The sequence below is a fragment of the Nicotiana attenuata genome, unplaced genomic scaffold (assembly GCF_001879085.1).
Source record: "Nicotiana attenuata strain UT unplaced genomic scaffold, NIATTr2, whole genome shotgun sequence".
Taxonomy (NCBI): domain Eukaryota; kingdom Viridiplantae; phylum Streptophyta; class Magnoliopsida; order Solanales; family Solanaceae; genus Nicotiana; species Nicotiana attenuata.
The window spans coordinates 612,886-666,217 of NW_017670328.1; the positions used below are offsets into that span (position 1 = coordinate 612,886).

The following is a 53,332-nucleotide window of genomic DNA, read 5'->3' on the forward strand; positions in this document are numbered from 1 at the left end:
CCCCCCCCCCCCCCCCCCGTGTTTGAATGCGAAGTATGCGAATTGGAACACTAGAAGTCTTGCTTCACCGGTGGAAATGACTTATGAATGGTTAAATAATCCTTTTCTAATGATGGAAAGCAAAGCTTGCCATCGAACCAATTAACAATCCATATAGTCGTTTGTCATCGATGTGAAAATTTTTGTGCCTTAGTGTTTAAAGGTCTTTCCTTTTTTTCGATGAAGCTCCCTTCGTGGTATGTTTTCCATTGTTGCCTTGTTAAAAATCTTGCCAGAAAAACTTGACTAGGACAAAAACTTGACGAAGGAAAAAAGAGTGCAGCAATACTTTCAATATTAACAGGATCCATCCAGTAATACCTTTTGAGGTGAGTCACATTCAAATTGTTGGGCAACTTGACTCCATCTTGATTTTCAAACTCGTACGATCCTTTAACGGTAACAGCTAAAATCTGGTAAGGAGCTTCCCATGTTGAACCCAGTTTTCCGGTGTTGACTTCCCGAGTGCTCTGAGTAACCTTTTTCAAAACCAAGTCTCCTACTTTGAAGTAGCGGAGATTGGCCCTCCGATTATAGTATCTTTCCATCCTTTGATTTTGAGTCGTTATCCTCACATATGCCAAGTCCATGTGTTCGTCTAGCAAGTCCAACCTCACCAGCAGCGCTTCATTGTTTGCTTCTTCATTTGTTCGGAAAAACCTTAAAGTTGGCTGCCCTACTTCCACCGGTATAAGAGCTTCCGCACGATATACGAGAAAGAAAGGTGTTTCTCCCGTGCTCGATTTTGCTGTTGTCTGATATGCCCATAAGTCACCTAGTAACTCTTCGAGCCATTTGCCTTTAGCAGCTTCTAACTTCTTTTTAAGGTTTTGGATAATCACTTTATTGGTTGACTTTTTTGTCGGTTAGCACTTGGATGGTACGGTGAAGATGTAATCCTCTTGATTTTCAAATCTTCCAAAAATTTTGTGACCTTTGAGCCTATGAATTGTGGTCCGTTGTCGCAAGCAATCTCTTTCGGTATTCCTAATCGGCATATTATGTGGTCCCTTATGAATTCGACCACTTCGCGCTCACCGATCTTTTGGTAAGGACCTGCTTCAACCAATTTAGTGAAGTAGTCAGTTAAAACTAAAAGAAATCTTACCTTTCCGGGGCCCGGTGGCAGAGGACCGAAAATGTCCATCCCCCATTTCATGAATAGCCATGGGGACAACACCGAATGCAATAGTTTTGCTATTTGGTGCACCAATTGCGAATGGTGTTGACATTTGTCACATTCTGAATGAATGCCTTTGCGTCCTACTCCATTCGGGGCCAATAGTAAGATGCCCTAACCGGCTTTAGAACTAATGAATCTGCACCGAAATGGTTCTCACAAATTCCTTCTGGACTTTTCTCATCACGTAGTCTGCCTCTTAGGCTCCCAGACATGGGTCCTTGGTATGACCTTCTATATAACTGCCCATCTACAAGGCAGTAACGAGTTTCTTTGGTTTGTAATGCCCAGGATAACTTCGGGTCTGCGGGTAACTTGCCATGCCGAAGGTATTCGACGACCTCATTCCTCCAGTCCCAAACTAAATTAGTTGAAGTGACCTTGCAGTAACCATCAACATCCAGCACTGAGTACAGAAGTTGAACAACTATACCAGAGTCAGATATTTTCATCTCCTTAGATGACCCAAATTGGCCAATGCATCTGCTTCCACATTTTCTTGCCTTGGAATGTGTAAGATCGACCATTCCTTGAACCCTGCGAGCAATACATGAACCTTGTTCACATATTGGTGCATATGCTCTTCCTTTGCATCAAAAATCTCGTATACTTGATTTACTGCCAGCTGGGAATTGCATTTTATCTCGATGACCTCGGAGCCGAGTCCCCGAGCCAATTCAAGTTTTATAACCAAAGCCCCATACTCGGCTTCATTGTTAGTTAATGGAACAATCTTAATGTCCTGACTCAAGGTTTCTCTCGAAGGCGTGACTAGAACTATCCCGAGACTGAACCCTTTTACGTTGGAAGCTCCATCCGTAAACAAGGTCCAGCCTCCTTATGTCATTTTCCACACCAGCACTGTTTCCTTAGCATCCAAGGGCATTAACCCGGGACTGAAATCGGCCACAAAGACGGCCACAACTTGTGACTTGATCGCAGTCCTAGGTTTGTACTCAATGTCGAACTCACTAATTATGACTGCCCTTTTAGCCGAACGACCTGAAAACTCAGGCTTGTGAAGGACATCCCTTAAGGGAAATGTTGCTAAAATATCTATGGGGTGGCACTGGACATAAGGCCTAAGCTTTCGAGAGGCGACTACGAGAGTTAAAGCCAGCTTTTCGAGATGCGGATAACTAGCCTCCTCTCCCAATAATATTTTACTCACATAATAAACAAAACATTGTGTACCTTCTTTCTCTGGGAATAAAACGGCACTTACCGCTGCTTTCGAGACCGCTAGATATATTAGCAATTGCTCTCCTTCCCCCATTTTTGACAGTAACGGGGGGCTTGATAGGTACCTTTTTAGGTATTTCAAGGCCTGTTGGAATACCGGAGTCCATTTGAAATTATTTTTCTTTTTGAGGAGTGAGAAGAAGTGATGACACTTTTTAGAGGATCTCGAGATGAATCCACTTAGGGCCACCAATCTTCCGGTCAGCCTCTGTACCTCCTATACATTTGCTAATTGGAGCGGAATGTCCTCGATAACTTTGATTTTGTCGGGATTTACCTCGATCCCTCTTTGTGAGATCAGGAATCCGAGGAATTTTTCGGAACCAACCCCGAACGTACATTTTTCCAGGTTGAGTTTCATGTTATGCTTCCTCAAGATATTGAAAGTTTCTTGGAGGTGTTTCAAATTATCTCCTGCATTCAAAGACTTGACTAACACATCATCAATGTATACCTCCATTGTTTTTCCTATCTGATTTTCAAACATTTTGTTGACGATCCTCTAATAAGTGGCTCCGGTGTTCTTAAGCCCAAACGGCATCACATTATACCAATATATGCCAAAGTTTGTTATGAAAGAAGTTTTTTCCTGATCTTCCGGATTCATCTTGATTTGATTGTACCCGGAGTAAGCATCTAGAAAACTCATTAACTCGTGTCTGGCTGTAGCATCAATCATTTGATCAATGTTTGGGAATGTAAACATGTCTTTAGGGCACGCCTTATTTAAATCCTTATAGTGTATGCACATTCTATGTTATTCTTATTTGGTACTACAACTACGTTGGCTAGCCATTCTGGGTATTTTACCTCTCAGATGGAACCAATATCTAGTAATCGGGTTACATCTTCTTTAACAAGCCTATTTCAGACCTCCACTATCGGGCGTTTCTTTTGCCTTACCGGTGGGAAATTTGGACCCAGGATTAGATTGTGAACGGCCACCTCTAATAGGATACCTGTCATATCCGAGTGTGACCATGCAAAACAGTCGACGTTAGCTTTAAGAAAATTGATAAACCCCAACCTGAGCTCGGGGTTTAATCCTGTCCCCAGGTGGACTTCCTCTCCAAGAACTCTTGTCCTCTGTGGTTGACTTGGTCGCATCTGTCTCCTACGGTACCTGAAATTATCTCGACACCTGGTGGGATTCGATGATTCCTCGCCTTTACCATCTTTGTTCGGAAAGGGAGAAGACATCGGCTCCTGTAATTGCTATTTGATGGGCTCCTTCCCTTTGCTGCTGGAAATTGTTACTGCGTTCATTTCCCTTGCTGCCGGTTGGTCCCCTCTTATCTGCTAGATCTCTTAGGGTGTTGGAAATTTCAATAACTAATGATATGTCGAGGGTATGGCCTTCATCTCGTGTATCCACGGCCTCCCCGGGATTATATTGTAGCCCATGTCACCATCTACACCTTCGAATAAGGTAGTTTCGGTTACCCCTTCGACGTTCGTGGGCAGCAGGATCTCTCATCAGGTTGTCACACTTGTCAAGTTGAATCCAGCTAAGAGTTTTGTCATCAGTATGATGTTTCTAGCCAGCTTTTCATGCTCCAGCAAACTCCATTGGATGATGTTGGTTGAGCTCCCTGGGTCAACTAAAACACGCTTAATTTTAAAATCTAAAACATTAAGAGAGATTACCAGAGTGTCATTATGTGGTAGAAGAAGTCCGTCAATGTTTTCCTCCGTAAGGTGATATCATCCTCCGTGACTTTCCGAAGTCTCTTGTTATGAGTTACCGATATCTTTGTTTTTTTGGTCGCCGAGAAGGTTACACCGTTGATTTCGTTCCCTCCAAAAATCATGTTAATGGTCAACCGAAGGGTGTCTTCTACTGCCTTCTGCATTGTCCCAGGTTCGGTTGTAGTTGTTCTTGGCTCAATCACTTAAAGATTCCCTGAGATGGCCATTCTTTAATAATGTCACCACCTCTTCACGTAGATGTCGGCAGTCCTTAGTTCTATGGCCGTGAGTCCCATAATATTCACACCACAAGTTGGGATCCCTTTGGCTGGGATCAGATCTGATTGGCTTCGGAAATCGTGCTTCTTTGATATTCCTCATCGCCGATACCAATTCCACTAAGCTGATGTTGAAGTTGTAATCCGATAACTTGGAATAAGTGGAGTCTCGAGCCCCCGGTACCTCTTTTTCTTGTAATGCCCTGTTGTTCCGGGCTTCCGGCCACGGTTGGTTCTTCTATCGGGAGGGAACCTATCCGAGAAGTGAAACCCTTTGCTGTTGCAACCCTTGGTTCTTTCATATAGCAGGAAACGACCTTTAGAAGATCATCGATCCGCATCGAAGTCACTTTTAAACTTGCCCTGATTCTTATCTCAGTTCCGTCACTTGGTTGATGTCAGGAACTCGAGCTGATCGTCCTATATCTTGACTCATAACGGTTATGGACATCCACCCATGTAGTTGCTTGAAATTCGAGCATGCTTTCCCTAAATTTTCAGGTGGCGTCGGAGCTCCGTGGATTCAAACCCTTTGTGAATGCCTCCATTGCCCACTCATTCGGTACAACCGGTAGCAGCATCCTCTCTTTCTGGAACTTGATCATAAATTCTCGCAGAAATTCGGACTCACATTGCGCAATTCTGAATATGTCTGCCTTCCTGGATTGGACCTTCCTTTCCCCACATGGACCTTAATGAATAAATATGCAAGCATCTCAAAATAGTCAACTGAATGTTTGGGTAAGAGTGAATACCATGTCAGGGACCTTTTGTGAGGGTTTTGCCAAACTTCTTCAGCAAGACCGACTCGATCTCATGTTGAGCCAAATTGTTCCCCTTCACAACGGTGGTGCAGGTTGTGATGTGCTCCTGTGGATCCAAGGTCCCATCGTACTTTGGTATGTCCTGCATTTTGAACCTCTTCGGAATTAACTCTGACGATGCGCTCGGCTTAAATGGTAATTGCATGTATTTTTTCGAATTTAGGCCTTTCAGAACTGGCGGTGCGCCCGAAATATGGTCCATCCGAGCGTGAAACTCCTTTGCATTTTGATCCATCCGTTCGTTCATTGCCCTTATAAACCTCATGAGCTCAGTTTTGAAGGGGGCATTCCTGTTGTCATTCCCATATCTGCTATTGGTTCCCCCGATACCATCGAAATCGACTTTACCCCTTGGGGTGTTATTGTCGACCCTCTGAGCCATTTGATTTGCAAGAACACTGGGAGGAACCGGACCCCTTTCGTTTGTATTATTGGAAGCACCTGACAACGCTTTTTTTAACTTTCTCATTACCCGGTCCTGCCTTGGGAGGTGACTAGCTCATGATTGCTTTCTGCTGTTCTCTTAAGATTTTCACTATTTCTACCACGTGTTCCTCCTCCGCATCATCGGGAGTTGGCTCACGCACATGTCGTAGATATTGCCCTTCACGAATCGAGGTTGTTTCGTCCTCCTTGTTACGGGTGTCGCTGATTGAGTCATCATGTTGAGGCAAATCTTTGTGCCCCTCTACGTTGTGTGTGATGTTGACATCATTATCTGCCATATCTGATTTCTTACTAGGGAAAAAATTAAACAAGTTTGTGACAAACGTAAGGATCAAGCAATTACGCAACTGTCTGAGCCCCGCGGTGGGCGCCAAACTATTTACCCGTAAAATGGCACAGTGTGTTACGTCGTTTATAGACAAGCGAACTGATTTAATTCAAAAATGATAAAGAAATAAGATTAAAAATGAGATTTAGTAATTAAAATTGAAGAAGATGACAAGCCTGGTTCCAGGCGCAATATCCTCGGGGATAAAAGTGGAAGCCATGATAAAAAATAAGTAAAGTTGTTTGATTGAAAGCAAAAGTAAAATATAGCATATGTTTGCAAAGAAATTCCTTCCTTACAATGGCTATTGAGCCTATTATTTATAGTTTTATCTAGGGAAGCAAGATTCTAGGATCAAGCTCCTCTTAAATGATAATAAAAAGTGTCATTGATGAATATGTAATGGCAAGCCATAAATATAAATATTCTCCGTAACAGTTGTCCATTTAGTGCTAGAAAATATTCTCTCATTGAATGCTATCCGATAACCATTACTCGATCTGCTCCTGCTGGCTACGCTCCCTTCGGAATTTACCCCATGTCGTTTATAATTGTTGTATCCAGTACTAATTGTTACTTGACTTGTCTTTTGCCTATTTTCGGTTTCACGCGTCATGCTACCATTCAACCATTTATTATAAACCGATTTCGGTTTTCAGGCAGCTCCAAAATTCTCTTGTTTACACTTATGCCCCTATAATCCTGCCCCCATTTCACTTAATCAAGTTTTAACCTTTTGCAAATTGTATATATTGTGTAAAGGATAAACAAAGTTTGGTCAAAGTGTCGCCTTTTATTAAATCGAATATGTAAGTCCTTTCTGCTAAATCTTCTCGAATGAGTTGTACAGACATCCAAAAATGAACCAAACATGAACAAACACCGAGTGACAACCGCCGCTTTTGTTGAACGAGAGTAATGCAAATCTTCAATAGGAAATCCAAACGATTTTCTAAAATTTAGATAAAAAAGGCTACATAAAAGAGTAAAATCTACTGTTAAAGGTCTATTTAGAAATACAAACATGACTCTCTTCAAGTGATGCATCTTTTCCGGAACACAATGCAGTCTACAGGTCCCTTCCATTGGCCAAACAGCTTCACATTACGGATTTTCACTATGAAAGGCGAGCAAACACGATAACCATCTATCAAGATACAGTAACAGCACAATGTATTCATCTGACTCGTCTTCTTTCCCTGGATCTGTCTCTACTATCGTCATCCCTCTCCCTGCTTCCTCTCTTCCTCTCCCGTCCACTGTCTCTCTGTTTTTCACTTTCTACATCATGAACTCTTTCCCTCTCTCGTCGTTTTTCCTTGTCTCTGTTCACATCATTTTCCCTGTCTCTGCTGGAAGATTTCCTCTGAGGACTTTCACTTCTGCTTATGCTTCGATGACGTTTCCTTGAAGTTTCCCGGGGATCCTCTCTCTTGTCCCTCCTCTCTGAAGTTGAACTACTCGCTGTTTAATTTGGAAGAACAGATACACTACAGGAATTAGTTTCACCTTGAAGGCAGAAAGTAAAGCACCTTCACATTGGTAGGTGTGCAGACAGCAAAATTTTGCTGTGTCTATTATCTGGGAAATGTACATCTATATCTTAATGTAACAAAGAAGATGAACGATTCATCTCATACATGCCCTCCAAATAAGGTATAAACTATAAGGAATCTCGTAACAGTTTGCAATAAACATTAACCATCACTGCCTTTGCAATAAATGCAAAGAAGATGAACAAGGGTTCGAGGCATGATATTTCAGTCAAAAGAAAAAGGATATCTGATAATATTTCCTCACTCCCTTCATTTTTGTGTTTATCACCAGACACAAAAGAAGAAGAAAAACACTCCTCTACAAACAAGAGGAGTCAGAGATGCTTGACACAAAATATCTGATAGTGCTTTCCAAAGAGCATATAATGAGATTAGAGCACCAGACTTCAGTTAATGTCTATGAGAACATCCTAACTTCCACCAGTCACCTGGGTATCCGATAACTTATCAACTTAACCGAGATAAAATGCAGGCTTTAACTGTGTAAGAGAAAGACCACTTGCAAAAGCAGAAATAAGTAACTACTTGTACAAAAAAAGGGGGGTTACTGAAAGTACAAAGTCAAAATATTTAGTTGAAAAGATATCACGTCAAGATTAAAATAACATACTCCATGCATCTTAGTTTAAATTCTTGGAGAAGGAAGAATGCCATTTGAGGGGTCAAGTGGATTAGACATAAAAGGAAGCAACAAGCTTTTGTTAATTGGAATTAAGCTACTTCGAGATCAATAGGAAATTGGACAGCCGTAAAGGGTGCAAAATTTTATGATAGAAGATATCTTTTCCAAAGAATCTGAGAAATCTTAAACCTGAACACAAAAGATATAGAAATGTCAAACTACTTGTAGATTTATCACTTACTCTTTCTTGAAACATCTCGACTGAAATTTGCTAAACCATATTCAGATTGAAGCCGTTGCCGATGGATTTCAACTTTCTTTTCTATTTCATCTGGATTATTTATCCCTCGCTCTTCAAGAGATTCACGATATTCAATCAAAGCAACCTCAAGGCGCCTCAGCTTTAGTCTGCCATGAGCAAGTCGTATACCAATCAAAATCCAAAAGAGAAGACAGAATTGAAGAATGTAATATAAAAAATCCGGAATCAAATTTATAGCAATTCAATGGTGTTAGCAAGAAAACGGATGCGCTAAGGCGCAACTTCGCGCCGCTGCTACGCCTTTGTATCTTGCCTTATCCGCCTTTGCTTCTGCGTACACACTACCCTCCCCAGACCCCACGGTGTGGGATAAGACTGAATATGTTATTGTTGTTGTTGTTATCCTTTACTAAGAAACTAATCAAAATAGAAACCCTTCTTTTTCAAAGTCAGCTTTCTCCCTTCTTGTTTTAGTGAAATAAGGGGCGCTAACGCGACCTTCCTTCAGCTGGTTTCGCCCTATCTATTCATCTATTTTCTCAAATGGATATTTAGGGATCTCTCTTGTTCATAGATCTTGAAACCAGATCAATATCCATTTCTCAATAGATCTATTTATCGATAGAAAGATAAAAATCTCTATCCATATTAGTTGAAGATTGTGACAGATGAAATCTTCTCTGTAAGTTGCCAGAAATTCATAGTTCATTTTACCTCCTCCAATTTACTACACTTACTAAATGACCTCAGGCTGTCATTTACTATACTGCGTAGCATGGACATCATACATTGAGGAAGCATTGAGCACATGTTTATTCATTAAAAACTAGTATTCAACTGAAAGAAGACACAAAAAGGAACTAGTCTAGGTCAACTGTGTGAGCTAGAGACAGGAGTTTGCCTATCCATCTTCAAAACTCAATATGTGAAAGTTGAAGTCCAACATTCTCCAATCCATTCCTCTCTTATCCTTTCTTTCATTCTCTTTTCTTCAACTTGTAGGTTTATGCTAGCTTTCTTTTCCGAAACTGATAACCACTTGTAAGTAAAACTAGATTAAACTGGGAGGTACAACATGGAGAAGAGGTTGTATTTCAATTTCCTTTTGTTTTATGGTAAATCTTTAACTTGATCTACAGCAAGATTAGGACCCAGGTCAAAAAGAATCGCTACGAACATTATGTAGAATGCTCTTAATGATTCTGTACTTGTTCCAAAAACATTTAGAAGACTGTAGAATATTATTAATGTGCATGTCATAATAATAAGGAATTTCACGATTTAGAAAACTCAATTTCATGTAGCTCAGAGCTCCTACATAAGGAGCCATCTCGTACGTTGTTAATAACCAATTCAATAAGTTTTCTCCCTTCTCTTACTCTTTTCACGGAGTGTACCCCTCTGACAAACTTCTGACTCAACATTAAGAATGCAGAGCTGTCATGCCATTTTAGTTTTAATTCTTTCTGTTTCAGTCTAAATATTCTGCTAGATCAAAACTACAGTTCTGCACCTGTAGTTTATAATTTTATCTAAAATATTCCTCATTCTGTAAAAAGGAATGATTGACAAAATTATGTTAAAGCTACACGTCAACAAAGCTGGGTTTTAAACTGTAAGGGCCACATCCATCATCTCAATTAAAATAAACATATAGTTGATGGTTGTACACGTCATTGAACCGTAAAGCTCTGGAACACACTTAACAAGAAGGGAGGTAATTTGCAAGTTCAAATGTTGAGGGGGCTTAATAACCTGTTTCCACTGCAAATATGGTAACATTCAGGAATAGAATAATGAAGGAGCGTATTTGATTTCTCTGAAATAATGGTGCGGTAGAGGGAGATTTCAGTTTTATGAATGGGCAAAAACAAGAAACGAACATAACAACAGACCCCTCAACCAACAACAACCCCAGTGGAATCCCACAAGTGGGGTCTCGGGAGGGTAGTGTGTATGCAAAAAGCAAGACTCATTAGGTAGTGTGTTATTCTTTTTGTCCAAAAAGAGAGTCTCTTTTTACTTCCGAAACTCAAACTCTTCAGCCAAATTTGTCAAAGCATCAAACTTGAAATACAAAATCATTGTTCATAGTTTTTCCATTTACTCACTACTCTACGTTCTACCTATAAAGGACAATCTAATTCAAGACTAATCTACTTGAAAATAGTAAGTAAATGTTACTACCTTCCTTCGACAAAAGGAGTATACTCAAATGTCAAAAACTAACACGACATGAAGACTTGAAGATCAAAAAAAATTTGGCAAAACGAAACCTATTTCGATGCATCAAACAACACATCTATATTTACATATTTACCTCTGTTCTTCAGTCATTCCACTTTCTAGATGTGTTGAATTGCTCGTGTCAGTTGTAAGTCCCATCTCCTCAATATTACCAATGCCATCTCCAGCATTTTCACTTCCAGAAGATGAATATGTCAACCCCAGGTCTCTCATATCTCTCTTTTGTTCATCATCACTTTCATTATCCTCCCTGGCCCATTTAGAGGCTGGCAAAATAGACCGATTTTTACCCTCATCAAATAAGTCATTTGAATCAAGCTGTGGACTAGAATTTGAGGGAACCGACAACATAGAGACTTTGCCTTCGAGTTGTTTGTCGTCATTCACATAACTATTCCAGCCTGAAGCCATCTGATCCAACTTAGTATTGGTCTCTTTTTGGCTACTAAGGTATCTGCCAGAATTTGGACGGTTTACAAGTTTTAGATCATCATCCAGTTCATATCCTCTCTGGTTCTCTGCTTCCTCAAGGTAAAGTAACCGAGAAACCATCATTTCCCTACCGCCTATGAGAGACAAACCATTGTGCCTGCATCGTCTTTCTAACTCCGGAAGGGGAAGACTCAGTAGCTCCTTCATGGCAGCTCCTTTCCCAATTGCCAGTGCAGCATCTTGGTTAACCTTGTCACCATCCAGTGCAGTTTTAGTGCTGATCGTTTGTTCTAGTTCAGGGGCATCACCACCAAGAGAATGAAAGAGGATGACACCGGAGTTCCCAGATCGAAGAAAAGTTGCACGTAAACCATTGACATAAGCATCGGAAAATAAAAACCAATCAGCCCACACTTGAAGAACTTTCAGAACTCTCTCCTGCAACGTGTCAAGCAAAGCTTAGCAACACATCAAGGAGGATAGAAACAGGCTACAAATCCAACATGTGCAAAAGCAGTATGGTAATGGGAATGGCTTACTTTGAGGGCCTCAGCAGTAATCCTTCCTGTAATACTACGATACAAGTCATTGAAACTTTCCATTATGTCTGGTAAAGTGGCCTCAAATTTAGTGCGATATGCTGATGCATTCTTAACAGGAGCACTACTATTGTGGAGAATATCTGAGACAAGCATAAGCCGGGCAACTTTTGTTGGTATTGGAGTTTCTTTAAGCGTCAAAGATTCTGTTAGAACTTCAACTACCTGCAACTCAGTAGCAACAGGGAACTGTTTCAGGAAAATACAATGGAAACAATTACGATCACAGGATCCCTCAACTCATTCATGGTCCTATCTATTACAATTAATGTTCAAGTCTCATCTTTATGCTAAATAATATAAAAACACCTTCAGAGAAGCTGATGGCACTTTGAAATTAGATGCGGAAATCACCAGCAGGTTTGTTTATTCAACTGCTAAACATGAAATAGAAGCTTTGAAAGGTAAAATAGTAAAATATCAAATAATGAATGTAGACCCAACAGAATGCCCTCTTCCACTTCCAGTCGGTTCAAGTATTTGAATAGACAAAAAAGTGCAGTACAAAAATAACGGAAAATTTGTAAAACACCAACTGAAAATTTACCTCTCCAGCAGCATCAGCATTGTCTAGAGCAAAACCCATTGCTTCTCTTATCTGACTTCTTTCAAGAGTCAATGAACGTAGCATATCCTCAAATTCATCTCTCTGTGCATCAGTTAATGTCCTTTCTACTTCTACACGCTGCAAATGTTAAAAGATAAAAGTTAAATAAAAAAACATTTGTCAGATGAAAAGAAAATCCCTTACACTTTCAGAATGAAGATCCCAAAAAATCAAAATTAACTTGACATGAATCTCTAGCATCATGAATGTACCCTGCTTTTTCCAGCAGCATATGCAGTCCCCAATTCCTTTTCGTTCTCATCTCCTTTTGATGTAGGCAGAGGAGGTGGTATCCACCTACAAGTATTAACAAAAGTTTGGTCAACGACATACAATATTCAATCGAAAACTCAAAAAAACAAAGGGCTTCGTCCCTCCATCCACACATCATTCTAACTTTTGCAACAATAAAGTAGACGAGTTCAGTTACATACTAAATACTAGTTTAAGTTTTCCATTAAGCATATTCACTATGTAAGGTACTTTCCAGATGCTCTCTATTCAGGTCGTTCAATATGAGGGACTGAATAAGGTGGTATCCAGTCCCTCCGGATTGGATTGTTAAAGAAGATTATACAGGGGATTGAAATTTTCACCGTCATTTCCAAAATGCCCCTCATCAAATCTCAAAACAATTCACAGAAAAGGAATACGCAAGAAACAAAGAAAATAAAAATGTCTTATATTAGCGGGACATTTTAGTCATGTTGGCCCTTTCAGAGATTGGTATCCCCTGGCCCCGAGCAACGCCATGGGATAAGAGAGGTTTATCCATATAACTTAATCTACCCGGAGGCCTACCAATAGCAGGTTTAGGTAGAATAAAAATCATTCCACTCCATGTGGTTATTAGTAACGCATATCAGACGACCCCTTTATATGCATATATACAGTGGAGACTGATTTCAAACGCTTTGCATTAGGACCCACAATATCTGCACCAGAAACTCCAATCCAAAAGGCAAAAAAACAGTTAGTTACCTTCCACTACCACTTATCATGATAAAAGGTTCTGTGCGCCAGCGTTGAAGAGTATCCCCCTATTATTTCACAAGAACCAAAAAGATCTTAGCTAGCATAGTGTAAATTTTTTTCTTCACCCTCTTATAAGAGAAATATGGATTGATTTTAAAAGCAATTGATGAAGTTAGGTCACCAGGTCACTTATCAGAAAACAAAAGGAAGAAAGGTCATTCTATCAATTCATATTTCAGAGCCATGATAGGCTTTACCTGAGCAAAAGAATAAAGTCTCCAAACATAATATGTATGCTCCTTGGAGCCAAGCTCAAATAAGAAGTTGAAGAGAGAATTCCCACGGCCTCGCTCCATTATGGCCTGCTCAAAAGCACAGCCTCCATCGAGAACATACAGAGACATGGTATCAATAGCATGGCAAAGGTGATCATCTTCCGGTGGGACAACCATAATATCAGGTACATTTGGGGTAAGAACCTACAAAGCACAAGCATATTACCAACTGGTTAATAAGACTACCAGAAAACTGAGAATTCTTAAGGACTACTCCATCCAATTTTATGTTGCACCATTCAACTGTGATTTGATTTTTGTATTATATAACTATTCAGACAGCTAACATACCAGTTCAGAGTTCTGGCTTGGTATAGAAGTAACTGGAGGACCTGATGGACCAGATAAGATGACAGTGCTACCCTGAAACCACATAAGATAATCACTTAAATTAGTTTCAGGAGCTCAAAGGAATGTATTAAGAAAGAGAAGGCAGAGAGGACAGCAGAAGGGAAACCTTACCACAGAAAATTACAGTTTTAAAGGAAATATAACTAGCTTCAGATGGAAAACCAAATATCCATTGCCAAGAATGAATAATTAACCCATAGAAGGTACTCTGTATCTATCTATTAAATTAACATGATTGATACATATAACTAGTTGAAGCAAAAACACACAAGTTTGACCATTCATCTGTTTTCATGACATGCATTCAACTGATCATACATTCCTAGATAGAAGAATCAGTGTAGTATCTATGCACATATATAGCTCATCAAGAAATCATACACCTTTAGAACATATTGAAAGATAAACACCTAAGCTTGCCAAGTTATGCATTCATAACATGCATTTAACAAATCATATTCGCTATGGAGCACGACGAACCTCCTTGCTCCTGATTGCCATTTGTCCCGGAGGAGGAGCAGGGAGTGATTGGGATGGTAAAGAGACAGATTTGCCCCACCCGATCTTCAACTCGTACTCATAAACCACCACTCCTGGATCATAAAAAGAAAATTTGGTATTTAATTGCTTCACTGCTTAAAGTTGTATGTACTTGCAAGAGATAACGAATAATAATAAAAAAGAACGATGACATAAGCAAACAGAGTAGACAGCCACATAGCAATAAAACAAATTCCATGAGCTCTGTGTAATAGTTATGTAGCAGGTAACATTATCAAGAACACACTGCTGTTAAAACAACCAAAAGAAGTCCATCGTTAGTCTCCATTCTGCCTCTCACTACTGTACCCCAGTGAAGCAAGATCTTTGCACAAGGATGAGTTCAAACACTGGGAAACTGAGCAAGAGTTGATATATACTGGATAGACATGAGCAAATATTAGAAATATAGATTCTAATATCTACTGCATTCCCTCTTATTTAGCCAAATATCTCCTGTGCCAGCAAACCCAAAATGGGCATAGCAAACAGGAGGCGACACCCACAAGAATTGAAGGGACGAATCTCCCAAGGAGAAGACAAAGAAAGCAACGCAAAACAAAGACACATTTATTAGGCATCGTTTGGTTCAAAAACTCCTCATGTTCCCTTTTTTTTAGATCGATATTATTACCTGATGTTTCCTGTCCTTCATTTTTATTTTTTCTGGCTGTCGTTACTAGTTCGTTTTACGTAGTTCATCGTCATAACTACTGTTATTTTGCTGTATTGAGCCGAGGGTCTTCCGGAAACAGCCTCTCTGCCTTCACAAGGTAGGGGTAAGGACTGCGTACATACTATCCTCCCCAGACCCCACTTGTGGGAATACACTGGGTATGATGTTGTTGTCGTCGTCGTTTGGTTCAGGGATTAGTAATGTAGAGATTGTAATGCAAGGATTAGTACTATAGAGAACTAGAGATTGTTATACAGGGATTATTAATGGAGAGAGAGTAATGCAGGGTAAAGCTGCATACGATAGACCCTTGTGGTCCAACCCTTTCTCGGACCCCGCGCATAGTAGGAGCTTAATGCACCAAGCTGCCCTTTTTTAGAGTAATGCAGGAAATAGTAGTGCAAGGATTATAATGTAAGATATATTTCTTGTTGGATGTTTTTTTTTTGTATTAAAATTAGTACACATTGTATGATATAATATGTGTGTCTTCCTTTTATCTATATTATTATAAAAGTTGGAAGCTCAAAAGTTAAAAGTTAAATTACCAAAATATCCTTTTAAATAGTTTAAATACCTAATTAAATTAAATAAAAAGGAACCTTAAGCCTAAAAATAGCCCAATCCAACGGATCATCCTCACTGTTAAAAGTCACAACCATTCATGAACAAATTTATTGTTGCACTCCCCTCTTCTCGCACCCGTCAGTTCCCTTATTCAGTTATTTGATTGATAAGTATGCATATATCCTTCTTCTTCTTTTTTTCCTTTCGAAGGCATTCCAATTTGTTAAATGAACAAAAATGGACCACAAAATCCAGATAGTTACAAATGATTTATTGCATTTTATTTAGCATCATCAAATATCGTACTGTCATCATCTTTCAATACCCGCTTGTTCAAGTCGTGTTTTTGATGGGTGGAACGAGTTTAAAATTAGATGTTTCTTTTGGAAGAAGTTAAATTTACATGCCCATGTGATGAATTTTTAGATTTTCTCATCAGAATTTTCGAATTTGAGAGAAACTTGATTAAGAATCTCGATTTCTGAATATCTTCTTTGAGATGGATTTGTACGCGGACAATGCTTTAGCCCAAGTATTTTTCTTTTATCAGAAAAGATTGTCGTGGATATGGAGTAATTATGTTTGTTAATCTATGACAGTACTGAAGAGTCACACACTCTTTCCCTTGCCAAAAAACTATTGTGCAAAATCTAGAAAAGGTGTCCACTCTCGGCCTTATAGAATCAGAAGGGCTAATACAATTTTGTAATCAAGTAAACAATGGATTCTTCATTCATATGGACTTTCAAAGGAAACAACAATAATTTTGATGAATGATCATCATTTAAGATTGACGATGGGATATTCAATTAGGAATTGTGCATTCAATAAAGATTTGCTGTTATTATATTTGCATGTGAATCCATATACATCGTTAATTTCTTACTGTAAAACTCAGAAATTGGTACAAGTTCGATCCTATTGCCATGGGAGTGGAGGTAGCATAGAGAAAGTTATTTAGGAAGGGAGGTGAGTAGCATTAACAAAAAGTATTTTTCTATTTTATGGAAAAAGAGTTATTAATTTGTTTATCTATAATATTTTAGATGTTGCTTAAGGCTTGATGTTTGTGAAGGAGAATGACATATCTGTGTTATAATTTTATTTTTGATGCAAAAGTATTATTGCTCGTGTGTTTCAATCGAAATATCAATGTTAGTATTTTATTTATATAACAAGTTAACAACTTGTGCTGGCATTATAATAAAAATTTGAATTAGATTCTTGATTTTTCCCATAATTCTACTAATATTCCAAATTTAATTTCTTACTTTGTGTTGGTAACAAGGAGCAACCATTAAAAGACAATTTAATACTTCTTCCTGGACAATGCATGATTGTCAAACACCATGGTGACAGTAAGGTAGATGAATGTTCAATAAGAAAAACAAGTCACATACGATGATTTACATTGATCATTAAATGAAATATGTACATTGATTATTCTTTTACGTATAATTATTTACTTAAATTTTTATATTAATAATATTTTTATAATTTTGCAAAATCGTGTACTACATAATTTAACTTACACGTGCAACGCACGTGCAGAAAAACTAGTATTTAAAAATAAGGGAAGAGTCAATGGGCTAGGGTGTTTTTCTGTAGTAGACAACTTCAGTTTTTGCTCCTTAAACACAGCAATACTCAGTACAACCCCAACTCTATCAGAAGAAAAACTAAAGACTCTAAATTACAGTGATTCACTATTTCACTTATCTTATCTGTGTACCGAAGAAGTTGGGATGACGTTCTCTGCATTTTTCCAGTAAATAAGCTGCAAGAAGTTTCTATTCTATCCGGGTGACATCAAGTTTATTTTATCATATTATTTTAATCCATGTATTAGTAATACCCGTATTCTTATTCGATATCCTATCCCGCATAAAATCATACATGTATTTCCTCATAACTTGTGCCGGTGAATGTTTAACCGATCCATTCCGGATCGACCGAATTGGTACGGAAGTTAGGAAGAAAGTAAAGTGCTAACCGAAAATGTATATGCTATGTTGGCTTCTATGCATAGATTAACTCTCCTTATTTCACCAACCAAACAAAGTAAATGTTATGCTGGGTTTTAGCAACAGATTAATTCTCCTCAAAACACTAAGCAAACTGGCACTTGCTGTACAAGTACATAATACACAATATTGCACCATCAAAACATTTTCTCTTTTTCAGTTTAACAGGTTTGTACACTCAAAAGCTATAAATGCAGGTAGTTGAATAACCCTTATAACCTACTCCACTTATCAATATGCCATAGTTTTGCTTGAACATCAGCATCTCTAACTCCTTATAACTGCGCATTAAAAGCTTGAACAACAAGAACGTCATGTTAAATTTGTTATGTTGCATGAAACTAGGAAAAGAATAATGAGACATTCATAATAGCAAGGAATTTCAACTCCGACTCATGTTTTGAAGGCTGGATGTTTGACGAATCTCTTTGCTTGGTCTAAACTTCATATTGTAATAAATGTTATCATTTTTGGATATTGTCATCTCCTTAAGCTATTGCTTGGCGTAAACTTCATATTGAAATAAATGTTATCTTTTTTGGATTTGTCATCTCCTTAAGTTTTAGCTAGGAGTCAAAGGCATGTACAGGAACTAATTCTATTTTATAACACATTTGCATCGACTGGATGCTTGATGAATGAAATTTATCTTTACCTGATCAGCAAAATAGCAAGGGAAGGTATTTAACTTTTATTTAAAAAGAAATTATCACGGGGAGGAAAATAAGAAGAGGGAAACGCTATTGACTGTTATAGGATTAAGCAAAAGTTTCAGTTGTAGAAGCTAAAGCCTAACCTTGCATCTCATCATTTGCAGCCTGAGCATCAGCCCTATTCATGAAAGATACAAATCCACAATTCCTCTGTCGCTTTCTTTCCTCTTCTGTCCTCGGCCACATTATTTTAACACTCGCAATAGGGCCAAATCTCCCAAAAGTACGCAAAAGGAAATTTTCATCAACCTATAAGGAAAATAATCAAAAGGGTAAACCAGACAAGAAAGGAGAATAGGGTGATAAAGAAACTCAAGACAGCTTCACAGTGCTTAAAGCAACAAAAGTGACATTAATAAGAAAAGCATTACCTGAGGCGATAAATTTCCAACATATAGATTTGTGGTCTGTGGGTCCCCATCATCCAATGATCCAGGCCTTCCACTAGGATCAAAATCATCTGGCAGCTCATCAAACCGACTAGACGGCTGAGGAAAGTTTGTCATAAAACATGAGAAAAGTAATACAAAGCACACCAAAAATGCAGAGTAGATATAAAAGGAAGTAGATACCACAAAAAGAAGAGACATTTGACAATAAGTGATTTTTACAGTAAATTTTAGCGCTATTGCAGCAACTTTACTAATAAATGTATTGTGCATATATCAGCAGATGTGGCATGATGTTTCAAGGAAGACTCTGATGTCTGTGCATAAAATGTGTATCAAAAGCAGATGAAAGGCACCAGTAATGCTCTAAGAACAACCAATAACTTATCTTCTTCCTAAATGATTCAAGTACTCAGACCACTGCCGAAGAGCATCAACCATCTAAATCATAACATTCATGTTGGACTGCAATTGTTTCAACCCATTTAAACAGAATCTCTCATTGAAAAAAGACAAGAAAAAGTTTGTCCGATATTTCATCTTAAAGGAAGGGAAGATTGAATGGCTTAATTTCATACACTCTACCAATATCCTTAGAGCCACTTACGGCTGGATTATCAGTATGACGATCGCGCCAGTGTTCACGTTCTTGGTTACGCCTTCCCCTCATTTCTTGCTCATGCTTCAGTTCCTCCATAAAATAGTCGATGTTCCTTGGTTTTCCTTTCTCCTTTTCCCTTGTTTTCTCATCCTTCTGCATAATGTAGAACAACATATTCATATGTAAATATCAAAAAGGTACAACATTTCTACTCTAGTACCTGCAGATGTTTACCTTCTCATAATCTCTGCTCTTGGTTGTCGTAGGAGGTGGTAAAAAAGATGGAACATACCTGCAGATACATGAACTACATTCCAGAATCTACCACCAATAACTGAAAACATTTTTTTTTAAAACATATTCTTAAACAATGATAGAATCAATCATTTACATGTGGATGGCGACATTATCATTAGCTGAATTGTACATGCTTTCAATTGACACAATCAATTTACCAATACAAGCATTCAACAAAGAAAGAAAGTGACGTATATATCTTCTGAAAGAATGGCCACTTTGGCAGAGAAAATCACCAAGTTTCTGCTTACAAAGTCGCTCTCACTATTTACAGTTTCCTCTTTCTGACGTGTGACAGGCATTCCATCCCTCCTCGTAAAAGCTTTGATTAAATTGTTGTCTAAACCAGGGAACAATACCTACTACAGTAAAAATCCTAACCTACCATATGTTCTTAACTTGCGCGCGCCTTCTTCAGTCATTTTAAGAGGAGTTTACTTCTGCCAAATTACTAGGTTTAGGAGTCATAATTATATGCCAAGTTTGTGACATAAGGTATCATGAAGAACTCTCGTTCCGTCGCTTTTTCAACTAAAAATATATTACGCATCCCTTTCCTCACTCAGTTTTTTGTGGAACGACCATGGTACCATCATTATACCACACAGCTAGAGCATTATTAGCCATTCTGCATCATCCCAAGAAAAGGAGAGAAGACTTTGCAGAATTCAGTACCAGATCCATACAAAGCCTTCTTCTTGCAACAATGACTAGTTTAAGGGCATAAAATCCATTTTTACCGCCTCCTTTGCTATTGTTTCTTCACTTCCCAGTTCTACTTTGCCCTCAGATCTGACAGTTTCCCGCTGGATGAGAAATAAACTAGTTCCTTTCAGATGTTGTACCTTGTTGGTGAAGTATAATGTACCAATAAGAAATCATAAAAGTACTTCTGAAAGTAGGTATATTTTGAAAGTTAATGTTACTCAACTCATCCTTGTTTCTTAGCAGGATAATTGCTATTTTTATCTTATATTGTGTTTGCCAGTTTTCTGTAACAAATGAATATTCTATTAACATAAGTATTCTTATTTGATGTCTTAAAGAATAATTGAACCGAACCGAAACCGAAGAGAAACCGAGATGATTGGGATGATTCGGAAAAGTCTAATTTAGTTTATACACAATCATCGTTTATGGTATAAATTTCTCAGAATTACGGGTTGAACCAAACTATTAACAATCTTATATGTTGCTCCATTCACTCAGGTGGATAGGATGAAAGGGAGGAATATGAGACCATTTGAAGGATAGAGGAAGATTTTGTATTGTTGATGAATAGCCTCTTATTCCTTGTTTCTTTTTGGTGCACCCATGAGGTATCAATTTGTATACTGAGTGGCTACTTTTTGGTTTACCACTTGTATACATGAGTTTCTTCCTACCATTAAGTAAATAATTTACCTTATCAATAAAAATATCCCTCTTATTTCATTTGCATTTTTGTGTAAGGAGAATACTATAATCTAATGATAGTTGACAAAGTTTAATAGACCATTGTGGATGACTCAGCTGGAGCCACTTAGTGCCCATGGATTTTTTTGGCATGGATTTGGTGTTCTCTACTGAAATATTGACTTATCAAAAAAGTAATTCCAAAGCATTCCCCTTCTCATCTCTTGTAATGCGTTTCTGGTGATGAATTAGAAAGGCCATCTTTAGTAATGTGTTTCTGGTGACGAAAGGCTGTCTCAAGAGGACTGCTGAAAATAGATGCTCCATCCAATAGGACTTCTTTTCATTGTAATATATTTTAAATCTCAAAATTTAGCAACAAGCATTGATAATCTATGTGCTTTTACAATAAGAACAGAAAATAACATGCAGGCACCAAATTTTGCCCAGCAAAGTACATAGGATGTTAATCTCACTTCCAGAAATTGGTAGTACTCTTAACCTTTCTATACTATCTATTTCTTGGTATGAGTAAGTAACAAAAAGAGAGCTATACAAAAATGAAAAGAAAACATTAAGTGCTCAGCGCCTCAGCATGACTGCACATGCTCTTGAGATACACACACAGCTGCATTAGCATTTATCTTTCAGAGAGATGCACGGTAAGATCGTCATTAAAGTGAATCAAGTGACTCGGAAAAATTCTAAAGGACAAAATAATATTTTACGCAATTAACTTTGCAGCCCTAATAATAACTGTATCATCACCAGAAACCAGTAGTACTCTTAACCTTTCCGTATTATCTTATTATCAAAGGCAAAAAACGTAAAAAAAGCTCTAAGGTCTGTTGGGGCTTTAAGCGCAAAGCGCAAATAAAGCGTAGGCTTTAATGAAGAAAGGCGCAAATGGAGAAAAACTATAAATATGTATGTATACTTGTATAGTCCAAGACTAATATCTATAAGCATGAATATCAAATATATGGACAACGAAATTGAAGAAAATTTACGATAAAGTGAAATATCAATTGTTTAGTACCACCTCTTCAGGATTACGCTCATTGGCAAGGAAAAGTATGCCTTAGAGCCTTGATGACAACACTGAAGAGTCCGCTAAGCGAGGCGAAGCGCTCAACATGTTTTGAGCCACGCTTCAGGGCTTAAGCGCGCCTTTGATAACACTGCTTATTGGCACGAGTAAACAACAAAAAGAGAGCTAAACATATATGAAAAGAGAACATTAGATGCTCAGATTGACTGCACATGCTCTCAAGACACATGCAGCAGCATTAGTATTTATCTTTCAGATAAATTCAAGGAAAGATTGCCAGTGAAGTTAATCAAATGACTCAGAAAGACTCTAAATGACAAAAAAATATTTTACCACAAACATTTGCACCCTAATGTTAACAATGATATCATTACAAAAAGACTTGGTACGTAAGGCCTAAATTTATACAGTAGTTACAGCACGGTCAATCAAAAAGCATTTGTTTACCTACTTCCCTTCTTTAAACCAGAAACCTCATCTTTGGAACCTGCCATCGGTGAATGAATAGAAAAGGCCCATATTTTTATTAAATGTGTCCGTGTAAAGAGAAATTATTTATCCATATTTTATAGAAAATGATTCATATATATAAGGAGTATAATGAAAATTTAAGGACATAAAATGCTGCAACTGACCTTCAGAATCAATCTTCAACTTATCATTCGGATTGATGGTTCCCCCTCTAACAAAAGCTTTAGAACCAGGTGTATCATCCGCTTGAAATGACTCTACAAACTCTTGGTACAGACGAGCTGTTTCGTCCTCTGCTCTCTGCCAACACAATCCATGTATGTTACAAGACCAAGAAACGTCATCACACAAAGTAAACCAAAGACAGTAAGGGTTCATACTTTCTTCTTCGCCTCTTCCTCTTCTCGGTGTTTCTGGAAAGGTGTCTTCTTCCTAGAACTCATCTTCTCAGAACGCACAAACTGCACAGCAGCACATGTGCATTAAAAGAGAAGCACCACCTCCACACATGACATATCACAAGAACAACAGAGCACAATTTAATCAGATTTAAAACCACCCCCAATTGATTCATTGATATCATAACTTCAGAATCAAACTCAACATATTCAATGGACCATAAGAAAAAGTAGAATGCATGGCACATATGCGATTAACATCATTGCAAGAAAATGGGCATCACCGCCAAATCCAAATAGCAATCATCACCAACCTCATCATGCATAAATAGTTGGAAAAATCTCACATAAGAACAACTGAGCTCCCTACTTTTCAATTTTATAGCCCATATTTCAATTAACAACTAACTAGCCCAAAAATAATAGGCCAATACTCAACATTCAACTCCAATAGATTCTCGAAATTATTATTTAATTTTTACAAAAAGATTGCTCAAGCTTTTAAGTTAAATTTTTAATCAGTAACTGTGACTCAAATATTAGTTCAACAAACCAAATCCATTTGGGTGGTGAAAATTAGATTTTTAACAAGCTTAAATATGTGGGTTTAAATTTCGATTTGATTTTGTGAGAATTTTAGAGTGGTGTTATTTAGACTTGTTAGAAATAGTATAAGGAGGTTGTATATAAAATTTGAAGTCATTTAATGGAGATTTGGACTGGTTTTGAACAAGAATTGTAACTGAAAATCGTGGAAGAAGTTCGTCTACAAACGCTTGTATAAATGTGTATAAAAGTGTATAAGATGTGTTTATACACTATTATACAAGATTATACATAATTATACAAAAAACTCACTTCGTCTTCTACCTTGCGTCTTTTCTGAAATTTAACTCAAATCTTGCTCAAATCTACTCCAAATTACTTCAAATTTAAATTTTGAACTCCTTTTGATATTTTCAATCAATTGGAACAACACCCAATCCAAACAACTAACAAAGTCAAAAAATCCTATTTTCGAAATCAAAGATTTGAATAACCTTCAATGGTGGACTTCTACTCTTCAATTTTCTGACATTGCAAACAGGGGGAGAAGCAGAAAATACACGCCCCCTTGAAGCATATGTAAGACGTGAGAAGAATAGAGTGAAAGCAATGGTTGTGAGAACACAGATTTAACTCCATAGCTTTTAGAAGCAATAGTTGTAAGAATACAGAATTTGAATTTGCTAATACTTTCAAAATATGTACAATATGGGCTAGGTAGGGTAAAACTTAAAAACATGGGCCATTTTTTGTTATGGTGCGAAGTCATGTGTATTTTCTTGTAATTCTTTCTAAATAGTTTAGCTAAAACATCAACAAGAAACTCGACAAAGATACCCCGAGAGAGAGAGAGAGAGATTTTAGTCCAAAACCTAATAACCTGACCAAATTCCTAAACATATTACTCCCTCCATCCCATTTTATGTGATGCACTTTGACAAGGCACAAGTTTAAGAAAGAAAGAAGAAAATATACTTGTGTGACGACAAATCATCTTATTAAGGGTTAAAATGAGAAGCTTAAAGTTAAATTGTTTCTAACCATAGAAAGCTATCATTCTTTTAGGACAGACTAAAAAGGAATATGCGTCACATAAATTGGGAGTAATAAATAGTAAGAATGCATCAAACTAAGGTAGAAGTCATCAACTACTCAATTTCTCCTAATTTACGTGACACTATTCACTGAGAGTTTCATCTGCTAATTTTGACTGCTAAATTATAAAAGTAGTAGTTAGAAAAACAATTGAAAGTCCGTTCCAACAGGGGGAAAAAACATTACACCAATGATACATTTGATATACCTAAATGAATTTGAATCCTTGAAAATGTATATGCAAGTTATGTAAAACAATATAATCAGGGGTATGGTGTCATAATCAAAACAGTGCCACATTGCAAAAATAGGGAGCATTCAAGTAATAAATTTTCAAATGCAAAAACTAAAACATATGTTGACAAAATTTAGACGGTCAAGTTGGATGAATTAACTGTAAGAGTCAAACAATTCTGGCTAATAATTAAACAAAAATATAGATTATTGGTTTACTTCAAGCTGTGCGATAAGCCAAAATTAACTCTTGCATTAGGATGCAACAACTCTAACTCACAGCCAGCATAGCGCTATATCATTTAATCAGGACATATAAATCAATAATAGAAGGCGTTGTTTCTCAATATTAGCTCAATCAAGTCAATGAAAAAGAAAAAAATGCTTACTTTGAAGCTAGAAAATTGAAATTTAGGGCTTTGCTGAACAACTTCAAGTACTCAGACGATATTCGCTACTCGATTAGCACTGGCGCTTTTCCTCTTTCGCTTTCTCTCTGTTGGAATTTCAGTTTTTAATTTCTTGCAAGTCCTCTTCTTTTTATCCCTTTTAATAGAGTTTAGGGAAAAGGTTCAAATATGCCCTAAAATTAAGCAAAATTGAGCAAATTTGCCCGTCCTTATAACTTGGCGCAAATATGCATTACGCCCTTATTTTATACCAACTCACTTTACTTTTATTTGTCCACTATTTTAAAAATAGATTTTTATTTGTATTTATCAGTTTTAGTTTCAATTTTAGCATAGATTTCAAGAGAAAGACAATTTTTTTTTCTTGTTATACCCACAATATTAATTACTCATTTCAAATCATATTGTCAATTCTATTATTGGTGGACAAGTAAAAATAAACGGAGGGAGTATGATCCCGTATGGATTATATATTTGGTCCACGTGCTTACGTTAATGGCATATTTGACACTTTAAACTTTTATTCTATAGCGTTATTTTGTTTGGTTCATGGTAATATAATAAAAGTTTGTAATGATAAAATCTCTCTGAAATCAATTACTCTTCTTCTGTGAATCTTAAATACGAACAAAGAGAAGCAAATAGTCGAAAAAACTAAACCATTTGTTGGAACACCTGTTGGGTTTTTAAGCTTAATGTAGCTTAAAAGAGGGTGAATGGGAAATGGAAGGAAAAATGAAATATTTGAGATTCCCTCCTTGACAAAGGGACATTGTCTCATATTGGAATAGGAAAAGATTTTTGATGGGTATATATACAATTGCTCTTCTTCTAGCTCTTAAAGAGTTAAGAAGAAGGCAAACCTCGCACCGTCGTCGTCGCTCGGCTTCGCCTTCGATAGATTGACTGATTTTTTGGACCAAATGTATTTGTTAATAGTAAATATTAACATAATATTATTAAATATCTGTTTTTTTTGTAAACGGAAAATTAATATTAAATCCAACGAAATATTAATATTAAATCCAACGGAATATTAAGCATTTTTCCGTTATCCGTTATCCGTTTTCCGTTTTTGTAACGGAAAATTAAGTTTCCTCCTCGTTATGAATTCCCGGTTTATTGTTGCGTAAATAGCCATTTACGTTATGGCCGTTTTACGTAAACAGCCCTTCTGAAGAGATGCACCTCTTCAATTTGAGCTCAACATATTGGCTATAAATAGCAGTCCATTCTCTCATATTTTCCATACGAATTTCTGAGTTCTCCTCCTTTCTTCTGCATTTTTTTAACTACAAAGAAAGCAACAGTAAGTGTGATTTGCTACCGATCTTTGTGTTCGCTGAAACACTGGGGTTTGAAGTACCGCTACACCAGTGTGTAATTCGTTCTATCCCGGGAGGAAATGATCCACAACCTTGGGTACTAGGAGGGGATTAAATTCCTTAAGAAAACACTGTGAATTCAGTGGGCTCGGATTAAATTTTGTTTCGTTTACATTTCTGTTTATATGTTATTTTATCTTCTCCGGAATTATTTTACAAATACAGTTTACTAACAAGCTTAAGGAATTTAATTATTTTGTATTTGTGTTGTACTCACTGTTTCTGGAGACTAAAACCTTTGTGGTTTTCTACTCCATTGGAGATTAAAATCTACGTGATTTTAACGTTTGTTTGTGTCATTCTTTTACAGAAATGACGAATGACAACGGGAACCGGGCTGTTCCTATGGTGACTGCCAATGCATCGACAAGCCGAACAACAACGGCATTGGCACCGGCAGAAAAACACGAAAAATTTTCCGGGATTGATTTCAAGCGGTGGCAGCAAAAGATGTTCTTCTACTTGACGACTTTAAATCTACAGAAGTTCATTAAGGAAGATGTTCCTGTTATGCCCGACGAAACTCCAGAGAATGAACACTTTCTCGTGATTGAGGCGCGGAAGCATTCTGATTTTCTATGCAAGAATTACATTCTTAGCAGACTAGAGGACGATCTGTATAACATCTACAGTAATGTGGAGACGTCAAAAGAACTATGGATTGCGCTTGAAAGGAAATACAAAACTGAAGATGCCGGGTTGAAGAAATTCGTTGCCGCTAAATTTTTGGACTATAAATGGTAGATAGCAAGTCCGTTATTACCCAAGTCTAGGAATTGCAAGTGATTATTCACGATTTCCTTGCTGAAGGTATAAGTCGAATTAATGCTGATGTTGAAAGTATTAATTTTATTATTTTTACTAACAGAATTTTCATTGAAGGTCTTGTCATCAATGAAGCATTCCAAGTTGCAGCGATGATTGAGAAGTTGCCTCCTTTGTGGAAGGACTTCAAAAACTACTTCAAACACAAACGCAAGGAGANAGGAAACGCTGTGAATTCGAGTGGGCTTCGAATTGGTTTTCTGTCATTTCTGTTTATGTTCATTTCTATTTATGTTTATTTCTGTTTATATTCATTTATATTTTCAGAATTATATTAGAAATATAGTATACTAACAAGCTTAAGGAATTTAAATATTTTCTGTATCTGTACTTACTGTTTCTGGAGAGTAAAACCTTTGTGGTTTTGTATTCTATTGAAGATTAAAATTTACGTGATTTTAACGTTTGTGTCATTCTTTTACAGAAATGACTAATTATAATGTGAACCAAGCTGTTCCAATGGTGACTGCCAATGCCTCAACAAGGCGAACAACACCGGCAGCATTGGCACCGGCGGAGAAACCCGAAAAATTTTCCGGGATTGATTTCAAGCGCTGGCAGCAAAAGATGTTCTTCTATTTGACTACTCTAAGTCTCCAGAAGTTCATCAAGGAAGATGTTCCTGTGCTGTCCGATGAAACTGCAAAAATTGAACGCTTTCTCGTGATTGAGGCGTGGAAGCATTCAGATTTTTTGTGCAAGAATTATATTCTAAGCGGGCTGTAGGATGCTTTGTATAACGTCTACAGTGGCGAAGATGCCGGGTTGAAAAAGCTTATTGCTGCAAAGTTTTTGGACTACAAAGTGGTAGATAGCAAGTCTGTTATTACCCAAGTCCAGGAATTGCAAGTGATTATTCATGATCTCCTTGCTGAAGGTATAAATCAAATTAATATTGATGTTGAAAGTAGTAATCTTAGTATTTTTACTAACAGAAATTTCATTGAAGGTCTTGTCATCAATGAAGCATTCCAAGTAGCAGCGATGATTGAGAAGTTGCCTCCTTTGTGGAAGGACTTCAAAAACTACTTCAAACACAAACGCAAGGAGATGTCTCTTGAAGATCTCATTGTTCGGTTGAGAATCGAAGAGGACAACAAAGCTGCTGAAAAGAGAGGCCATGGAAACTCAACAATAATGGGAGCAAATATTGTTGAAGAGAACAAAAAGAGGAAGAAGGCTTCTGGACCAAAATACAACCCAAGCAAGAAGCGGTTCAGTGGAAATTGCTACAACTATGGAAAAACCGGACACAAATCTACGGAGTGTCGTGCTCCGAAGAAAGACAAGAAGAAGGGTCAAGCAAACATGGTTGAAAAGCATGATGATGTTGATGACTTATGTGCCATGCTTTCCGAATGCAACTTGGTGGGCAATCCTAAAGAGTGGTGGATTGATTCTGGAGCCACTCGCCATGTTTGTGCTGTTAGAGAAGCTTTTGCTACTTATGCTCCTGTTGGACCCGATGAGACGATTTCTATGGGAAATGCTTCAAAGGCCAAGATTGAAGGATGTGGGAAGATATTTCTCAAAATGACTTCCGGCAAAGTGGTGACTTTGAACAACGTCCTTCATGTTCCCGAGATTAGGAAGAATTTAGTCTCTACTGGACTTCTTGTTAAGAATGGTTTTAAATGTGTTTTTGTTTCCGATAAGGTTGTAATAAGTAAGAATGAAATGTTTGTAGGAAAAGGTTACCTCACTGAGGGCCTTTTCAAGCTGAATGTAATGGTTGTTGAAAATAATAATAAAATTTCAGCTTCGTCTTACTTACTTGAGTCAAATGAATTATGGCATATACGTTTGGGTCATGTCAATTATAAAACCTTACGGAAAATGATTAATTTGGAAGTATTGCCCAAGTTTGAATGTGACAAATCAAAATGTCAAGTATGTGTGGAATCTAAGTATGTTAAACATCCTTATAAGTCGGTTGAAAGGAATTCAAATCCTTTAGACTTAATTCACACAGATATTTGTGACATGAAGTCAATACCATCTCGCGGTGGAAAAAAGTATTTCATAACTTTTATTGACGATAGTACTCGATATTGCTATGTTTACTTACTTAATAGTAAAGATGAAGCAATAGACGCATTCAAGCAATACAAAAATGAAGTTGAAACGCAACTTAACAAGAAAATCAAAATGATAAGAAGTAATAGGGGTGGTGAATATGAATCTCCGTTTGAATAAATATGTTTAGAATATGATGGAATTTCATCAACAACGGCCCTTACACGCCCCAATCCAATGGGATTGCAGGAAAGAAAGAATCGTTCATTAAAGGAGATGATGAACGCATTGTTGATAAGTTCTGGTTTGCCACAGAACTTGTGGGGGGAAGCCGTTCTTACGGCTAACCGGATACTAAATCGAGTACCCCATAGCAGAACACAATCCATTCCATATGAAAATGGAAAGGAAGGAAGCCCAACTTGAATTATTTTAAAGTGTGAGGGTGTTTGGCAAAAGTGCAAGTTCCTAAACCCAAAAGGGTAAAAATAGGACCGAAAACTGTTGATTGTGTTTTCATAGGATATGCGACCAATAGTAAAGCATATCGATTTCTGGTTCATAAATAAGAAAATCCCGACATTCATAATAATAAGGTTATAGAATCAGATAATGCTGAGTTCTTTGAAAATATATATCCGTATAAAAAGGAATGTGAGTCGATTGGTGAAGGATCTAAACGACCTCGGGAAGAAATAAAAGAAAGTACATTTAATCAGGAGGATCCAAGACGTAGTAAATGTCAAAGAACGTCTACTTCATTTGGACCAGATTTTGTGACTTTCTTATTGGAAAATGAGCCTCGAACATTTAAAGAAGCTATGTCTTCTTCGGAATCATTATTTTGGAAAGAGGCAGTCAATAGTGAAATAGAATCCATATTGAACAACCATACATGGGAATTGGTTGATCTTCCTCCTGGAAATAAACCTTTGGGTTCTAAATGGATTTTTAAGAGAAAAATGAAAGATGATGGCACTATTGATAAATTTACGGCAAGACTTATAGTCAAAGGGTATAGACAACGAGAAGGTCTTGACTATTTTGATACATACTCTCTAGTTACAAGAATTACGTCCATATGAATTTTAGTAGCATTAGCTGCAGTTTATGGTCTTGGAATTCATCAAATGGACGTTAAGACGGCCTTCTTAAATGGAGATTTGGAGGAAAAAATCTACATGGAACAACCTGGAGGGTTTGTGACTATAACAAACACCCAAATAATGGCATGCGAAATTTGACCAAACAATGTTGTCAAATGGTTTTAAGATAAATGAATGTGATAAATGTGTGTACATTAAAAATATTCCAAATCACATAGTCATTGTTTGCTTATATGTGGATGATATGCTGATAATGAGTAATGACATTGCCAACATAAATGCGACTAAGCGTATGCTAACTATCAAGTTTGATATGAAGGACTTGGGAGTTGATGATTTAATTATGGGGATTAAGATCCATAAGACTCCTCAAGGTTTGGCATTGTCACAATTTCATTATATTAAGACAGTACTTGAAAAATTCAAGCACTTAGGGTTTAAAGTTGCAAAGACTCCAATTGACGTGAATCTTGCATTAGCAAAGAACAAAGGCCAAAGCATATCACAATTGGATTATGCTCGTGTGTTGGGATGCTTAATGTATATCATGAATTGTACCCGATCATATAGCTTGTGCTATAAGTAAATTGAGTCGATACACGAGCAATGCAGGTCAATCTCAGCGGATGGCAATGAAACGAGTTTTGGGATATTTAGAACATACCCAGGACTTTGCTTTGCACTACAGTAAATATTTTGCGGTGATTGAGGGATATTGTGATGCAAATTGGATCACCGGTTCAACTGATTCTAAGTTCATAAGTGGATATGTATTCACTATTGGTGGAGGAGCAGTATCTTGGAAGTCGTCCAAACAAACTTGTATTGCCCGCTCTACAATGGAGGCTGAGTTCATAGCCTTTGATAAAGCCGGTGAAGAAGCTGAATGGCTCCGGAATTTCTTGGAAGACATTCCATTTGGCCCAAACCGTTGGCACCAATATGCATACATTGCGATAGTCAAGCGGCAATTGGAAGGGCTGGGAGCGTTATGTATAACGTTAAATCTCGTCATATACGACGAAGACATAAAACCGTTAGGCAACTACTCTCTAGAGGAATTATCACGATTGACTACGTAAAGTCAAGTGATAATGTGTCGGATCCACTTACAAAAGGCCTAACTAGAGAGGAGTTGAGAAATCATCGAGGGGAATGGGACTATAGCCAAGAACAAGTCATTGTGGCGGTAACTCTACCTAGAAGACTGGAGATCCTAAGATTTAGGTTCAAGGAGATCAAACAAAGTCATTAATGACGGTTTAACATTGTCAACTAAAATTTTGGTCCATTCTCGTGATGAGACAATGTTCAGTACCAAGGATAAAGTATTAAGGCTTTTTAATGATTTCTAAATTTGATATGGGGTATATCAAATAGTGTATCTACGGGATGACACGTTTAGGAATCACCTATGTAAGTGTGAAGTGTTAGCCGCTTCAAGGAGAATTTGTAAGGCCAGTTCTCTACGCACTTATAAAACCAGGCGGTGTTCATGGCTGAAACGAACATAACAATGAGAACCAAAGATGGTTAAGGGTTGGTTGTGTGACTTATCGTTGTCTAGGTATACACCAAAGTTCGACAGTTCAAATATATCAAATCTACCGATTGACCGAGTATATCCGACATAAGTTCACTACGGAAAGTTCAAAGAGAAACCTACTTATTCAAATGCGATTAATCCTTGCTTGCGAATCACACAGTTTTTCATGCATAATTCCGTGATATAGCCATTCCCCATCCATGTGGGGGGATTGTTGGATTTTTAAGCTTAATGTACCTTAAAAGAGGGTGAATGGGAAATGGAGGAAAAATAAAATATTTGAGATTCCCTCCTTGACAAAGGGACATTGTCCCATATTGGAAGAGGAAAAAGTTTTTGATGGGTATATATACAATTGCCCTTCTTCTAGCTCTTAAAGAGTTAAGAAGAAGGCAAGCCTCGCGCCGTCGTCGTCGCTCGCTCGGTTCAACTTCGGCTTCGGCTTCGGTTTCGGACGGATTCTGATCCGGATTTGGTCAAACGATCGATTGATTGATTAACTTTTGGACCAAATTTATTTGTTAATAGTAAATATTAACGTAATATTATTAAATATCCGTTTTTTGTAAACGGAAAATTAATATTAAATCCAATGGAATATTAAGCGTTTTTCCGTTATCCGTTTTCCGTTTTTGCAACGGAAAATTAAGTTTCCTCCTCATTATGAATTCCCAGTTTATTGTTGTGTAAATAGCCATTTACGTTATGGCCGTTTTACGTAAACAACCCTTCTGAAGAGATGCACCTCTTCAATTTGAGCTCAACATATTGGCTATAAATAGTAGTTCATGCTCTCAGATTTTCCATACGAATTTCTGAGTTCTCCTCCTTTCTTCTGCATTGTTTTAACTACAAAGAAAGCAACAGTAAATGTGATTTGCTACCGATCTTTGTGTTCGCTGAAACACTGGGGTTTGAAGTACCGCTACACCAGTTTGTAATTCGTTCTATCCTGGGAGGAAATAATCCACAACCTTGGGTACTAGGAGGGGATTAAATTCCTTAAGGAAACACTGTGAATTCATTTGGCTCGGATTAAATTTTGTGTGGATATGAAATAAAATGAATTCAAGGACAAAGTCGCCGGTATACTGTGATCTAGATCCAGGAAGGGCCAGACTGTTTTGTTTACACTTCTGTTTATATGTTATTTTATCTTCTCCAGAATTATTTTACAAATACAGTTTACTAACAACACCTATATCAGTAAATATCGACATCATATGCCTCAAGACACCAATAAATTAACCACTTTCGGTATCACAACAATATAAACTAATACAATAGATAAATTTAGCCATCATAGGCAATAAATGAATCAACTGCATCAACTAAATGTGTCGAATCTCAACTCAATACCAAAAAATAAATTATTTACTCGCTCCATACAAATAAAACATGATACAGTTTGCTTTGGAACAAACAGAAACGTGGTTTAAAAGTAAAGATAAGCCAAGTGTACAAAAATCTAAACTATTTGTTGGAAGAGAAATCTCTCAAATTGGTCGGCTGTGGTATAGATTTCACTTCCAACAAAATAGTTTAGGTTTTTTACGCTTTTCTTTGTTCGTATTTAAAATTTAGAAAAGAAAGGCAATCGATTTGAGCGAGATTTTATCATTACATTGCCATGAACTAAACAAGGTATAACTCAATAATATAAAAGCTTAAGAGCTTTAATGGGTCAAATATAGCCTCAAAGTATGCGTGTGAGACCAAATATACCTCCGTATGAGGCCATTTAAAATGAGGGATATTTGGAGCAAGTATTTGATAGCTGGGGAATGGTTGTGCTAAAGTATCGTCGACGGACAAATTCTCTTAATTTCGCATAGTTTAATGACATATTTGGACCTCTTAAAATGGGCTTTTTTTTCCAACCATTATTCATTCTTTATGTATTACTCACTCCATCTCAAATTATATGTCGTATATTCTAAAAGCAGATGTCCCAAATATTTTATCGTTTATAAGTTAAAGACAAAATTAATTAATTTTCTCATTCTACCGTAATAGTAGTAGTTATTCTTGAAGACTACTCATCAATTATGGAGTAAATATTCAATGAAGAGAGATTATACCCTAAGACATAGGTAAGGTTAAAATAGTCAAAAACTCCTCCTAATTAATATCTTCTTAAGAAGCGTGTATAAAAAAATACGATAAATAATTTAAGATGGAGGAAATATTTATCAGCCCTGCATAATGTCTTCTGATTCTTTATGTACTACTCAGGCTGAAAGAGTAGTAAGAACTAACTAGTATATATTAGTATGAAACCTAGATAATGATATGTTACAAATCACCAATAAAATTGTGTCTCAAAATTGAGAAAGATATAAGAGTTTAATTGGCGTTGACATGTGTGGAAGAAGAAAGAGGTTGAAGTATTTCAACAACGCTCGATAAAGTTATGATCATGCACGCTAAAATCAATTACTATTTAAAATAAATTAAAATTAATGCACTACAATAGTTCTATAAATATTAGTATATCTTATGAGAAGATCAAAAATATAGTTAGACGTATTTTTTTAAAGAAATCCTATGTAAAGTTTTAAAAATATATGAATACTTATATATCGGTTAAACTCGATTTTTCCGACCTCAATATCGAGCAAAATCAAATTGAATGCATATCAAATTTTTACGTAATAGATTTAGTTCCATCATTTGATTTGATTTGAACACCCCTTATAACCACTATATCACTAAAACTCTGCAGAGATGCGTTTTTGAGCGAGTTGAAAAAAAAAAAGAGACTACATATGCATTAGCAAAGTCTCTCTATAAAACAGATCCTCGCCTTTCAGTCTTTTCCGCGAACGCATGGTGAGCAGAGACAAAATCTGGATTTCAAGCTTATGAATTCGAGATTGTAATTATTTTAAGTTACCGGGTTCTAATTAATAAGTTATAAATATTCAATGAATTTTTAAGACCGGGGGCGGAGCTAGTCCATCGAGTACGAGTTCGACCGAACCCAGTTGCTTTGATCCAATCCATGTATTTGTCTTAAAAATCCATTAAATATATACAAATTATTAATTTAGAACCCAGTTACTTAAAAAGACTATAACTTCGAACCCATAAGTTTCAAATCCTGGCTCCGCCTCTGTTTAAGACATATCACAAGGTTCCTGTTTAAGACATACACAAGATTGGAAGTAAAGCTATTGGGTTCGGCCGAACCCGTTCCCGACACTCTAGCTCTGCCCCTGACGGTGAGTCCATTTTGTTTTATTCCTCTTATCCTTTTCGTGAAGCAAAAGAGGTCGAGTCAAATAGATATTACCATATGAAACCTCCTACGGGATGTTGTTCAGTGATCTTTGATAGACGGAAGTATTTGGAGTTTGCTATTGCTGTTAGAGCTCTCTGCTGCTAAACAGAATGCTAGTGCTGCTAACAATAAAGTTGTATATTGTTTTTGTTTGCAGTCTTTGTTATTATTTCAAACACTCGTTTATAACGGTGATGTCTGAATCAATTTGTACACTCCTCGGTTAATATGTATCGGGTTACTTTGCCCACCTAGCTCGGGTAACTAATAAGTTACATGGATTGAATCAATTTGTACACCAAAATGCTGATTGACATGATCAACTTCATTTTCTCCATGCTTCCCACTAGTAGACTAGTAGTAAAGGATGTACAAACGTGTGTACGTTCTCGAACATCCTCAATTAATCAGAGAAAGTTGTCCTTTTGACGAATGGGGTATATAGTAGTGGTGTTGTCACTTATCATCATCTTAATTAATCGTGTCCTGAACTGCATAATGAAGTCTTTTTTTATTTTTACTTTTTCTTTTTGGGATATTCTAAGATAGTAGAGTTATTTTTAATTTTCTTCAGCTGAGCAGTGGGAACTGGTGGGGTGTGGTTGTGTGTGTTCAGAGGCGGAGCGAGGATTTGAAGCTTATGGGTTCGAGATTCTAATCCTTTTGAGTTATTGGGTTGTAAATTAATAATTTGTACATATGCAATGAATTTTGTAAGCCAAACACATGGTTTGAACCAAATCTAGTGGATTCCGCCGAACCCGTAGATAACATGCTGGCTCCGCCCTGTGCGTGTTTGGGGGGGGGGGGTTGTTGGTAATAGGCAATAAACAAGGAGCATTTTAATGTGTAGAGACAAAAAGGATTGTCAGATTCTAACACATCCCACTAATAGTTTAGTACAAAAGCAACTGCCTTAGGTTTTGCTGCAATTTCCAGTTCTTCTCACAGTCAGATATTTTCTCAACTAAATATAGCAAAATACACACACACATAGACAAAATATATGGAAATTAAGCTTAAATTAAAGAGCAGCAAGCTGCTGAATGTTGATAGGATAAACAACATCAGGACCACCACTAAAAGCTCTCCTTCCAAATAAGATATTCACTGCTTCAGTTGGGTGAAATGCATCCCAAAATATATATTGATCCCTGTTTGGACATGGTGTTTGCAATGGTAAACATGTTATTTGCCCTCTGTTTCTCCCTATTCCACAGCACCCTCGGTTTATCACGCTAAATCCTGCAATTACAAGCAAGTTGGGTCGGCTAAATGAATTTTAAATATTCATGTTACTCCAAAAGGGATTCTCAACAACAATAACAACAATAACAATAGACCCTTTATATTTCCACATATGGGGTCTGGGAAGGCTAGTGTATATGCTGACCTTTACCCTACCGAGTGAAGATAGAGATGCTGTTTTCAATAGACGCTCAGTTCAGAAAAGGTAAGAAGAAGAGGAAGAAGAAGAAAAAAAAGAAAGAAAAGGAGAGAAAAGAATAAGTAGTGCCAAATAGTAACTACAGAGAAATACAATAACTGAAACGAACTATCCAAAGGGGTTTTCATGAGTTCAGTATGATAAGAAAGTTGTAAATATTTACTTACCATATCGTCTGTAATTGGTAAGGAGATCTTGGAACATGTTCTTAATGTCAATGTAGATGAATTTTGAACCAGGAAGATTGGTATTTAAGTTGCTAAGCATTGACTTAACATTGTTACTGAATGGCAAAATAAGCTGATTCACTTCCTCTGAGCACACATTACCATTACCCTGTGCAAGAATACTTGGAATGCAACCCATTAGTCCTACTCCACCAATCACAAATTTTCTTGCTCCAAGATTATACAATCTCTGCAATTTCAAAAATAAAAATAAAATAATAATATAATAACATTAATTAGATAGTAAAAGAAGGTATTCATGAAGAAAAAAAGCATTAAAAAAAGGCAGGGCAGCCTGATGCACAAAGCATCCCGTATTCACATAGGGTTTGGGGAAGGGTCATTACCCCAAGGGGTGTGATGTAGACAGTCTACCCTAATGCAAACATAAGTGGCTGCTTTTGTTGCTCGAAGTCATGACCTATTGGTCACATGAAGACAATATTATCGTTGCACCGAGGTATTCATGAAGACAAAAAGAATTTTAAAAAAAAGGACAGGCAGTCTGGTGCACGAAGCACCCTGCATTCACGCATAGTACTGACCAATTTTCAAAGGGGTACTGTGATATAGACAACCTACTCTAATACAAGTACTAATGGCTGCTTCTATGGCTCGTACCCGTGACCTATATAGGTAACATGGAAACAACTTTACTGTTGTCTCCAAAGCTCCCCTTAAAGGATAAAAAATAAAGAAAGGAAGAAATATATATCTTACAGTAAGTTGTTGGCTATACTGTTGAACCAAGAGATTGGCATATTGCTGAGGATTATAACGATTCTTAGTGTCATAATTAGGCATTAGATAATTGTTGAGGTAGTCATTGCTTCCCATTCCAACAAAGAACATGCATTTGGCTAATGCTTGTGCTACATCTGGTGCTCCAAGATTATCTGTAATTTGATCAAGTGTGTTTTCAAAGTTCTTGATTTGCTGATTGAATGGAATTCTCCCAACCTGGAATATAATATCCAAAATTAACAAAAACTCAAATAATTATTAATTTAAGTTCCTTGTTGGATTTCCTTCTTGATCAATAACAACTGCAACATTGTCATCGTATCGAAATAAATATGAGTAATATATTAATTAGGAAATGCAATAATTAAGAACTTACAAAGTTTCTGCCAGTAATATCAAGAATCCCAGCAGCAGCAGAAGCATAGTTCACTCCATAGCGCGTTTTGTCTCCTGAAGTATCTGCTGAAGCTTCTGTGTATGCTGGAATGAGTGGTAGTCCTAGCAGTTCAGCTGTGCATGTACATGCCAATTAAGTATCAGTATTAATTTTCTGATTTGTTTTCTTGCTCAATTATTATTATATTACCTAAATATATTCTCTTCAGGCTGTATTGAGTACAGTATATCTATCAAGCCATTCTTATAACTTCTGTTTGGCTATATATATAGGTTAAAAGGGTATTATATGGAAAGATTCTTTCTATTAGAATCAGAGGCGAACCTACTTGTAATGATATATGAGGGGTCATTGGACCCGTAAGCTTCCGTAAACATCTTGTATATGTATGTATCTATACCTTGAAAATTATGATTATGATAGATAACTTGACACCCTGAACACTATAAACCTTTAGGCGGGCACTGCTAAAAAGAATAGTAATGCCCACATCGCATTAAAATCCTAGATCCACCTTTGATTATAAAAGTTTTCTAATATTCATCAATGTCCCTTGTTTTATTTTAGATAATGAATCCACTTCTATATTGAAAATATAATGAAAAATAACAAGTTAAGTAATATATAACCTGTTGTTACGAGTAAACATCATTTGAATTGGCTGAATAAACCCTTCTAATATTTAGCTTTTAACATGTGGATCTAAACTTACTACCTTAATGAATAACTAGCTAGAGATCAAGCCTAAACACACTGCATAATTTTCATCTCATGCAAAATAGCATCTCTATATATAAATAGTGAAAATTCCCTACAGCAAGAGTAGGAAAATTAACATACGTAAACAAGAATCAAGAAGGTATGCAGAAATGAAATTAAACTCCATGCAATAAGGGCAGCCCCCTGTTCATGCAGGGTCTGGGGAAGGGCCGCACCCCGATATTATGTCGACAACTTAAAAGGGGAAGAGCTCCCGCTACGCGAGGGTCAGTGGAAGAGCCGGACCACAAAGGTCTATTGTACGCAACTTTACCCCGCATTTCTGCAAGAGAATGTTTTAACGGCTTGAACCCGTGACCTCCTGGTCACATGGCAACAACTTTACCAGTTACGCCAAGGCTCTCATACACTATGTAGACAGCCTAAATGTAACAAAAAACATGTGTGTTAAATTTAATTACCAATTTCATCAACCATAGTGTAACCATTGGAGAAACGACCAGTAGGGCCACCATCAAAATCAATCCCATAAGGGAAATAGTTGGCCTTTGCAAAAGAGGGCAAGTTGTTATTATTGCCATTGTCTATCAAAGAATCTCCAAATATAAACATGGCTGGAACCAGTGCCCTTCCTCTTCCACCAGCTTCTGGTGCCAATGCATCATCCACTTCTTGACATATTGCACTATTCACCAACAATAACACCACAAATAATGTACAAGAAAATATCCTTATAAACTCATTATTACCCATTTTTCTTAAACTAGGTGTGTTATATTCTTTTTTTTCCCCCCTTTTCTTGACAAGTTTATGATGAGAAATGAAGGGAATGTGAGGGTTTAATAGAGGGAAGAATAGCGGTGGTTGGAGAGGAGTGAATGCTTTCACCTGTAAGCTGTTTTTTGCAGTAAATGAGTAAATATACTGGAATTCTTTTTGGAAATTTTGAGATTCAAACACATATAGACCGCGTTTTTGCCATAAATATATTAGTCTTCTGATCATTCCCATCCTTTTTGGGCGAAAATCATTTTTAGCCCGTGGTCGAAACTATTTTACGTACATTCGGTAGCCGCAAAAGTGTATAAATTTTGTATATCTTTTGTATACAATATATATATATATATATATATATATATATATATATATATATATATATATATATATATATATTCGGCTATTATGTTGAAAGCGGCTATACAATATTATTTCTTTCGCGTCCTTTTTTTGTCTTCTAAGGTGAAATGTTTCACCAATTTGAAGAGTATTTCAACTTCAAATAATTTGAAAAAAATAGTTCAAGTTCTAATATTCATAAATACATACGAACCTTTTGTTAGAAGGAATAATTTGTAGATTAAATGGTACAAAATAATTTGTTAAAAGTTGAATAGGAGAAAATTAGTGATCTTATTAATTATAAGGATCTTTTGTGTTTTATATTTCCAATCTTCCACGTTTAAACATATATAAAGGCCTCTTGTGAAATTAGCCATATAACTAAAAGCACATTTATAACGGGCCATATAAGCTTTGAACCTTAATTTATAAGGTGATTTTCTTACTTTCAAATATCAACATGCAACTAAACAGTAAAAGTTTGATTTTAAGTTTGAGTTGTTAATTAACCTACAAATTAGTTCCTTTAGGATAAATCTAGATGCATTTATGTAATTTTTTAAAATTTATTTACAGGGGAGGGGAAGGGGAAATGGGAAGAGAATTACAAGGCGAGGAATTTAAAGTTTTTCAATTTCTACATCTATTTACGTCAAATGTTAAGGAATGTTCTATATATTATATGGATAAATTAACCAAGATATAGCTTATCAGCTCAAAATATGTAAGCAAATACAACTTGTTGTATTTCCTTAAGTTTACACTGTCTTTTCAGCTAATTAAGCTGTCGACATTTTTTAAAGCAAAAGTTCTCAACTTTAGAACTGTCACATGAAAAAGGAGCAACAAATTGGTGTTTTTTTTAAGGGAGAGCCTTGGAGCAACGTAAAATTGTCTCTGTATGACCTATAGGTCACGGGTTCAAGCCGTGAATAATCAGCTATTGATATTTGTATTAGGGTAGACTGCCTACATGACACCGTCTTGGGTGCGCCCTTACTCGAACCCTGCGTGAACGTAGGATGCTTGGACTGCTTTTTTTCTTTAAAAAACTTAGAGTCGCTTTCACACTCCATATTGTTTTGTCCTAATTTGACCTCAGAGTTGACTTATTCATTATTTCTGAACATATTCTTGAAAATTTTCAAAACCTAGAAACTCGAATACAATTAAAGACGAAAAAAGTCAGCGCCACAAAAACTGAGACACATAGTTAGGTGAGTAAATGAGCTACTACTGTACAGTAACTGCTATAGTGAACATAGTAATATATGTATTCCTATAGAGCTGTCATTACACTGTTTCTAACACCCCCCCCCCCCCCCCCAAACCCAACCCTCCAAAAAAAAAAAAAGAACAAAACCATTGGTTCCTTTGGGCAGCAGCAGCTGTTTCCCTTCATTTAATTAGCTCCATTGGCAGCTGAATAAGCGCATGAAGATGTCTTCACGCAGAAAAAATTACACTTCCCAAGGAGGCAATGCATATGCTTGGCCAGACTTTTTATTTTCAGTTTGTTTTATCTCTATATGCATGCAGAAAGATTATTTCTGGTGTGGTTGGTACTGTTGGGACAGTTCCTTTGTATTTATTGCTACTTCTACTGGTCTTTGTTTGACTCTGCTCCTTTTGGTTTATCCCCATGGGAATCGTTGGTGCATTTACTCGGGGGCGGAGTCAGGATCGGAGATAAAATAACAATAATAAGTGTGACCCCATAAATGAAAACTAGAGAGATCAAATACGGATCCAAGATTTTAATACCATGGGTACACCACCGATCGAGTTTAACATAAACTTGATGCTCGTTATAATGTCAAGTGATGTGAAATATTTTAGTAATTTATGACTTATTATTCATTTATACATTATCCAAAGTGTATACTATTCGAACTTTAACTTGCTATAGACAAAATACTCAAGTAATTCTGGCTGATAAGTGATGATTGTTGAGATTAGTAATGATTGTGGTGGTTAAGCTTCATTAGTTAGTTAGATTAGTTGTAACTAACTTACCTTAGAATAGAGTTAGTGTAACTCAAGTTAGCTTTGATTTTAACTCTAGTTAAGGATTAGAGTTGATTTTATATATTTGCATGTAGAGATACTGAAAATAGTTGAATCAATACAGCTTCTTCTTCTTCTTCCTCTGAAATATCGAACTACATTTCTTCTCTCTAACCAAGATCTACAGCTTCTCATCCATGGCAAATCTCCATGGTTAGCTGATTTCTTCATGGTATCAGAGCCACACGGCCATTAGTGTGGTCTTAATTTCATCCTCAATTCAGATTTCACGAAGCTCATTTGAAGGATCAATAATGGCGAATCTCGATAACACTGAACCAGAGAAGTTAGGTCATAATCATCCACTCTTCCTGAATTCAAATGATAATTCAGGAGCTGTTTTGATTTCATTACAATTGAGAGGACCAGAAAACTACTCTGTGTGGAGTCAGGCAATGCGAATAGCAATTCTAGGCGAAACAAGCTGGGTTTCATCGACGGGACATGCAAAAAGGAGAATTACGGTACGAATCTCATTGATCTGTGGGAACGATGTAATGCGATTGTTTTATCCTGGTTGATGAACTGTGTTTCACCGGAGTTGTTGAGTGGATTGGTGTATTCCTCGAATGCTAGTGAAGTTTGGGATGATTTGAAGGAGCGTTTTGACAAAGTTGATTGCTTTAAGATTTTCAGATCCATAGAGAAATTGCTACAGATAGGCAAGGCACTAGCTCAATTTCCACTTATTTCTCAAAATTAAGAGTACTTTGGGCAGAGTTTGACAGTTTGGCACCGATTCCTGGTCTTAATGCTACAAATTCTCGTGACTTTGTTCAGTTTATGGAGCGTCAAAAGCTTCTACAATTCCTGATGGGACTTAATGAGTCTTATGAACAAGCTCGCAGTCAACTCTTGATGATGGTGCCAGTGCCATCAGTGAACAAGGCATATTCTATGCTAATGGAACGTGAAAGCCAAAGGACTATGGCAAGTGTTTCTGCTAACATGGATAATGTTAAAATGACAGCATTGATGGCCAATAGGGCTAGAAATCAGCAGAAAATGAGGAAGAATTACAACCTCTTCTGTGATTTTTGCAAGATGAAGGGCCATACTAAGGAAGTTTGTTACAAAATAGTGGGGTATCCAAATGATAACAAGTTTAGGAAGAAGTACAACACACAAGCAGCAGCTAACATAGCAGTTGAACAGACTGCACCTGCAGGATGCATTCTAACTCCTACTGCACAAACTTTCACTCCAGAACAGTACCAGCAGATTTTTGCAACTTCGAAATAGCAAGCCTACAGAGGTCACAGCTAATGCAGCAGATCTTGAGTCAGGTAATATCATATGTCTAATGACTTTTTTGAACCAGGGAGACTGGATTGTAGACAATGGAGCCTCCAATCACATGACCTCAAAGATTGACTTATTGAATAATACAGTTCCATTAGACAGTAGTAGCTCAGTTCACTTACCAAATGGAAATCTAGCTAAAATCACTCACAGAGGATCAGCAAATATTTTTAAGGATTGCAAGATTAGTGATGCACTTCATGTTCCACATTTTAAGTATAACCTACTATCAGTTTCAAAGCTTACTAAGGAGTTGCAATGCTTGGTTGCATTCTTTCCTGATCTATGTGTGTTTCAGGACCTCTACACTAGCAATGTGTTGGGGATTGGTAGTGAAGCTAATGGGCTATACATTCTTAGGAGCTGTCTTCATGAGAAACAACCATCTACACCAACTGTAAATACCACAGCTATGCAGATTTCAACATAGAATAAGCAGAGCTTAATAAACCTGGAGGCCTGGCATCAAAGACTTGGACATCTGTCTATGGAAGCTATTAAGAAAATTGGCAAGCTCAAACAACATTTCAGAAAAGAAAGTTCAGAGACTGTATGTTTTAATAGTTCTGTTTGTCCATTAGCCAGGCAAACTAAGTTGCCATTTCCTGTCAGTACTAGTAGAGCAAAGAGTCCACTTGATCTTTTACATGCAGATGTATGGGGGCCATACAGGGTGCCTACATATGACCATAAATTTTTTTTTCTTACAGTTGTTGATGACTTCTCTAGAACCACTTGGTTGTTTCTGATGAATGCCAAAGATGAAACCTATTGGTTGATGAAAGGACTGATTTCCATGATTCACACACAGTTTAACTGTTCTGTTAGAGCTATAAGAACGACAATGGATCAAAATTTGTTAATTCAGATGTGAAACACTTCTTAGAGTCACATGGAATTGTTCATCAAACAACATGTGTGTACACTCCACAACAGAATGGTGTTGTGGAGAGGATACATAGATATATTCTAGAAGTGGCAAGAGCCTTAAGGTTCCAGGATGCCATCCCTCTAAAATTTTGGGGTGAGTGTGTTCTTACAGCAATACATATCATAAATAGGTTACCCTCTATAGTTTTAAAGGGTAAATCTCCATATGAAAAGCTGTTTAATACTGAACCTTCTTTAGACCATATGAGAGTGTTTGGCTGCTTATGTTATGCTGTGAATGTTAGGAGGCCTGCAGTGTTTATGGGGTATTCTCCAACTAAAAAGGGCTACAAATTATATGATCTGCAATCTAAACAGTTTATTGTTAGCAGGGATGTTGTCTTTAAGGAACATATATTTCCTTTCAGACAAATGAAGCTATCACCTGTTCCATTCTTTCCTGTACTTGAGCCAGCTGATGTACCAAATACTTCAGAGATATTGTATGAAGATTTAGCAGATGATCATACTGCAGACCATGATAATGATGCTGAACAAAGGAATGAAGCAGTCACTGAAGAGCCAGACACCCCACTTAGTACTCCTCCTGTACCAGTTGTTGACAATGTTGCTCCTGATGTTGTACCACAATTGCAAACTGAGTCTTTACATTTGCAAGATGTGGATGATGCACTGCTAATTGCAGTCAGAAAACATCCCAGAACTGCAGGACCACCAAAATGGGTGCAGGACTTTGTGTCCACATCTTGTGCATATCCTATGTCAGACTACCTGAGTTATGATAGGTTATCTCCTTCTTATGTTAGATGTTTGTCAGCTCAATTCTCTATAGTTGAGCCCAAGCATTATCATGAAGCTTCAAAAGATGAAAGATGGGTAGCTGCTATGCAACAAGAAGTCACAACATTAGAAGAAAACAACACATGGGATGTTGTTGATCTGCCTGCACATAAAGTTCCTATAGGATGCAAATGGGTATACAAAGTGAAGTACCAAGCTGACGGTAAAGTGGAGAGACTTAAAGCTAGACTTGTAGCCAAAGGTTTCAGTCAAAAGGAAAGCCTAGACCACAAGGAAACATTTTCACCAGTGGCCAAGATGGTCACTGTTAGATCAGTCATAGCAGTAACAGCCTCTAAACATTGGCACATTTATCAAATGGATGTGCACAATGCATTCTTGCAAGGTGACTTATTTGAAGAAGTGTACATGCATCTACCATAAGGGTACAACATCAAGGGGGAGTCCAAGAACAAGGTGTGCAAGCTAAAGAAGTCACTCTATGGCTTGAAGTACGCTTCAAGACAATGGAACTTGAAGTTGACAGAAGCCCTTAGAGATTTGGGATTTTTTCAAAGTCATTTTGACTACTCTTTGTTTTCACAACAGAGAGGGTCAGCTTTGGTTTTCATTCTAGTCTATGTAGATGACCTCCTAGTTATAGGAAATGATCCTAACCTAATTCAGTCTGCTAGGGAAAATCTGCAGAAGAAGTTCAAAATGAAAGATTTGGGGGAGCTTAGATTCTTTTTGGACATAGAATTTGCTCGCATCAAGGCTGGCATTCTGATGAATCAGAGGAAATATGCACTTGACTTGATAGCTGATTCTGGGCTAGGGGGAGCTAAGCCAGCATCCACTCCATTAAATGCAATCAAAGGCTGACTACAGCAGAACTTGATGAAGTTGTCTTGGGTTTTGAGGATGCCACAAGTATAGGAGTGAAGGACAATATGTTACCTGATCTTGAACCTTATCAAAGGTTAGTGGGCAGGTTGCTATACTTAACTATAACAAGTCCTGATATAGCCTATGTTGTTCAGGTTCTCAGTCAATTCATGCATAAACCTAAGAGATCGCATATGGATGCAGCATTGAGGGTGATCAGGTATGTCAAAAATGCACCATTAGGCTTATTAATGCCTTCACAGTAGTCTAAAAGCTTGGTTGTATTTTGTGACTCAGACTGGGCTTCTTGTCCTCAGTCCAGGAAATCAGTCACAGGGTATCTAGTCAAATTTGGCAATTCCTTGATATCATGGAAGTCTAAGAAACAAAACACAGTCTCCAGAAGTTTGGCAAAAGCAGAGTTCAGAAGTATGGCCTCCACAGTGGCAGAAGTGTCATGGTTAGTAGGATTGTTCAAAGAGTTGGGAATCCAGATTCAGTTGCTATTACCTTGCATTGTGACAGTAAAGCAGCCATTTAGATAGCTGCAAATCCCATTTTTCATGAGAGGACAAAGCACATTGACATTGATTGTCATTTTGTGCGAGAAAAGCTGCAGCAGGGCCTTATCCAGACTCATCACATTAACGCCAAGTTGCAATTGGCAGATATACTTACTAAAGGTCTAGGGAAGGCCCAACACTATTCTTTGTTTAGCAAGCTGGGGGTTGAAAATTTGTTCATACCCATCAGCTTGAGGGAGAGTGTTGAGATTAGTAATGATTGTTGTGGTTAAACTTCATTAGTTAGTTAGATCAGTTGTAACTAACTTACCTTAGAATAGAGTTAGTGTAACTCAAGTTAGCTTTGGTTTTAACTCTAGTTAAGGATTAGAGTTGATTTTATATATTTGCATGTACAGATACTGAAAACAGTTGAATCAATATAGCTTCTTCTTCTTCTTCCTCTAAAATATCGAACTACATTTCTTCTCTCTAACCTAGATCTACAACTTCTCATCCATGGCAAATCTCCATGGTTAGCTGATTTCTTCTTAGCTTGTGAGCACAAAAATTGTCTCTTTCCTGAACTGTCTCCCCATTTAGAAAAAATATAGGCTTACCTTTTATTTGTTTTACGAAATAACATTTTTTCTTCATTTAAACTTTTAATTAAATATATAAGGTAAATATATGACTTGGTGAATTAACTTAATATAATTTCTCTTCATATTGATTGTTCAACGTAAACATATTTATCTCAAGATAAGTTACCACAGAATTCTTGCAGTATCTAACTTGGTCTTCCAGTTGTTTGACCAAAAGGTGTTAAGCTTTTTGTTAAACTAACTAATAAGAAAATAGAGGATAAATCCCAGCCAAGGATAATTAACTCTAGATCAAAACACATTGAATAAGAGAATAAGATATAGTCAAGCTCATGAACTTTTAAAATTTAAAAGAGATATGGAACATAAATGACATGCTTACATTCTTGATGTACTGTTCCGTAATGTAAGAGTAAAGAAGGAAAAGAAGGAATGCCATTAACATCTGCAAGATCTATCTTTATTGATTCAAGAAAGATGATTACAAAGATTTGTAATAAGATCCGAAACTTCTCTTATTTTTCTCATGCAGCCTTCTCCGATTCTTCCCCCTCTCTTCTGAAGCAGATCCCCCCATATATATAATGAGTATTCCCTTTTATCCAACGGTTCTTAGCCAAAATACCTTAATTTGTTGATTGTACGTTGGGTTGTTCCCCTTAAATGTCACGACATATGCTTCGCCGTACAAGCTTTCTGATAGTTCGATCCTGACAGCGGCCGAAATACTCGTCGTTATGATGTCTTACAAATATGACCACGACTTAGTAGGCCCCTCGCCATTCCTTTTAGTGCTGATCCACGTGTGGTCAGATTTCGACCCATACAGTTAGTCCCTCCGCTTATTGAGGTCGCTTTTTAGGCGAGCTCGATGGGCGGACTTCATCGATCAGAACTTTTATGAGAAATCCGAGCGCCATGGGCGATGGGAGAATACCTCGTAGCGAGGTGGCGATATGACGTTTCGGGAGTTGTATCGAACCGTCACTTCAGTTCAGAATGTCATTAAAGCTCATCATGCGTCATCATGGCACACATTTTCTATGTATGGCGTCGTTTCCCGTGCCCTTTCCCTTTCAAAGCGGCGGCGTTTGGCTTTTCCGCTCAGGGCATTTTACATTTCTATAAATAGGGGAAGGTCTTTCATTTGAATGCTACGCTTCTTAATTGCTCACGAGAGATTTTTGTGATATTCTTCTTCTTCTTCTTCTTCAGTTTCTCATACTTTTGTCCGTTAGGATTTGCTGTGAACACTACCTTTTTCCCTCACCATTCTCGTTTCTTTCAATCAAAGAAAAGATGGTTAGTGGAGACTCCAACTTTGATGGATCCATTGGTGCTCCGCTACCGGAAAATGTACCCCTAATCGGAGAGGGAGAGGGTCCGGTGGAATACAAGAGTTTTCCGACGGTAGATGAGGTGGTTCCTCGTCCAGGGAAGGCGAGAACTGACTTCAATAGCCCTGCTGGAGATGAGCCAGAACCCGTTTTTTCTATGATGGATGCTGCGGCGCTCACGTTCAAAGCCAAATGGGGGATCCCTGATCACATTGAGTTGGTTCCTGCGGACCGGGATATAGTGCATATATACCGTCCGGGCCACTGCGCGTTTTATGCGTATCCCTTTGTCATCGAGTACACGCTTCCCCTTCCTTCCCTGGTGGTGGATTTCTGCCGCTTCTATGAGGTGTGTGCGGCTCAACTCTCTCCGTACGCGTACAAACTTTTCCTTATGCTCATCAAGTACGCGGAGCTCGCCGACCCTGAAATTTTCCTAGAACACATGCTATACCTCTTCGCCCCCTATTTTCTTAGGAGTACGATGATTCACATGCGTCACTGAGGAGCCAAGAGTTTGGTGGTGAAGATGGATGATAAGGCAAATTGCCGCTTTTGGGAGAGCTTCTTCTACGTCCGAACAGAGCACGTCGTGTCAAACTCGGCGGGGTTTCCTGAGACGTGGAACTTCGCCCGTAGGCCTTCTTTTCTTTTTTACTTCATCCATTTTTCTTAAGAGGGTTGTCGGTCGTCTCCCTTTAATGACCTCGTTGAGGGTTTATTTTTGTTTTTGTAGCCGAGAGGGTGCCTCCTCCACAAGTTGCCGACATTCGCGAATGGGTGTGTGCAATTCTACCTCGCACGATGGGGATCCGCGAATGGGCGCCCTTTCATGAGAGGTTTGGCGTAAACCTTCCACTGGTAAGTCGGCTTATTTCGGCTTTATCTGCTTTATTTCTTTCTTTGTCCTTTTTCTTTATTTTTTATCTTTATTTGAACCAATTTCTTGTTGACAGGTCGGAGAGGAGTGATAAGGGCGAGGGCTCCTCCCCTTGCTTTCTGTCAAGCGGCCCGCACCAAGAGCAACTGCGGGCAAGGGTATACAGAGTTTGGTTGCTCGGCAGACCGCATCTGTGGCCGAAACTGTTCGTTCGGAGGTTGCTCATCGGTCGGAGATTCCGGTCCCCGCAGTCCATTCAACGGGTGAACCTTCTCGCGTCGATGGCGGAGAGGTCCCGTCGAGGAGGCGAAGGATAGTGTTAGAAGGGGCTTCTTTAGCTGAAACGCCCTCGAGTGGCGACCTCGTTTTGACGGTGCCCGAAGCTGGCTGTGGTGCCAGCCTGGGTGAGGAGGCGATGCCCGTTGCAGGCGTTCAAGAGGCTACTGTGGCGAAGAGACGGAGTTCCGAGGCTGCCGCTGCTGTTCCGAGCGGCCCATCATCGTCTCGACCGGCCCGCACCCCATCTTCGGCCAGTAAGAGATTGAAGGGCGTCGTGGTAGATGACTATGAATCCGATTCTGACATTGATCCTGAGGACGTGAGGATGTTCAAGGAGGGCTTTACTAAGGTCGATGTATGGACGGAGGGCCCTTCTCACATACTCGAAATCCCGTAGAATTTTAACCTATTGGAGGTGGATTTGGTGCCTCAGTTTGACCTTCTGTGCTCCGCCGCTGAGAGCAGACCTCTTCAGGAGATCAACGATTCTGGTTTGTCACGCGGTGTGGCTGGGATGGCCCTAAGGGTGAGTTCTTTTTTGTTGTTTTCTTTGTTTTGTGCCCTTTGCTTTTACTGTTTTTCTCTCTTTTCTTTTTGGACTTACATGCTGGAGATCGAGAGCACTCGTAGGGCTGAGACGCAGGCCGAGGTTTTTCTAAACTGGCCGAGAGATATTAGTTGTATCGTAACAGGTTCCGTGAGATGCACGAGCAGCCTAGGGCGGGCGCTAGTACTCAATCCGTCAGGGAGGAGTTGGATAAAAGAGATGAGGAACTGATGCAGTCTATCCGCAGACGTAGCGAGCTCGAGGAGCTATTTTACGCATAAGAGGAGGAGCTCGAGGTTGGCAAATGGGTTGCAGCGGAGTGCGAGGATCTTCTGGCGAAGGTGATGTCTTTATGAGCTGAGCTTGAGCAAAATGCTACTAGAGTCGCCGATCTGAGTGCAGAATGGACGAAGAAGGTGGCCGAGCTGGAAAAGAGGGTGACCCAGTTGGAGAGAGCCGAGGGGGCTCAGTGTTGTCTTTGGCGAGGGCGGTGGCACTAGAAGACACTATCCGCGTCCTCATGTCCGAGCAAGAATCTGAGAGGGCGACGGCCACAATAAGGGAGGCGCGGCTCGCGGAACGGATTGGTGAACTTGATCGGGATGCTTCGATCATGGGAGATCGAGTTGCGGATCTTGAGGCCGAGAAGGTGCGGCTATTGGCTCAGGCTCCCTCTTAAGAATCTGCCTCTGCTACTGTTCCCCGCCGTCTGTATGAGCTATGGGTCCATGCTGAGGCCCAACGAGATATATACAAGGGTTTGTGGGAGGCGGGGAGCATTCCAAGGACGCTTTTGAAGAGGCTCGGGCGAAGGCACGCGGGGCTCGTCTTTCCTGCGGTTACGACCCTGCGACACCGGAGGCCGGTGAGGGTGCTGAGATTGAAGATGGGCTTCCTGCTGATGACGGCGATGCTGGGGAGAACGGCGGAGGAGACGATGCCGAGTGGATTTTTTTTGCAGCTGTTGCTCCAAAACGCACACGCAAGTATACGTGGTCGACAAGTAATATAGGATTATAAGTCCAGATATCGTACCCACAGGGACTTGTGATTAACTATCAACTAAATTAAACCAAACAATTAATCCATTCAAGCGATTCCTAAAGTGTGAATATTTAACTAAAATTAAACTAGAGTAACAAATTAAGAGATCAAAGAAAATAAGTTGGCGAATTATAGAGACGAATTGAATATGAGTGAATATTCTAGAGCTATGGGTTAGCTAACAATCCCGTTGAGTTTTCCACCTAAATCGTCTAATTAATTTATCTGGTTTATTGATTGACAGGGTTAATATTGCTCGTAGCCTTCTCCCGAAGTAGAACTCGCCTATTCAAGCTAACCTANCAAAAGAGTGACTATAGATAGTCCATACATTCAAATATACTTTTGAATATAGATTAAGAACATCGCACAATTGTACCAAATTCACTCACTCTCATAAAGAATTCATAAGCATCTTGTGGTCGTACCATAAGCTTGCCCGTAGTGTATATCTCTACTAATTTAAGCTAGCTAAATCTAGGATCAATTAGGAATTTTAAGGTTGTAATGTAGGCTAAGGGACGGGTAGGATATATTTTGGACTAGTGGCTAACCCTCCTAAGCACTTTAATATACTACATTTACAATTCAAGCTCATATTCTTCTCAACCAAATCACTTGCTATATACAACATAGCCCTCTTTTCAATTAAGCACTTCTCTACTTTTCACTAGCGCAAATCAATAAGAATTGAAGGTGTTTTATGTTTCTACATACTTTCACTATCATTTTTTTTCTTTAAATTTTTCTCTCTCTTTTTTTTTCTTTTTCACACACTCCATACAATAAAGTTCATCGGCTAGTGACCTTTAATTTCAACTTTAGTGCACCAACGGGCCTTTCCATAGTTCCACTCAAAAGCTACACCCCAATCTCTAACCTTACTTCTTTTAGCGACTAAGTGCCTTAGGAGGTAAAGGTTCAATCAATATCAAATTAAGAACAAAATAGGGGTATGGCTTGTAATGTGGGTGCCAAAGAAAGGTCTATAGGCTCAAAGTGGCTAGCAATGAAAAATTTTATTTTTATGTGACAAGCACATCCATGATCAAGCAAGAAAATGCCTACGTCATCTCCTAGATTAGCACACTTACAATTTCGCTTTTAACACACGGGGCAAGTTCTAGACTACACATGATAGCATAGAATATCATAATTCCTCACACACACGTTGCACATGACTCAATCAAGACGGTTCTATTCAACTCTCAAGTCAAGTAAGCACACATAATTAAGAAATTTAAGCTATATTGCACTATGTAGCATACAAGTCAAACAACTAAGAAAAGGCGTCACAAAATAGGCTATTTACTTTACTTAGGCTTCACAATTCAAACCAAATATACGAGAAAATAGAATGTATGTCATAGCCTATTGTGCCAGCATCAACCATGTCAATGAGTATCTCAGAACGACTCAGTTTCTTTCTAAACTACTCCTAAAAAAAAATAAAGTACCCGGTTCGAGCTGCACCCTTGGAAAAGAACCTGCGCCCAAAGAAAAACCAAGGGATACTACCTAACTATCCTAAAAAAAACTTTTTGGTATTTTTAATCGGACTTTTATCCCTCAAGAAAATTGTCCAAAAGATCCATCGTCGGGAAAAGTCCGAACTTTCTCTAAATTTTTTTTTTAACAAAAACTACTACACTAAGAACGAGTACTACAACTACACTAAGATAGCACAGAAAATCACCCAGACAATCTCCTCACCCCACACTTAAAATTGTGCAATGTCCTCAATGCACACTAAAAATAACAAGAGGGTAAAAGAAACTCCCTGGTAGGCCAAAGGCCGAAGAATTAGCAGCTCACGGGATACTCAGACTTCTCCCTGGTATGATCCCTTGTGCGGGTATCTCACACTTAGTTTCAACCACCTGCTCGCTTTTGCACATGCCTCTTGGCTTTGATTCTATGCACGTACTCCTTCAAAATACAAAAATAATACTACAAAAAAATAATACAATAAAA

The 53,332-nt window shown here is 37.9% G+C and overlaps 3 protein-coding genes across 5 annotated transcripts; 1 reads left to right on the forward strand and 2 right to left on the reverse strand.

The window, feature by feature from the left end:
• Positions 1 to 6,899: 6,899 nt before the first annotated feature.
• On the reverse strand, positions 6,900 to 25,595 carry LOC109237932 (protein RRC1-like). 3 transcript variants are annotated; one of them, XM_019404327.1, is made up of 18 exons: positions 25,400 to 25,595; positions 23,118 to 23,198; positions 22,902 to 23,037; positions 22,714 to 22,753; positions 19,758 to 19,815; positions 19,530 to 19,676; positions 18,905 to 19,021; positions 18,617 to 18,782; positions 14,494 to 14,606; positions 13,954 to 14,025; positions 13,585 to 13,806; positions 13,334 to 13,392; positions 12,565 to 12,649; positions 12,293 to 12,430; positions 11,686 to 11,910; positions 10,788 to 11,584; positions 8,447 to 8,613; positions 6,900 to 7,491 (listed from the first exon to the last, which is right to left on the reverse strand). In XM_019404327.1, the coding sequence occupies exons 2-18, from the start codon at positions 23,178 to 23,180 to the stop codon at positions 7,205 to 7,207; spliced, it is 2,892 nt and encodes a 963-aa protein (XP_019259872.1). In that variant the 5' UTR covers positions 23,181 to 23,198; positions 25,400 to 25,595; the 3' UTR covers positions 6,900 to 7,204. The 3 variants fall into 3 exon arrangements, with proteins under 3 accessions (XP_019259872.1, XP_019259873.1, XP_019259874.1); XM_019404328.1 differs by having other exon boundaries at positions 23,118 to 23,237; XM_019404329.1 differs by lacking the exons at positions 22,714 to 22,753; positions 23,118 to 23,198; positions 25,400 to 25,595 and having other exon boundaries at positions 22,902 to 22,988.
• A 10,989-nt stretch (positions 25,596 to 36,584) lies between these two features.
• LOC109237933 (GDSL esterase/lipase At1g71691-like) lies at positions 36,585 to 39,910 on the reverse strand. Its single transcript, XM_019404330.1, has 5 exons — positions 39,578 to 39,910; positions 38,376 to 38,509; positions 37,976 to 38,215; positions 37,196 to 37,445; positions 36,585 to 36,826 (listed from the first exon to the last, which is right to left on the reverse strand). Exons 1-5 carry the CDS (start codon positions 39,867 to 39,869, stop codon positions 36,606 to 36,608), a joined length of 1,137 nt encoding a protein of 378 aa, XP_019259875.1. The 5' UTR covers positions 39,870 to 39,910; the 3' UTR covers positions 36,585 to 36,605.
• A 6,318-nt stretch (positions 39,911 to 46,228) lies between these two features.
• On the forward strand, positions 46,229 to 46,708 carry LOC109237924 (uncharacterized mitochondrial protein AtMg00810-like). Its single transcript, XM_019404318.1, has 2 exons — positions 46,229 to 46,383; positions 46,486 to 46,708. The coding sequence occupies exons 1-2, from the start codon at positions 46,229 to 46,231 to the stop codon at positions 46,706 to 46,708; spliced, it is 378 nt and encodes a 125-aa protein (XP_019259863.1).
• The last annotated feature ends 6,624 nt before the right edge of the window (positions 46,709 to 53,332 follow it).

Bases quoted from the DNA above. Each gene is read 5' to 3' on its own strand.
- LOC109237932 (XM_019404327.1), bottom strand. From the start codon at position 23,180: ATGAGTTCTAGGAAGAAGACACCTTTCCAGAAACACCGAGAAGAGGAA. The intron at 23,038-23,117 runs GTATGAACCCTT...TTGTGTTGGCAG, and splicing joins AGGAAGAGGCGAAGAAGAAA to AGAGCAGAGGACGAAACAGC. The intron at 13,807-13,953 runs GTATGTTAGCTG...TGTGCTTTGTAG, and splicing joins CAAGCCAGAACTCTGAACTG to GTTCTTACCCCAAATGTACC.
- LOC109237933 (XM_019404330.1), bottom strand. From the start codon at position 39,869: ATGGGTAATAATGAGTTTATAAGGATATTTTCTTGTACATTATTTGTG. The intron at 38,216-38,375 runs GTAAGTTCTTAA...ATTATATTCCAG, and splicing joins ATATTACTGGCAGAAACTTT to GTTGGGAGAATTCCATTCAA. The intron at 36,827-37,195 runs GTAAGTAAATAT...TTGTAATTGCAG, and splicing joins TACCAATTACAGACGATATG to GATTTAGCGTGATAAACCGA.
- LOC109237924 (XM_019404318.1), top strand. From the start codon at position 46,229: ATGTTACCTGATCTTGAACCTTATCAAAGGTTAGTGGGCAGGTTGCTA. The intron at 46,384-46,485 runs GTATGTCAAAAA...TCCTCAGTCCAG, and splicing joins GCAGCATTGAGGGTGATCAG to GAAATCAGTCACAGGGTATC.